The sequence below is a fragment of the Scatophagus argus genome, chromosome 7 (assembly GCF_020382885.2).
Source record: "Scatophagus argus isolate fScaArg1 chromosome 7, fScaArg1.pri, whole genome shotgun sequence".
Lineage (NCBI taxonomy): Eukaryota > Metazoa > Chordata > Actinopteri > Scatophagidae > Scatophagus > Scatophagus argus.
The window spans coordinates 10,416,474-10,488,562 of NC_058499.1; the positions used below are offsets into that span (position 1 = coordinate 10,416,474).

At 39.4% G+C, this 72,089-nt stretch overlaps 4 protein-coding genes across 5 annotated transcripts; 1 reads left to right on the forward strand and 3 right to left on the reverse strand.

Annotated features, from left to right (window-relative positions):
- Positions 1-14,870: 14,870 nt before the first annotated feature.
- c7h15orf61 (chromosome 7 C15orf61 homolog) lies at positions 14,871-16,335 on the reverse strand. Its single transcript, XM_046395337.1, has 2 exons — positions 15,562-16,335; positions 14,871-15,453 (listed from the first exon to the last, which is right to left on the reverse strand). Exons 1-2 carry the CDS (start codon positions 15,920-15,922, stop codon positions 15,326-15,328), a joined length of 489 nt encoding a protein of 162 aa, XP_046251293.1. The 5' UTR covers positions 15,923-16,335; the 3' UTR covers positions 14,871-15,325.
- A 598-nt stretch (positions 16,336-16,933) lies between these two features.
- On the reverse strand, positions 16,934-39,385 carry iqch (IQ motif containing H). Of its 2 annotated transcripts, none has more exons than XM_046393659.1 (21): positions 39,224-39,385; positions 38,629-38,751; positions 38,418-38,515; positions 38,182-38,257; positions 37,800-37,919; positions 35,852-35,909; positions 35,290-35,376; positions 34,082-34,260; positions 33,395-33,940; positions 31,778-31,844; positions 30,787-30,870; positions 30,490-30,674; positions 29,278-29,550; positions 28,945-29,133; positions 24,329-24,449; positions 23,862-24,148; positions 20,734-20,892; positions 19,399-19,521; positions 18,484-18,545; positions 17,916-18,024; positions 16,934-17,775 (listed from the first exon to the last, which is right to left on the reverse strand). In XM_046393659.1, the coding sequence occupies exons 1-21, from the start codon at positions 39,272-39,274 to the stop codon at positions 17,692-17,694; spliced, it is 3,081 nt and encodes a 1,026-aa protein (XP_046249615.1). In that variant the 5' UTR covers positions 39,275-39,385; the 3' UTR covers positions 16,934-17,691. The 2 variants fall into 2 exon arrangements, with proteins under 2 accessions (XP_046249615.1, XP_046249614.1); XM_046393658.1 differs by having other exon boundaries at positions 34,082-34,269.
- Positions 39,386-39,666: 281 nt separating this feature from the next.
- On the forward strand, positions 39,667-42,800 carry aagab (alpha and gamma adaptin binding protein). Its single transcript, XM_046393660.1, has 10 exons — positions 39,667-40,020; positions 40,350-40,540; positions 40,633-40,729; positions 40,807-40,896; positions 41,014-41,097; positions 41,199-41,278; positions 41,401-41,497; positions 41,645-41,749; positions 41,898-41,947; positions 42,256-42,800. The coding sequence occupies exons 1-10, from the start codon at positions 39,927-39,929 to the stop codon at positions 42,331-42,333; spliced, it is 966 nt and encodes a 321-aa protein (XP_046249616.1). The 5' UTR covers positions 39,667-39,926; the 3' UTR covers positions 42,334-42,800.
- A 320-nt stretch (positions 42,801-43,120) lies between these two features.
- On the reverse strand, positions 43,121-56,863 carry smad3b (SMAD family member 3b). Its single transcript, XM_046393661.1, has 9 exons — positions 56,310-56,863; positions 49,403-49,596; positions 49,160-49,294; positions 48,531-48,605; positions 48,383-48,433; positions 46,932-47,144; positions 46,677-46,814; positions 46,388-46,532; positions 43,121-44,920 (listed from the first exon to the last, which is right to left on the reverse strand). Exons 1-9 carry the CDS (start codon positions 56,510-56,512, stop codon positions 44,797-44,799), a joined length of 1,278 nt encoding a protein of 425 aa, XP_046249617.1. The 5' UTR covers positions 56,513-56,863; the 3' UTR covers positions 43,121-44,796.
- Between the last annotated feature and the right edge of the window lie 15,226 nt (positions 56,864-72,089).

Consider the following 72,089-nt stretch of genomic DNA (forward strand, 5'->3'; position numbering starts at 1 on the left):
TCATAAGTGGGAATCAACTCAACCCTGATGGTTGCAGCACAAACTTAACCTCTAACTTAAGATACAGCAATGCAATCTACCATTTAGCGGTCTGTCTTTCGTTTCTCCACCTGAGTACACAACTATTCAGTATGTTATGACTCCAGGGTCCTCTCATTGCTTTTTGGTTTGACGGCTTGCCCTTACTTCAATCTACAATCAATACCTTTTAAGCAAAAAAAATGCATTTCTTAATTAAAGCAAGAAGGAGATATCAATCTGGAGCCATTATGCACCAGGCCTTATGGTGTCTGACATTTAGTTGTGATTACAGCAGTGCCTGTATACTGTCATGGAAGTCATTAGACTGCTGTCATCTCAACATGTTTTCCTGGCCTCATTAACACTGCTTTCATATTGCAATGTGATTCTTACCTATAAGCTAAAACTTGTCAGAGTGGTTACTTTGACAATTAGCATTTTTAACTGAGGAATTATTTATTAGCCCTGTCCGTGGTGTGGTCGGTCTGGACTGTAATATCTGAGCATCTATGAAATGGACTGTAATGAAATTTTGTGTACTCATTCACTGTCCCCAGAGGATGAATTCTGCTAACTCTGGAGATCCCCTGACTTTAAACGCCATCACCTCAACATTCACTATATCTAAAAATACTTATACCAGATTATGGCCCAATGTCTGCCAACTGACATTCCCATCAGTCTCAGTTGTACTTTCTGTTTAGTGATAAATAGTAAATGTTAGCATATGAACATGCTAAACTGTGATGAAGAACATAGTAAACACTACATGCTAAACATCACAGTGTTAACATTGCCACTGTGAGCATGTTAACATGCTAATGTCAACATGTAGCCCAAAGCACTGTGCAGCCTCTCAGAGCTGCTATAGTTGTGGACTTGTATTGTTTTGCTGGCACCTTCTGCATTACATTGACAGGTTGGCTTCATTTCATGCAGGGCTACTGCTGGTTTGGACGTGGCAGTTGCTTTTTTTTTCTCTGGGGCCTACAGGACATGTGAAAATAGCAAAGCCACATGAAACGGAGCCGTGGCAAACCTGACCCTTGAAACTGTGTTGCAATCGCTTGCATCTTATTTACATCCAAGACTGGGCTGCAGTAAACGACATCAACTATTCATGGTGCTCTCTAAAGTACATCAGATGACAGCGGTGACCCCAGTGAAAACAAGGGGCTGTATTACCAATACAGACATCCAAGTACAACAGCATCAAGAACAAATTATTATTTTGATTCTGAAATTTCTTTCTTTTGTGGAGCCCCGGCACATTGGACTATAAATAAATAAAACTTGACTTGCCTTTAGTTGAAAGGAACACCATCTGCTGAGCATTTAAAGACCACACACACTTTTCTATTCAATGCCACCTCCCTAAAAACTGTTTTCTCACACTAATCTGTGAAAGAGACAATAGAAAAACATACATCAAGGGCCTGACACAAGTACCAGACAGGGAAATTATTTTTAAGTAGCAACGTGGTTCCTGAACGATTGGATTTAAGTTAACATTGATAAAAATGTTCAGTTGAAACTAGCTTTTAAATAGAGCAACATACTTCTTTCATCATCTAAGGTACAGCCTGCATGAGTACGTACATTCTTTTGCGAGCACCAGTGCTCCCTCAGCTGCTTTTTTTGTTGTTGTTTTAATTAAAAAGACAGATGGGTGGGTAAAAAATAACACGGTGTATTTGTGTGTATTCAAACTGTTCTCTTTCTCTGTGTAACTGCATACGATCCCACCTGACAGATACACAGAGTAAAGCCCAATAGACCACATGGCAGAATTATTTTCCAGGAAAGCAATCTAATGTAATATCCCCCATGACTTGCTCCACACAAATAACCCAGGCGTAGCGGTCAGCCTGGTTGGGTTTTTACAGGAGTCACTGCATGTACATGAGGTGCAGCACAAAACAAATTATAAAGCAGGTAAATGGCCACAAGGCTCGGCCTCGCATGCTGCACCGAACACAGTGTGCTATGCTGGCTGCACGCAGAGGATGCTTCCCACACAGCATTCAGGCTGCTGGAAGCTAAATGATATCGCTGGTGTTAATAATCAATTTTGTGGGATTAGTTAAAAGTGGAAGACAAAACACTAACAAATCAGGTGGCTTCTCCTCAAACAGCACCATAAAGATATAGAGCAGCAGAGCATATAGATTTTCCAGGGGGCTCAATTGTGTGAGAAGTTGTTGGGCTTGCATTATTGACTTTCTCAGTATGGTGGAACTGTGGTAGTTAGGTGCCTTTCCTCAACTCTAATTATGGTGTCATAAACAGGAGAGACCATTAATGAAACCCACTCATGGCTTTAAAACCTGCAGATAGGATTTGGGGGGGTTGGCGGCTGAGAGAGGCCTTAGAGTAGTCATGGTATCAATCACAGCAAACTACTCCTCTGTTGAGTAACGAGCATGAGAGCTGGTCAATAAGTCAGCCAAAGAGTCAACAGACTGTAATAGAGACACAGCAGAGGATGGGAAGACAGAGGTATTTGACCTGAGACTGCCTGTCATGTTCATGGGGGTGCGATCGTGCATCATCAAGGAGAAAAAGTCAGTGTGCCATGTGCTTGTCTGCAAAAATCAATATCATACAATAGCGCTGCCTGTCATGTGTTTCCTACAGCATCTGAAAAAAAAAAAATCGCTCAATTCTTTGCTTTTCCGTTTGCACTTGGCTGTGTAAAATACCGTCCATACAACCCTTTCCTGTGCATCCACCAACACCCAAGGAAATTTGCAAAGCTCAAGCTGTATGACTGAAGTGCCATTTAAGGACATCTCCTCTATACATCCAAACAGCAAAGCAGGTCACCTCAAGTTCAGCTCGAACAGAGGTGGAAGATCAATATAACATTTGCTGCACAATAAAACCATAACACCAGAGAGAAGAAGCTCTATTGACAAATTTGTTTGGCTGGAGTTGTGTCATCTAATTTTGATAAAAGCTGCCAGGACAGAATATAGCAAACAAGACCCATCTACTGACAATTTGGGTGAAGAAGACTCTGAAGCAGTTCACAGGTAGAGTTTTAATTTCTTGGACATCACCAGACACTGTTTGAGGTATTGTCCCCCAAAAATGGTGAGGTTCTTTGGTCAAAACAACTTGGTTAAAAGCTGTTTAATATGAAAAGAGTAATCACTCTCTTTGTTGTTAGCAATGCCAGGTATGACTGATCTTTGTCATTTCCACATATGAGGGAAGATAATACGGGAACCAGTAAAAGATCACCATATTCCATATAGCAATTACAAGAACATAATTTTTCGGTAGTATGACTGACCACGTGACAAAGCAAACTTGCTAAAGTTCTGTGGTACCGCTTTTCAAATTTTTATCCTAAATTATATGGTAATGTGTGTGGAAAGATGAGCTGTGACTAAAGCCAGATTTGTACGCAGTGTACGCAAATCTGTCTTTTGCTGCAGCTACATGTTGGCTAAAACATAAGTCAGTACACAGTCTGTACAACAACCAGTCTGCAGAGCGATGAGATGCTCAGGTTTGCTGCCCCTTTCCATCTCCACAAAAAGAATATCTGATCAGCTGTCATGTAATGATACTAAATATTACCATGTCTGCTGTCACACATTTCCAACACAAGAAAGATAAAACGTGTGTGTGTGTGCTATACCAGGATAAAGATGGTTGTCATCAGGGTAAGGTGAGGGTCGAATCTCATGCATTCACAATAAATATTAGATAAAAATGTAATATTTATATTCATATTTAGGTATTTTTTTGTGGAGAAACAGTTCAGTAGGACATTTCTAGCTCTACTTGTGTGAAGGATTTGAATACCTCCTCTGCGTTTACAATATGATGGCCGCAGTAAAGCCATTTTGATTTTCTAGAGTGAGAGGCCATAAAATGTAATTACAACATGTTTTACTATTGACTTCAAGACGGAGTTGCACCAGCCAAAGCAATTTCATGCTGCCTGTAAAAACAGTATCCAACGAGAAGGAAAGGCAGAGTCATGGTTGAGTGGCAGAGGAGGGAGAATGAAGCATTGATAGCCCTCTGTGGGCCAACGATAGACCAGACCAGACACACACACTGTGTATCTAAACTAGACAAATCTATTTTGGGCACATATTAGATAAATATTTATATACCATAAACTGTATCAATAAATCCCTTGGGGAGGGGAAGCTATTCCACAACATGTCAATAACTGATTTCACCAGCAGGTAATCATTTTTCTCTCAATGGCGGCCCTTGATATGACATCAATACATGCTGTCAGAGTTCATTTTGGCCCTAGCAGTTGGAGAGAGTGTCACTGAGAGGATATGGCACCTCTCTATTTAGGTCCATTGATTGGGAGGCACTGTGTTAGTGGGGGGAGAGGAGCTTGCTGTCATGTCTTCTGTCTTATGTGCTGTGTTAGAGCTGGAAAGAGACTATGGGTTGTGTGGAAGGTGTGCAACTCTATCTGACCGCAGTGTTACAGGGGACACAAGAGAGTCAGGCTTTTTAATTGTCTCATTGAGACTTGGCTGCATACAAGTAGTCAGGACACATAAGAGAGGGAGAGCAGAAGAGGGTTCATGGGTCTGAAATGGCAACTGCACAACAGTTCGCTGATACCATGAACATATACAATCAGTCAGGATAAAGATCTCACCCTTGGCGGCATGAAAGGGGGAAGTGAGCAGCTCTCAGAAAAATCAATACGGAACCGCTCATTTTGGAGGGACATGTGTGTCACAGTCAATAGGAGTTAATAGGCTGGGTTGTTCAGTGAAGACAGGCGGCTTGGGAGAGCAGCCCACTCTGACAGCTTAATACATACTGAATGGCAAGCTGGTTGCATGTAGCAGTCACTATGGACACATCAAGAGTGGAATGGAACCTGATGGGCGCAGGCAAAAGTTAATTATAGAATAGAGCTGAAGCTCTCACACACAGAAGTACAGAATTCCCCTTCCAGTAATCAGAACAGACACATGCAGCTGACCCACAGTGTAGACATACAGACTGCACACGTTTATTCTCTATTATTAACTATGACTGTAACACACACTGCAGAAGAAAGTTTGTTTAGGGCTGCCATTCTGATTGATGTTTCAAAGCTTGACCTGCATCACACAGAGTGGATGACTGAGATGACTCTACATGGACGATTCACTGTAGGCTCTTGTGCTTCAGCGCTCAGGCAGGGGAACAAAGGCAACAAACAGAATACTAACTTGAGGGCCCCATCATGTGCAGGTCCCTTCCCCTCTCTAATTAATCAGTGTTGTACCACCTGACTCATTGTGGGTTAATTGGCTTAGGGGATGGGTGAGGGACCTTGTGACAAAACAGACAGAAGCACATTTTCCCGAGTTTTGTAGCATATTTTGCTTTCAACCTGACAAGATCCAGATCAGCCAAACATGGGGAAATGGCTAATAATAACTTAATTAATTGGGGTCTTCGGGTCATGCTGTTTGGCTCCATAAAAAGGGATTCTCCTCTTAATTAGTACCCGTAAAGACCTAATTTAGATTATTATCTTGTCTTAATTTTTAACCAGCTAATTAATAATTAATTACAACTTCAGTATACAGCAGAGTTCAAATTATCTGCTACATTTTTATTTTACAAAAGACAGAAAAATCACAACCCCTGAATTAATTCAAAGAAACATTCAAAAGATAATCCAAAACCATCATCATCCTGTTCAGTTCCTGGTAAATAATCTCTGTGAGAACAGACATTGCGACAATGAACACAATACTGGATTAAATATCATGAAAACTCATAATATTGATAATATAAAACTCACTTTTGTTCTTTTAGTAATGGTTAGGAATGTTAAGACAGGCAGGGAAAGGTGAAACAGTCATACTGTGCTGAGAAAGAAGGAGAAGAGAAGTAAAAGGGTCTTGGCTCCAATTGACATTTCAATAAGTGGAACAGAGCGTTAGCAATCCATTCCCAACTTTTCTGAAACAATTATTGAGATGGTACCTCCAGGCGATGTATGTTCCTGGTCCCTGGAGTCCTGCTGGCTCAAACAGTAATTGACTAAATTGTAGAACACATCGGGGCCATTTACAAATTTGCCAAAAATGAATCGTTTAAAATGAAATGAGGGTGACTCTCAAATTAGCAAGGAGTATGATTGAGATGTGGCTCTGGGAATTAAAAAACATGATTTAGAGCTCTGCAGAAAGGAGCATCGGTGAATAGTCCAGTGTTACTCACCACCCTGCTCTGACTCGTATTTAAATATCAGCGTGGTTTAACAGATGTTCAGTAAAACAAGGCAATCCATATTTAAATCATGTGAGACAGACAGATATATGCATGTGTATAAAACTAATGGAAATGTTTGTGAGTTTTTTATATTTTTACATAAATAAACTCACACTTTCCATTTCATGTGCATGTGTTTTCTATATTAAATTGTTTCTCGACCTACCGAAATGTATACTCATGACATCGAATGCATGACTGACAAGACGTGAAAGTGAAAAACAAAGAAAGAAAAACAAAGCAAAACAAATAACAGAAACTGCTGAGCTGTAGCACTGGGGAGGGAAAAAAAGCAAAGAAATGTTAACATTCAACCACACAGTCCATTGTATTGTAAGAAGTAGGTTTGTGTAGAATAATTTGAGAGTTCCTTAGCTAAAAATAATAATTTCCTCAGAGCGGTGTGATAAATCATGTGACACAAATCTCGTTGGTTTAAAAATCTGGTGCTTCAAGGTGTTTGGGAAAGTGATCTTAGCTACATGTTACAAGGTGTACTCATTTTTGAAAAACACCAGAAAATGACTCAGGCTGTTAAGGGCTGGCAGTTTTGATTGATTGTTGTGCAGACACTGTGTTGATTGTTGCCTGTTGTGCCGTTCCTGTGGCTCCCAGCAGCCACTGCTTTCATCTCACCCCGGCTAAACTCTTCCAACCAGTGATGAGTAATTACTAAGTTCATTAGCAACGCTTGTGGCCTAGAGATTTATTAAAACAAGATTTGTCATCAACTCCATCCACTGATTTTGAATATTCTGACTACATTTGGTATTCAAGCAGGTTATCTTCTCTGTGTGATACATGATTTTTACAGCCAAAATAACTGGTTTGGGAAATTGAGAAGGCAAAGGTTAAAATGCCCTGATGCAGTGTCCAGTGTCAGAGGTCCCCTTCCAAATTCTTACATTTAAGAAAATGAAAGCAAAGCATATTTGGATTTTTTTAGTTGCTGTGAATAATTTTTCATTAGACTTTTAAATGAATTTGTTTTGTCTGTGATAATAACAAAAATTCCATTCATAATGCAAAACGTTTTGCTTTCCATTTGCTTCACTAGCTGCAGCCAAGACTGAAGATTTGTGACTTTAGAGCATTTAAAAAAACAAACTCACTAACCTTAAAACTACAGTTAAGATATAATATGTGATGTGATGATATGGTCATCTATAAAGCAATTTAATAAATACAGTTGGACCCAAGTTCAAGTTTAGGATCAGGGTGGGTGGGGGTGGGTAGGGGTTCAGAAAACCAAGTAAAACCTCAGTGAAGACAAAATGATACCACCCGTCCCTCAGCCAGAGACCTTTCCTCCCCAGCTGTTGTGAAGTGAAAGAGCCACAAGCTATCTCAGTGCAATGTCCAAGTAATTTTTCTTTAATAGGAAAATTGTTACTTATTGATCTGCACTTTGTAAAGCCTTCCAGCAAAGCTCCAATCACCACAGCTGTCAAAACCATGAAAATACACTCCGTTCCTTTGCGATTTGATGCCACACTGATTCCCATTACTGGCACATTTCCAATGTTAATTACCTTCAACATAACATCATCTCCCTCAAAAGAGTCTCATACAGGCCACTCATGTCCCACCAGAGGACAGCGGGAGGTAAGACTGATAGGCCGAGTGTGGAGATATCGTGCTTTGCCTGTCTGGAGCTTGTGTTGAATCTGTTCACCACCGAGTCTGGCCATTAGGCACCATGATGGGCTTTTCTTTTCCAGACCATTTCCCATGGTCAAAATAGCATAAAAACACCATTTTGGTTCAATAGCAAAGACTTCAACTGAATAATCACAAGGGTGAAACTGTAACTATTACAGAGGCACCTCTGGGATAACCATACATAACAGGGGTGTCAAAAACACTGTAGGTTTTCTGGAGGGCAAAGTGTTTAAAGTGTATGCTGTTGGCTCTTGCTCCAACATCTGCTTTTAATTACTCAATTAGCGCAATCATTTAGTCTCCTTGACATTCATCCAAATGGCAAATCATAGCCGGAAGTTGTTCAGTTCAAACAGAGCGTTAAGAAGAGTCATGAAAAATGCATACACGATAATGTATATGGATACTTAACTAATTGAACCAATTAAAGGGAGGGAACTGGTTTGAGTGAGAACAGCGCCGACATTGCCCTCCGGGAAGAAGCCTTGACACTTCTGATCTACAGCCTCCCCTCTGCCTATTCACAGACCTGGGCCTGAGGTCATATTTCAGCAGACAAAAGGCTTTTGACTTCAGTAGTACAGCAACAATGAACCAAAAAAAAATTTAAAAGCCATGCAGATTGAAGGGTGTATATGGAGTATCACACAAGCCATTATAACAGAAAGTAATAACCACTTCTGGTTCTCAAGAAAATGGTTGAACATTGAGTCTGTCCTCAGACACTAAAGAGAAAAGTGTGTGAAAGCATGTATATGTCTCATCTCTATGCAGGTCAAGGCCACTGATCCCACTGTGGTGAGATACCAAAACTCTAGTATAATCTTTTCTTTGTTTGTACTCTCAGGACTTTTGTTTATGCAGTAAGTGTCATATTGAGACTCCTCCCTCTGATGCGAATGTATTTCAGCTCACACATACCAACAGATCAACCTGAGGGTTCAATGAATATCAGCTCGCTTTAAGACGAGCCATCTTACTTCCCAAAGTTAAACCAATGCAATCCCCCCACCACAAAAAAAAGAATGATTGTACCCCTGCGGTGGTGATTTCCTGCATGCTATGGATGCATAAATAAACATAGGCATAAATACACAGAGGACACTGACTGGGACTAGCCGGCCAAGTGGGGCAGCTGTTATTAAAAGGGCTATTTATCACTGTCACCCCTCTCAGGTTCCATCCTTCTCTGCCCTCCAGCGATGTCACTAGGCCGCACAGGAACAATGTGGCTCATCCAAACCAAACCTTCCCCCTCTATCATGTATACACAAACACATGCAAACACACACCAGCTACACATACACAAAGTAAACATGTATAGCTTTGCCTGCCTGCATGTGTGTCGTGTGCAGAAACTGGAATCGAGTTCTCGTTTGATGACTTGGCTGAAACGGACACAAAAACAAGAACCTCGCTCCTTTCGATTTCAGTAAAATACCTACAACACAGCCACACTGCACACACCGTTCATTTTCCGCTCTGTTACTTTATTGATTGTGACCACAATTATCCACTTTTCTGAAGCACTGCATTAAGTGAATTCCCCCTTTGTTGGACAATAAGTACAGAGGGTTGCCTAAGTCATGCTATTCCTCAGCCTGAGGGGACAGACTACTTCTCCTGCACCCTCATCATCATTAGCAAGCCCAGATAAAAACACACCTCAATTAGTCCACCTCTGCTGTGGGAGCCACATCAAGTGAGGCAGATGCTTCCAACTGACCTGTGCTATAACTCCATTTACAGCAGCTCGCACCAATTCACACTGAGGGCCAAAGATTACATTATCGAACAATCATGTACTGCTTAAAAGTGTCCACATTCAAAGGGGGTCTTCAGTTTAATTAAATCCCTAAATGGTCGGTGTTTAGTGAAAGAAAACAGTATCATACAAAAGAACATGAGGACAATATGTACAATGCACAGTCAGCATGTTGTACTGTATATAGTCAGCGAGAGTCTCACTATGAAAGCACCTCTAGAGTTATTTTTTACTTTGGCATAACTACAAAACATGCATCCGGTTATGTTGGAAATAGACACATTAGTGAACATTTGCTATAACATGGACAGGGAATTTTCTTAGGGCTGCAGCTAACAGTCAATTAAGTTTTGATTAACTTGATGATTATTTTTACAATTGATAACCTGGTCTTGGACATGTTAAAAACATCCCAGAGTGCAATCTGACATATTCAAGTGTCTTGTTTGGTCAGATGACAAGCTAAAAACCCCAAAATTCTGTCTGGTGGTTTGTATTCTGTTTAATGTGATATAAGACACAAAATCCAACAAAGGCTGAGAAGCTGGAACCTGAGTTGGAATTGCAAATGACTGGAAAGGATTAATCACTTGCAGTTGCAGATTTATTTTTATTTTCTGTTAACTAATCAACCAATCGTTTCAGATCTACATCATGTGGTTTATTTTGGATTTCCTGTCTACATCCACCTAGCACGAAGCAGCTTTTCAATTCAGAGCCCACTTGTCTACTTTCATCTAAGTTTAGTGGTCTACACCACCTATAAACCTCTCTCTCTCTATCACACACACACACACACACACACAGCGATCCACTCGCGAATTAATGCGCGATTAATGAAGTGCTTACTTAACCAGTTTAAACCCTTAATTTCTATTAATTCAACATAATAGAGGCCCTCTCTGCCAGAATTAACAACACTCCAGCAGAAATGTTCAAAGCCTCTGCAGGCCGGAAAGAGTCAAGCCAGCAAATTCCATATTCTTTGATAAATATGTAACAGTATGTATATCACTGTTAAAATGCATAACCCTCATGTAAGACCCCTATCAAGTCTGCTTTACACCTGTATTACATTTCTCCCTCAATCAGCAGCTTTTCTGAGACACCGCTCTCCCACGAGGAGCAGAAACCATTACAAGGGACTGCAGCTCATTTGCAGAAAGATTGGAGATCATGCTGCATCAAAAAGTATGTGAAGCATTTCTGAGAACAAAATTGATTTATTCCATTTCTATGTTGGTATGCAGCATCAGTATCAGTGTATTTAATGTAGCTCCCCAGTCTAGCATTGAGTGGCTATGCAGTTTGCTGCTTATTGTGCAAGCAAGAAGCAGGGAAATCAAACCACACACGGGGCCGGTTCTGGCACAAAATTAAGGTACATGCAGTATTTATTTATATAACATATTTTGTCTTGAACCGAAGGATAAAACATATATGCACTGTGACAAATTATATCAGCCAAACAAAACCAAGCTCTGTGCTCTTTTTCTCAGATCCACTGACACCGCTTTGTTTAAGCTACAAAGACATTATGCTGTTTGTTGGTGAAATAAAAGGCATAAGTAAATAAATAAATATTTCTGAATATTTCAATTTTGACTGAGGAAAAACAGATCAAGCAGAGCCCGTGGCTAGAGGAGCCTGACTGCATGCTGGTGGGGGGTAAAAGACAGCCTGGGGGTGTGGAGGGCGTCTGTTTTTTAATGAGCTGAAACTTTAAATACTGCATAATATATAATAAAAATGGATAGTTCATTTAACTCTCCCGACAAGTCGTGGAAAGACTATTAAAATCCATTACTCTCCTAATGTCAACAGAGTAAGCATTAAGTATGAATGAAGTGAACATGATACCACATCATCAGCAAGAAAGGGAAACAAAACAATAATCAACTTCAGCTGAAAGAAAAACAGGATTTGAGCAGAAAGTTAAGCGCACAAGCTCAAGGGCATCAACTAAACAATAATATAGTAAACTATATAAATTTGGATCCACTCTAAGAATACAAAATAAACATGTTTATCATAAATCAGACTATAAGGAATATTGACAAAATTGTCCAGAATTTTGATCTGCTGCATCCTGCTCCTGAGTGGTCCTGAACTACAAAAGCCAGAGTGGATGAGTGACAGACATTTCAGCCACCCACTGACAGCAGCTTTGGCAACACTGATTGGCACAGCAGGCATGGAGTTTCACTGTTCCCCCTCCCCCTACACACACACACACACACACACACACATACCAATATATATACAACACGTCATAAAGACAAAGAAGGGAGGGGGATGTAAAGAAAAGAATTATGGTGCCCCTTGTCATCCCTTGGGTGAAGAAATACACCATAATAGATTTTTAATGGCTTCAGCGGGCTATCGTCCCTCCAAAAGAAAAAAGGAAAAGGTCGTGATTCAAGTGTCAATGACAAGAGGTCAGCAGTTATTAACTACAGAAAAAGTGTTTTTACATCAACAAAACAAAAATTTCTGATACGTCTCACTCCGCTTAAGTATTACGCTGCGTATGTCTGCAACTAAAGACATTTCTAGCAGAGTAATGAGCTTCATGCTATCAGTTGTCACTTGGCAATTCAAAAAGTGCCATCTCACAGTGAACATTGTGACAATGTCGGCTGACACGTCTGCATTGAGATGTAATTCCAGTGTGATCCTTAAAGTGATCTGAGTGATGACTCTCGTACCCCTGCTGCTCGTGGAGCAAGCACTGAGACGGTGCTGGTGGCCAATCCAGAGGCTTAATAATGATAACCTCACCAGTATTAGCTGCAGGGGTTGTACACACAATAATTGTTTCTGCCAAGCAATATATCTGTATGACAGAGGAAAAAAACTGGTGTGACTTTCCCGCTAAATAATTGATTTAAGAATCAGCCGCATCACCTATTTCAAGGAGATGAACATGGTTTGCACTATTTTTTAATTTTTTTTTCTTGCACTGAAGAAAATGGAACTTAATAGCTAATTAGAAGATAATTACAAGTCTCTGCAAGTTGATTAGCAATTTCACTGTTGAACATTAACAATTTCCAGCAACACTACACTCAATTTTAGCACTTGTTTTGCTTTACTTACCTAAATTCTAAACAGTACAAGTATTTAAAGATTTCACCTTGACAAAACTTATTACCAGCTTCAGCATGCAATTAAACTTGCCAAACAGGCATTAATTCTTTGTTCATTACCACATTAGATGTGTGCTGGGTAATTTAGAGAATTCAATACAGGACAAGACTACCACGACTATTAAAAGGCATCAATCGTGCACCAAACGCTGATATGTTTTGTTAGTTTACAGCAGCTCATTTGCAGTCCAGATACCCTAAACCTGCACTGGTGGTGACTGAGGCTCCATGTGTAATGCTAAGCCTCCACCCGCGCTGGATGGGGCGCCCTCCACTGCAGTTTAGTGTGACTCAAAGGTGAAGCCCTGAAAACGAATACAATGCACTCACATGCTCCACAGTTTAGATTTCACTGACTCACATCACCCTGTAACAGCCGCACAAAGCTGCAGTCAGTTGCAACCCTACGCAATTGTGTCTGGCTGTACGGCGGTATCAATGCAACGCACGGGTCAAAGGGTCAATGAGTAATTAAGACATGGTTGCCTGAGCATTCCCCATGCACACTTTCAGTGCTGATGAAAGCCTGGAAATGAAAGGCGAGGGGGATTTCAGTGCAGCCTGATACTATGGATCAGATTACCATAAGTGTGCCTAAATGTTCCTCGTTGGAGGCAATTAGTATGATTAACAGATACTGTGGCGTCATCACACAGTTTAAGAGGATTCTGCACATGAATTCTGCATCAGGTTTAGAAATTTTGTACACGACAAACGTTGACAGCATTCTTTGAAATGTGGTTGAGGGATTGAGTCAATTCAAGTACATCCATGGACATTTATTATCTGTTTGAGGTCTCATTCATTCAGTTGTGTGTTTGCCTCAGTAACGCAAGTTTTCCTTTATTTTTTGGGAGGAAAGCGGTGATGCTGTTGCTAGAATAACTGGTGGTTAGGCCTAGAAGCTTCCCCAGAGCTGTTAAAGCAATAACCCCCCTACAGTGAAACACTCATACACATAGTCTGGCACTAGTGCACTTTGTTTTATCTACCTCACTCTGTATTCTGCATTTTGTACTTTGTATTTTATATTTTTATATATTTTTTTTTTCTAAGGTGTGCAATTTTTTATTTTTCCTATTTATAAGTGTGTTTTGAAGCTGAGAATCTGCACAAAATTTCGTTATGCTTGCATAATGACAAATAAAGACTCTTGAATCTTGAATCTTGAATCTAGAAATGATTGCGCACGCTCATCTGAAGACCCTGAGGAAGAAACATTTAACAATTTTTGATATTCTTTAATATTAAATTTAATCACTCACTTAAATGTTCTTGCAAGGGAAGAGGAACTTTTACAAAACAGGACACTGGTGAAGGGTTTGCACATCGTGAACAGCATGTGGGCCGATACTGTTGACTTCAAGTGCAAAGAAGGTCAGAAGGTGCATTGATTTACATGTGCAACACGAAATTATTCGTTCGCCTTCATTGTTGCTAAAAATGAAGAGGCCAAGGCCAGAAAATTGAGGTCGCTGATAAATGCTATTAGTAGGATGTGCTGAGGGGTGAAGAAATCAATATGGCAGTTTGTCAACCCGCCTCTCAGAGGCAGCAGAAGGAAGTGTGCCCTGTCAGCAAAGCACATTACCAGAAATCAAAGGCCGGAGAGGGCCTGAAGGGAGGGATGTAGATGTCTCTGTACAAAGGCCACACTTTGGTAATTAAAACCTATTTTATCAGACCTGTCTTGTCACTGGGTTTTCTTCTAACACTATTGACTATGTGTTGCATGGAGAGTGATCACTAATTTACCTTTAAATGAATGAGCAGGGGTTATTTGAATTCCTGCATCTATCACACAAAATGAAGCAAAAGACATGGAATTAACAAATAAATTATGCCACTTGGTATCACATGAATTATTAATATTTGTTAAGACTTGATCGTTGAAGAAAGTGTTGTCTTTTATTTAGCATCACATCTTCTTAAAGTTCATCGGTAGAAGGCGGCTCCTTATGACCAGCACAGGCGTCTGGATCATAAAGCATAAAACACACAAAAACCATTGCACTCTTGCATATACTTTAATATTTGCTGCAAAAATATATTTTTACAGTGTATTTACTTCAATGACACGTGCAGGATTATACAGTGTTGCTCACAAACCCTGCTGTGAAGACAGCCAGGAAAAGAAGCATTGTTAAATAGTCTATTCTTGTAGAAATCCTAAGCTTTGCATTAAATTTTAATGAAAAGTTAGCTTTCCGAAACAAACAATGTCAGGATTGTATGTCAGCATAATGACATGCATAACTGACTCCTCTACTGCAACTTTTAAATCTTAAATAATTAAACACAAATGAACCAAGTGTGCAGTCGGACAAGAGGACCACTAAAAGCACACAAATGGCACTTTTGTCAATAGGACCACCAGATCATCACCTCGGGATCTGTTGTGAATAAAGCAGCTTGGCAGGCAAGTTTCTTGAAAATACATTAAAAACAGAGTTTTCTTCACGGTTTAGTACTGTGCACCTTCATCTTCTTTGTAGGCGAAATAGACTGTGACAGGTCCAGCACTTGTTTGCACTGTTTCTGCAGCTCCTACCACCATCCAGCAACCAATGCCATAGGCCAAACAAGGGATGCCTGCAATCAAAGGACACAATGATTAAGTGGTATCCGCGGGTTTTTTTTCTTAAACACAAAATTAAATGTATATACAAATAAGGTAGAACATAAAATGCATTTACTAACCTAGATTAACAACTTTCAACATAGTAAAAAACTTGTTCTCGAAGTCCAGGTTCTGCGGAGGCGCTTTGGTACAGTGATATTTTATAAAGGGGAAGCAACCTGTTCTCAGTATTTGATAGTTGGATTCCTGGACTCTCCGGTTAAAGTTGGACAGTCCAAACTGGTCATTGTGGACGGAGCTGTAGCGGACGCAGTATGAAGTCCACGGCGGGAGTTTACGCTGCAGCAGGTGGCAGGTCAACACCTCTGAGGCAGCCGGCCGCGGACCAGACCTGCCAAACGTGCTCGGGAACAGGGCGACCCTTACAAAGATGCTGTGTATCTTCCTCAAAAACTCCTTCATGACTTCTGCAGAAGTCATAATGCTTCACCTTTGCTGCACTTCTTTTATCATCCGGACTGCATGTAAATTATTCACAGCCAGAGTGCTGACTAGATTAAATGTACCGACATTTTATATGAGCTAGTGTGCGTCCTTCGAAGCAGATTAGAAATACGGACGGTGTTTCACAGAGACAGTTTACACAGCAACTAACGACAGGCTAAGAGTTAGCATACAGGTCAGTTCCTGCGTGTGAGCTAAAATAAGTTATTCCGAAGATATTCTGTTAGAAACAAGGACAGCACCGGATAAACATGCTGAAAACACAAACACAACTACGCTTAAACAGCTATAAAACCTGTGAAAAGTGCATCTCTATGCCGGTTACGTGCTGTTGTGTTTGTTCTGACCTGGTACTCCCGCACAAGTCTTCCGTCTGGAAACGGCGCGTTGCAAAATGGTTCCTCTTTAACAGAATTAGCAGCTACTGCCTACGTTTAATTTATTTCAATTTATTTCTCACCTTTTCACCTGATATTAAACATGTGTCCTCTGTTCACTATACGCGCATCAGACCACCTTATAAAATAAAGATATTCTGTCTTTTATAATTGTAGAAATTATTCACGTCACCTCAGTGTGGTGTAGATGTAATGAATGACGTGTTGCTGAAAATATGCCGATTTTCCAATGTGATTTTTCATTTGCGTTTAAATTCAAGCACATTTCTGAGGATAACGACGCCATAACATGACCAACACTGACACCAGTGATACACTGAAAATTTTGCTGGGTTCCTGATTACATGAACACCACATGTAACACGCGCTCGTTTAAGTAGAAACTGGATCTTAAAGACACTGCAGCTTTTGCACAAATACTGAAAATTTTGGTCTTTTATCGACCAGCACCATGGACACCATTCAGTCATATTTAATGCTAAATATGGGCCACTGAAAGCAAACATGCTTAGTCAAACTAGTATGCATAGTGTATACACACACAATGCTGCAAATGTTTTAGTGTATTTGCATATTCATTATAAAATATTTATTTTCAATCCAGACATTAGTGGCTAATTTACTTTATTTAATTTACTACAACTTATAAGCATGTCAAGAATCAGAAGAAAATACAGTTACAACAAATACGAACAATAAAGTATGAACAGCCTACAACACTGGCATGTCAACATATCCTATTGTAAATTTTCTACAACGAAATATTGTATTTCTAAAGATGTTTTATAATATTATGTAAGATAATGAAATAACTCAGTCACTTTCACATCATGTAACGTGTGGCACAAGGTCTGCAGAGTCTATGTATCATGTAGCAGCTTAGTAAATAATAACGTAGATGAGTATACTTACACTCATCTGTGTTCTGGGAACAGTCAGTACTTTGCTTTGCATATATGCTACAACATAATTTTAAGTTGCACTAGTAGTTTACTACTGGCACAATTAATCTGCCATTTCTAACATAACATAAAACTTTACATAATGTGTGATTATGCAGTAAATTCATGAATGAAGTCCTCTTATCACCCAATGGAACTATCTTGTGCTTAGTTTGCTGTATGCCTTTACAATACTTTACTAAAGAAGTTAAACAGATCATAACTCTATTTATTACCAAGGGTTATCACAGATTCTGACAATGTTGTTCAGGATTTTATTGTCTGTGTTTGATCAACTTCGATTTATCTACAGGGTTCACGGATTCACAGAGTAATTTCCCATCAAAGCTGGCACAGAGCTGATAATGTGGCGAGAAACAGGCAAGTTTATTAGAGAAGCAGCTGTCTAAGCAGCATGTTTATCCTCCACCGCTCGCATCTTGTTCTGAACAGTCGTCTGTAGTACATCCTCAATGTCCTTGATCAGCGCCTTCAAGGAACAAAAAATAAAAGAAGTGAAATTAAATTGCCACCCATTCAGCAGAGGTATTCCACCTGACCAGGGCTTCACTAAATGTGCAAGTTTCATTACACAGATGAGGAGAGATCATTAAGCCATTAACACAGTACCTTAAAATTGGTTTCTCCTTGCATTTTAGAGGCTGATATTTCCTGATGAATGACTGACAGATTCCGAACAAAGGTCACTAGAGCTCCCTGGAGATCTTCAGAGACTGTTCTATTAACGACACCCCAAACAAACGACTTTACTAATGTTTCCCATGTTGCCAGCTAAGAAACAATCACCTTGCTCATCTGATGGTGGTGGTTAAATGAAACTTTCAGCAGACAGCATCTTCAGTCTTAAGGGAGATGAGCACAGCTTGAATTAACTGTTACAGCACTGTGTAAGCTAAAGGATTTCAGTGATAGATATGTTAAATAACCCTCTGCTTAAGTTTGTAAGAACATTTGCAAAGCCAGAGGTGGCATCTTAATCCTTTGAAAGAACTGACTTTACTTTCAATCTGGAGAAGTTTTTCATCCATGTAAGCCTCTGCTGTTATGTCATGTACTTGTGTATTTGAACAGAGAGAGGTAAAGCAAACGTAAATAGAGTGCTTTGTTCTAGCAAGTAACCCTAAATTTTATTGATACTGCTTGTGTGTATGAATGTGACGCACTGAGAAGCACTTACATCATTCCAATATTGCATCGCTCACTGTTGTCGTAAAGAGCAAAAACAGTCCCTTGCCTCCTCTGAAATTTAAGAATGACAAACAGAGTAAAAATAAATCTCAAGTGCCATTTATCTACTGCATGGAATGGCGCAGCTCAAGACAGTTTTGGTACTTTTCTCAATTGCATTTCCCACTGCACCTGGTACTCTCTCAATGAAGGATTCAGGATGCTGGGTGAAACTGCGGTTACACCTTCTTTAAAGCAACCCAAACACACGGGAACAATGACAGATTTTCTTTCCTTCTCAGATCTCTTCACTGGTAATCAAACAGAGGAATGTCTGCACTTCATCAGTTGATTGTGACATGGTTTGAAGACTGCCTTTATTTAAACTATGGGTAGAGTGAATTAAAAAAAAAACTGCAGTCGCAATTTGCAGTCAGTGCTTAAGATGTCCATAGCACACAAACGACAATTCTCTCTGACCAGTCAGAGTTCTGCAATGTTTTCACTGCACTATTTACTATCGGATCAGCTCGACGAGAACCTCAGCTAAAAAAAAAAAGTACCAGGCGTGAGGTACTATCCACAACTTTTGACAATAGAAAACCAAAAAAGAGTGAGTCAGGTTGAGTTGAGCCATACCATACAATGGAAACACTTAAAGGCATAAATGAGGAATGGGCTACAGAGTTCTGGTTAGCTCATTTTTAAACTTATAGTCACTTAAGGAAATTTTTTAGTATTTGTGCAGCCCCCTCTCCAGCCACAAAGGGCTTTACATATCATTTTTCTCTCATATGTAATAGTACTTCCCAGGACCTGGCTCTGATGTGTAAATTTCTATTTAAATTAATCATATGTTCAGCTGAAAAAATGAACGAGATGTAAGGATGATATAAAGGCAAACAAGAGAATTTTGAGACTTTACCTTCATGTTAAATCCTATGCCATGAGCCTTGCACATCTTAATGAACACATAATGGTATAACATGGACAGGTTAGAGTGAAACAAGTGGCTCCCAATGACTGCATAACAATTAACCACAGGAGGCTGTAAAAAAGAAAGAAAACAGGAAAAATAAAGTGTATGATTGTTGGAAGTAGTCTTTATATTAATTTGAAAGAAGACAAAATCAAGCATAATTGGCGGTGGTGTGTGTAAACTGGGTAGAGTAGAGATGGCTGAACCCCATACACATGTCCTTAGGGTCACTGTTGGATTTGGGGAGTGTGTGTGATTAGTAAACATGATGAGTGTGGGGCACATGTGGTAAACTGTTGGGCCTTTCTTAATTAACTGCAGGGAGGAACAATTAATGTTTAGCAGACATGCCAAATACAAGATGAGCTTAATTGTATGATGCCAATCAAAGAAACTACAGTTTTGGGACTGAAAATACTTGCATTCAATTTTAGACAAAGGCAGTACGAAATGCACAAAAGGACCACTCAACGTATAATACACAAGACCGTATTAGAGTGGTTCTAAGGATGTGAGTGTCATGAATAACACTAGAGAGGTTGATTACTTAAAAGTGGCAGGGCTCAAGAGGATAAAAATGCTCCTGATTCTCAGGCGCCTTTGGGAGACAAAAAGAAGAGGCCTAAGCCCCTGTGAGCTCAGGAGATAGCCTATAACTCGCTGTGATGGCTGTGTGTTTGCAGCTGTCAAACACAAGAACCTCACACAACAATAAAAGTGTCCAACAGGGACTTAATTGTGTTTGTAATATGCAGGCCCCTAATGATGGCCACTGCTAAAGCCATTAACCACTGCGGTGGCTCAACTGCTGTCCTGAAGCGCCAGGCCACCAACTAAATGAATGTTTGATAAAATAATACAAGTCGCAGATTAACAAGCGTAAACTCAGGCATACTGCTAATAAAAGAACTCTATTGTTTAAGGCACGGCACCAGGTTGATGAGGTGTTCAAGCATGCATACACATGCATAATGAAAATGGTATGAATTATTAATGTGTTGATTATTTAGGCTCATCTATCAAAATGATAATGAATTCAGCACCTAAACACCAATTGAGCTCAGTGCGTAATTACAGTATTTAGTTGTATTTAACAAAAATGAGGAGCAAAACATTGATCTGTCTTTGTGATTACTGTAGTGGTGTAAAGCATATGTCTGCTTTAGAAATGGTGGTTTCATTGTTTGTGAAGAATAAAAAATTAACAACATTTTATAGTTGTAAAAAAAACGTGATGTGATATTACCAAAACTGTTAAAAAGGTAACATAAAAAAACGTACTTTGGCTGCAATCTGGTGTTCACAGCATTTCTCCCTGACTGGCACTGGCACTTCTAAACAGCTTGCACGGCAATTCAGCGTTCCTCCAGTCATCATCAGAAGCATCTGGGTCATGGCCAGCTGGTCACTGTATGTGAGGTCCAGATCAATAGCCCACACCTGCAAACAAGACATCATGAACTCTGTGTCATGGCAGAGGAGAACAGACACTATAAACTTAATAATTCCAATTTAATCACAAAAATGGAACATCAAAGTATTTCACCCACCAATCCTTATAAAGAGAAGGGTCAGTACCTTTTAATCCTTACAACGTTATCCACATTGAGAGGCAGGGGAAAGGAAAAACACAGTTAATGGTGCATGCTCGACAAATTTAGGTAGTTCAGTTGTGGACTAACGTGCACACAAAGTAGATCCTTCCCTGTGTATTTGGATTCAGTCTGCCCTGGGCTAGTTTGTTTGGCTCAGGCCTGACGAGAAGCTAAGTTCAGATATGTATGGTAAATGGCATCATTATAAGTATATTAAGGGGTCAGGTATGGTCATAGCCTTCTGCTTAAACAGGGCTAATTTTCCAATAATAACCTAATAGCATTGCCCTCTCTTCAAAAGTGGCAAATAAATCACCAGTGAAGGAGTTGTTAATAACTAAGTGGCAGTCGGCTGCCTTCTTTTGCTGTTCCTATTTGTCAAAGTAAACGCTCCTGCCAGTGAATGCAAATCACTGCCTGTCTAAATCCCGCAGTCTCTGTAAACTGAGCACTTTATCTCCACCAACACATTTCTTACAGGGTATATTTTATTTTTATTATATTCAAATACATTGCAACAATTATTTTCATTATCAATTAATCTTGATAATTACCCTTCTGACTAACATTTTTTTCAGTGAAATGTCAAAAAATGGTGAAAAATGGCAATCACATTCTCCAACATGATGCCTTCATATGTCTTTTTAATGTCCAACCAACAGCCCAGAGCCCAAAGATATTCAGTCTACGGTGATAGGACACACACACAAAAAAACAAACAAACAAACAAACAAACAAACAAAAAAACAAACAAAAAAAGAAATCAGGAAATCTTCACTTTCAGGAAGCTTTGATGTAATCAAAACAATTTGGCTTTTTAAAAAACAAATTTAGAACAATCAAAATGATTGAAGCATTTTTGTTTGGAACCATTTTGAAGCAATATATGATTTTAAAAGCCAGGAGTTATTCATTGAACTATAATGTTGTATCTGGTAATCTGGAATGATTTTCCCAATGAGTAAAAAGGCCATTGCTTATGATATGCAATTGCACAGGTAAATACAGTAATGTCAACCTTTTCACTGAGCTTTAACAGGGTTATAAACAGTACAAGTCAAATTTTAAGAACTGCATGCTGTGTACGTTCATGTTTAGCAACAGTTCAGGAGTAAATCCTGCATTCAGCCACCTTTACTGTCAGAGGTACTGTCACGCCCATGGACGGATGCTAGTCTCTATGCATCAGATTGGTACCTGGGCCTGGGTGATGGACACACTCCACCATGCCATTCACCCAACTCACTAAAAATCATACTCCAGTGTCTCATTGTTGCTCTTAACAAAGCCGTACGAAATGTAAGCCTGGATTGTACCTGTTTTCTATTGCCTTGCATTTTCATTAAAAACCCTGATGCTGCAGCTGGGGCCCCGCTGTTCCACAATGTGAGGAAAGACTGCAAGGGCAAACATATGTGACCCACTTCTTCCCATCAAATAAAGTAGGCAGCTTTTAGCAACAGGTTTGAATCTAAATTGATGTTTAAATCCAGACAGGTTTGCCCATGTGGCTCTCCTCTGTCTGAGCTCTGTGTGTGGGGAGATGGTTAAGAATCTGCCTTCAGTGTTCCTGCTTCTATTGAAGCACATGCTGTTTATAGTCTGTTCTTAATTATGCTGTCAGTGAGTCCTATTCATTTTTGGGTCATCGTTAAAGCTGGAAATTAATTCTAATGCTGTCATTATATCATTCTAAACAGTTAAAGAAAAGGCAAGCTTCTGTCTGTCTCTCTGACACATTCGAGACATAGCACATTTTCTTGACTGTATGAAATCCAAAAATGCTGTGAGATATCTCTTTACCTTAAAAGGAATACATTGTGGTAAAAACATGGTCCAAGAATCCTGACAAAAAACAGTTCTTTATTTTAAAATATTATATAATTTAAGCTACCCATTGCATAGGCTTAAAACTGCCTACACTGTGTTTTAAAATCTAATCCATAAAATACTACCCTCTAGTGGCAATCATGCCTTTTGTTTGTGTCTACTGCAAATCCATTTTTTTAATACTGAGAAGCCATTATGAATCCAGACATAAATAAAGCTTCATTTCATTTCATTTCATGTATTGCTACTTGATGGACTTTTAATGAAAGAAAAATAAAAAATCTGAACACATTCAGTGTCCTTTTTCATACGCTTCTGTAAAACTGTAACCATTTTGCAGGTTTAGTATTTTATAGACTATGTTATAAACAAAGCATTTTACAGCTCTGGATCAATAAGCAGTCAATGCAGCCACATGTTAGGAGCAGAGGTTAAATCATCATAAACCAGTCCATTTCCAATATCATAAATCAAGAAGGTCTCAACAAAACTTAATCCTGACAAATGAGATGAGGCTTCATTGGCTCCTCAACATAAAAACGAGAGAAATTTCAGCAGACCACCGCAGGTAACCAATTAGGGGTTAAACGCTGACAGGTTATCCCCGTGAAGCTGCCAAATCACTTTAGAATGACCTATTGTCTGAAAGATAGGAGCCTCTGAATTTCTCGGCATTGTAAGGTTAAAGGGCAGGCCTTAAATGGTAGAACCAGCGTATCGACACAATAAGACCTGACAGTTTATTAGATGGCCTTGTGACACATTTGGTCGCTGCGCCCACTGTTTGCCTTGCCTGTTTTCCAAATCCCAAAGGAGTAGTGCGGCAGGCACCTATCTGCAATATGGATCGATGACCCAGCCTAAAAAACTGATTCAGATTTCAGCAATATGGTGAAATAAAAAGCATTGACACCACGTGTTGCAACAGCCCAGGTCATAATTATCGTGTTAGCATGAGCTTGTCTTGCCCTGCCTGTGTCTCACCTTCTGTTCCAAGGTATTGCTGTTTAGAAAGGTAACCAGGTCCACGGACACGTAACCTACGATAAGGTGTCGCAGACAGGCCTGGCCCACACGCATGCAGATGGAGTGCAAAGTCTCTGGGTGTACAGAGGTCTGAGGAACAGTGGAGCCTATAGTTTCCAGTTGACAGGAGCCATGAAGCTGGTCTCCACAGGACAGCATGATCACCTCACCCCCGGGCTCAAGCAGCAGATCTACTGTCAGACAGGTGACGCTGTCTGAAGGGGGATAAGCCTCCACCACACCACCTGGAAGCATAATAAAAGCAGAGGAATGGCTACAGTATAGACAACAAAAAACCTACCACTTACACAACAGTTTACATAGGCCACATCTGGTAACTATGAAGGACATATGACTGTTAGCATGTTCCAAACGGCTGTATTTGCAGGTGAACAGCATTCAGTGTCTGACAAAAGGTATCTGACCTTGCCTGAGGAAGGTCTTGAGAAAACACGCCCAGGTGGGATAGGAGGAGGTTTTAGCAGGCCGGGCATAACGGGTGAGCCACTCTGGTATCTCATCTACATATCTGAGCAGTACAGACTCCTGCAGAAAGAAAGGTGCATATGTTAAGTATCAGCTGATGACAGATCTGAGGGCATTATGCATTTTTGTTAATTCAAACATAAGCGAAAAACAAGTCCTGGCTACTTTATTTTGTCCCATTATCAAAGCTTTTCAGGTGTCGACTACGTTATTGGAAATGCCCTTGTGTTATCCGGATGACTCCAGTGACTGCTTGTTATCCTTGAGACCTTTGGTGGCTGCTTCAATTTCTGTGTGAGTGTCTGATGGATACTGCAGGAGGGTCTATCCGTGAGTGACAGCCTATTATCAGAAGGCCTCAGGAGTCTAATGGCTTTAACTCACAGCCACAGAGACAGCACCTGCCCTCAATAACAGCTCTCTCCACTGGGCAGCTGATGAATGCCTAAGCTAAACCCATCTATCTGGGGATCAATCAGGGTTTGACTGGGATCGATATCACTCTTGTTTCTGTAACTAGGAAATGCCATAATGGTTTCACCATTTAATTATGCTGTTAATTTCTAACTTTTGTTTTAGGGGTCTATTAAACTGTTTGGCAACTTATGTGCAGTTGAAAAGACCATGCTGTGATATAGCTAAAGCAGCTACCAAACCTTTAGGTGTCATCGCATACCATGTATTGAATAATACTAGTAGTATATACTACTATAATACTAATACTAATAATAATAGTCCTGAGCCATCTTTTAAACACAGGATTCTCTATGCAATAATGTCTGTGTACGACCATTAGACAGGAATCTAATTTGGTTATACACAATAAAATATGTGAAACCTGTCTGAAAGACCACTAAATTCTGAATGGAAAAAATGACTTCTTCTTTCATCAGTTCTTTCATCATTCTATCCAGAGCTTTACTTTGTTTTGAGTATATGCTGTCTGGCTTCACTGGAGACAGGACTGGAGATTATGCTGTTGATATTCCACTCATGTAACAGCCATCATCATATTCAAGTACTGTACGAGGCGAGGTCAAATGCTACACAGTGATTCCCCCTATACAAACCATAAAGCACACAATGGTGCGGCAAAAAAGTGTAAGGGAACGGTTGTCATTTTCAACGGAAGAGCAAGCTCACCCCAGGACTTTGCCTATGCAGTTCATAGAAACAGCAGGACAGGAAGAAAAGAAAGAGAGGTATTTTGCAATAAATTATTTGGACTTAAACTGCGTACAGTACCCTGTGATAGGATTCAAGCTTTGCTTGGTGTCCACATAAAGCCAAGCAATCTGGTCATAAATAAAATAGATGTCGCGCCGCCTCTTTGATTGCCATTTCATCTCTCCATTACCTAGTGAAACAACTGCAAAGCTACATTAAATCTTGGGAATAGAGTGTATAATCTGACTAGTCACATATTTTGTATGAATATTCATTTTCTGTAGCACCGTTTCACCAAATCTTCAGCCTCAATCTACTACAGTTCATGATTGATTTATTGCGCAATTTTAAGTGAAAAGCTACTCTCTTCTTTCCACATTGCTCTCATCTCTGGTTAAATTTACCATTAAAGGACAGCAACATTTCCTCTGCTTAAAGATTACACAAAAAACACTCATGACCTTCAATGAAGTCAAAGAAAACACAAAACAACTACTTATTAAACATGAACCACAGAAAATGTTTTAACGTCTTATTAAGGCAATTCAGGTTAATTATGTAAGGCAACAGCATATATATTTAAACTCCTCCATGCAATCACAGACTGCACAATATTTAGACAGAAAACATCTGTATAAAACGTCCTTGTACCTCTTCAGTGGTAGTGATTATCAAATGACCCATTTCGTTGACAAACCCAACCTAAATAAGGTGTTGCTCAAAATCTGTTTGTACACAGCGTGACAAAAAGAAATGCTCCATCTGTTGACGCTATTAGGTGTAATTTTTACCCTCTTGTGCCTAATGATCCATATGCAAGCTGTGTGAGTGCTTAAGTGTGTGTGTGGCCCCCTTCAGGCATTGCATGGGTGCAGATCTACATGTCTTTAACCTCTCTCTGTGTAAATGCTAAAAGATGCCTGGGGGCTTTGTGCTGGAGGCTGTGGGCCTCACAGTATTTAGAGGAACACTTCAGATCCTAGACTTCTGTGGAAGCTCCTATAATGCTTAGGCGATCCCTCCTCCTCCATGTTGTACCCTTTTAGGCTTTCTTTTGCATAGCCAGAAGGGATCTGATTGTTGGTATTATTCTGAAAGACCACATGGCATTCATGTGAGCCATGCAGAGCCCTTCAGAACAAGCAATAATTAAAAAAAAATATGCACACACTGTGTAAAGTAAGACCAAGTGTACTCTTTAATATCCTCTCTATTTCCATTATAAAGGATATGAGACATTCCACCGAACTGTAAGACATATTTGTATAATTTACACTTCAATCATCACTCATTTGTTATTTTTTGGTAAACAGTATTCTTGGTCAAGAACAGTTAAATTATAAATTAATATTTAAAATGCTTCATTTGATAATTTGTGCTTCATTAATAATTAAATTGCTACTATTTTCACAAACACAGCTTTGAACATCTATTGCTTAAATGCTTGCAAATGTTCAGCATTGTGAATATATATCCTATTCACTAGCTGTCATTGCTATTGCAATTAGGTTGGCTTCTTTTCAGCAATGTGCTACATTAATGAGCATTATATCTCAAAATATAGCGTCATGTTTATGCATCCGTCTACAATTTCTGCTGTGAAGAGAGGAACGCGAGATGATACACTGATATAAAATATTCATATGTTTCTATCTAATCAACAACATTGTTCAGTTATCTTTCAGCATATAGAGCTAAATTGCTATCTTCAATATAAACAAGCACAACGGCAGAAGGACGATGTAGCGCATTTAGGGTGGCTAATACATTTTAGGGGAAAACAATGTCTAAACAAAAAAAATCATGCAATGAGGAGCACAGGATGTGGGCTTTGCTTTGATTAAAAGAGCAAGGTGTAGAATAAAGGCCAGTTAAAGCGTTGTGTCCATATGGCCCAGAAGCCCCGAGGCTGTCGGCCTACACTGGGGGCCTCGGCACTCTTCCCTCTCCATGGGACCCCAGCTGGTGAAACAAACTCCATTTACTTTCCTCTGCTGCCTCAGCCTCCATTATGGACCTTGGCTGTGGCTCAGCCATTCTCTGCCATAATTAACAGCACCAATGCCACAACAATTACAGCCCCATACCGCATGTACAATACGAATCAAAGATGGAGCTAATAGGAACGAAACAGAGTGAGCTATAAGAAGCTTGAGATGACTGCTGTTCTTTCAAATGAAATAAAAAGTAAAAGTGCTGTGCTTCAAGCCCACAATCATTAGCCAGTAATTAGTTTACACAAAGCTCCCAGTTAAATGGCAAAATACGGTAATTAACACATGACAGAAAATCAAAGGCTACTTTGTAAGCATATGAGAAATAGGAGCCAGGGGCTCAAAAGCTGTGTACAAATTGCATCTGTGCTGAATGGTTTACCAATGATTAAGTACATTTTATTTGTTTCGAATAGGTTTGAGATAAAACGAGAATTTATTTTTTTAGGAAAAAGCAAATGTTGATGTTTTTGAAAATAATTACCATGACACACTTTTAAGCATTTAAGTGTTTAGTGTCATTTGTACTTCAAAATACTTCAAAATACCAAGAAATTTGTAATACAAATTAAATAAGGTGTGAAATTGTGTGACATCAATCTGCATTAATAGCTATTATCAAAAAAAAAAAGCCCACACACATACACAAAGAGAAACGAGTGCTATTGACCAGAATGTCTGTATTGTGATTTAATTGTGACTGCCAGGTGAGTTCGGACATTTCTACTGTTTGACGGGCTTTTGTTCTCCCCAGCACACCAGCACTATTTGATGTGTGTGCCTCAGAGAATGGATAATGGCTGTGTGTATGAACAGATATTTTATGTATTGATTTAATGTTCTGTGGCTCTGGGGGTGATGCTCAAAATACTGTACTACAGGGACCAGCATTGTGACTCTTATGTTAAGACAGCCTACTCTGGGCTGAATGATGGCATCTCTCTGACCCCACTGTGACCTCGTGCCTCTGTTTCATTAATGCTGAAGTGGATGTGACCCTTTTTTGAATTGTCTCAGCTCAAGAAGGAGAGCAATCTTCATTTTAATATCTAGCTGTTACTGTAATGTTATCTGTTAAGTATCTAGTTGTTACCATGTTAACTTTAAATGGCTGATTTCTCATTGGTATGAGTGTAATAATAATAGCAATAAACTTTATTTGTATTGTACTTTTCTAAAACCAGTACTTTGAAGGGAGCCATAAAAGCAAGGCATAATAGTAAAAACATCAATTTAGGGAGAAGTAATAAGGGAAATAAATAAAAAAAATAAAAACACAAACCTGAAATTCAAGCAAATTCAATAACACATTGCATAAAAGTAAGAGAACAGGAAGGGGCCCTTTGGTTTATGACAGGGATGGAATGACGTAATCCTCTAAGTCACATCTTTACCTGAATCCATTTTGTGTTCCATAGCTCAGGACCATAACGACGGTATTCCTGCAGGGCCCAGCGATAGCAGCTGAGATGGCACATATCACAGTACGCTGTACCACGGCCACCATGCTCAGAGTCCATCTTGAAGAGCCAGCGCTGCACATCCATGTTTTGAGTCATGAGCTCAGCCAGAGCTTCACAAAGCTAAACCAAGACAGAGGCATGTCAATTACAAACTAAATGATATATTACAAATAAAAGTGAAAATGAAAGTGTGGTCTGTGTTATCGGGCACTGACAATAGACCCCATGCTGTATCAGAATGAATTTGAATTTTTGATCTCTGACCTGATTTAGCGTGTAGATATCTGCCTGACCAGGAGGTACATCAACCTCTGCTCCAACGAAGATCTTCCTCCCTCCGGACTTGGTGCCATGCAACTGTGCAATAGCTGGTTCTGGACCCAAGACTGGCACTCCTAGCCCATCAGCCACTGCCAAGTCATCCTCATGGACCACTCCACCTACTATATAGGTCTGCTTCCCTTGGATCAGGTTCCTGATGCGCTTCAGGGTGCGAGGACTGTACTTCAGTAGTGTGGACAGGCACATGTTGTGGGTCTAGAAGACAAGAAGGGAAAAAGATTACTGCTGGTGTCTTCCAAGGGTTGTTCCTTGACCTGATTTATCACTATGTACACACAACAGATCTATTATTGTAATAGCCAGCAGGGTTTTGACCTCTTCTGTATTCCAGCAGGTTGAATTGATAAAAGCTGCCTGTGGGAGGCCTCCCCTATCCTTCACATCTTTAATGTGTGCTAGCAATGAGCTCCTTGGGAATATAACTAATTACTTCACATCTGTATTTATTTGATCCACATGGAATTATCCCTTCTGTCACTGGCAGAATGCGCTGCCAGCCATGGGTAGCAGCGATTCATCTCAGCAACACGTCTGGCACAGTTTAACAACAAAACAGCAGGAAAATCAATAGAAAGAAATGAAGAAGCCCATGTCATGTTGCACTTCCAATCTAGTGCAAAAAGATGCGAAAAGATGGCTAGAATGCCTGAATGTAAAAATACAATACAAAAACACCTTGATTTTATAATATTGAGGTAATCAAAACAATTCTGATTATTTGAAAGTGCTGCAATTAGACAGAATGAACAGATAATTAAAGCAACTAATATGGAATTTAATTATTTACTGAACACCAGCTACAGACCATTAAATGTATTTTAATTAAATATTACTTATTATAGCTTTTGTGTGTTTACTTTGAAATAACACAGATGTTTAATTCCAAAAGTAGTAAAGGGAAATGAAAAATAACATAACTGACAGCACACAGCTCCCACAAGACAAGTGCATGGAACAATCTCCTCTAGTACCCCCTAGAGGAGAATTCACAAACTACAGGCTTGGAACATCTCTTCAATACAATACAATTTTCTCCAGTAAAATCTATGACTCTGCAGAAAAAAAAATGCATTGTAAAGTTTTCCCTTTAAAAATCACATTTAGGCACAAAATGTGAAATGTGATTGACCTTACCGGGAAGTAATCTACAGCCTCAGGTGTGAGGATGACAAAACGTCTGACATGGGGATGTGAGGCCTGAGCTGTCCCAGTATCAGCTCCATCTGTGACTCCATCACACTTCAGGAGGCTGGTGTAATAGTGCAAGATGTCTTCCCCCAGATGCCGCGGACATACGTAGATCACTTCCACATTTTCATCTAAAAATATACAAAGAGAACTTCATAAATTGCATGCTTGTAATAAAGCATGCAGAGAAAGTTAATCTGTGTGTGTATGCTGTATGGTGGCGAGAATGAGAAAAGCACTGACCTCTAATATCACACAGTCTGCTTATTTGGATATTCTGTTGGATGTCAAATCCCCTTAGTTTCAGACGCTGGCTGTGAGAGTATCCTATCAAAACAAGGTCACAAATACTTGTCCAAGACTTTCAAAGAGATACTCATATCTTTTCCAATTTGCTTTACTAAAAATGTGTAGTTCTGTGCAACCACCCTCAGACCTTTATTGTGCAGTACTAGACTTGGGGGTGGGGTAGTTAGGTCTAATCACACAGTAGTGGAATCTGATGATTAATTTAGCTTAATAATTAGCAGGTGCCATGTCTGCTGTGTTCTGGGAGTCCTGTTGCTCCATGTCCAGCCACCATTGAGCTACATCCAGTGGTACCTTCAGGATTTTACTCAATGTCTGTCTGGATTTCTGCCTGAGAGAGAATCCTCAACTGAATCAAGGTAATTAAATGATTGGATTCATGCTAATTAACAACAATGGGGTTCAACTTTCTAATTATCCTTGCTCACACAGCACTCTCTGTAGCCACCCCAAGTGCAAATAAAGCATTCCATCTGCTAGTAATTAGGCTTAATAATTTTAGACAATCGCTCAATGATTTACAATGCACATGCCTGATTACAGTCTAAATGTGAGTGCCATGGTGAAATTAAAACAAAAACGGATCATAGCCAGCACTCAATGTCTAGTGCAAAAACACAAGTGCTTCTCCCTGTTTTGAATGTTTTGTTTTTTTGCACAGCAATAAAATAAGACCTTTGTGTCTCTTGAAAATATTCAACATAATGGCTTTTCATTTGCTTAATCTGCAAATTAAATGGCGATTGAGGCTAAATTGTTCAGTTCCCTGGCATGGGGACTGTCATCATCCTGTGAGTGCCTTCCTGCAGAGAGTCATTTGAACGAGACAGAGTGCCTCCACCAGGGCCACAGACTGGGGCAGCAGAGTGGTGCTGCTGCTAGATCAGATGTGTGTGTGTGTGTGCATGTGTGTGCAGAGAGCTACCTAATGAAGGGATGTGTATAATGGTCCTCTTGGAGGACTGGATGTGTTTCCAGTTGGCTGCCAGATACTGGGGATGGAGAAAAGGAGTGATCAGAGAGGGGATTGCTTGAGTGCACACACATACACACACACACACACACATACAAATCATCACATCACTGCATAGCTAAAACACATCAAGGCAATATCTCTCTGGGCTAACAGAAGCAAACCAAGCATAAAATACCACCTTAATTAAATTAAGCGTTTACTTTAGAAACATCTTCTCACAATTAATTCAATCAGGAAGGTACATGATGCTACTGCCAGGAGAAGATTAGCAGGTTTAATTAACAGGGTATCAATGTTTAAAGAGTGAGAACATACATTTAGTGCATGTATACACACACAGCGATGTTAAAACTAAATGAACTTGTAGGCACTAATTAATACCGTGTCAGCGGTTCTAAAGATGTTCAACACAGATGACAGCACAGACATGACATTTATGCTGAATGGGAAAAGAAAATGCACAGAGCACTGTGCTTCTACAAAAACTGTGCTGTCATACCATACCCCTGAAGAGCTAAAAAGAAGGACATTTTTGTTTCTTGAGCTTAAGACTGCACGGTTCGTCAGTAGAAAGGAGGTGAAAATACTTGGAGGAACTGAGAATATGACACCATGGAAAAAGCAGTAGTGTTGTAAACGGGTTTTCACAGATTAACAAGGCATAAAATATAGAATTTTATTCTGTAGTTAATTTTAATTTGATTAAATTACATCAGATTTGCTGTCCATAAATTATTTAGATGATATGTAAATTCCCCAATCAAGTAGTTCCCTTTACAGTCATTTTAATACCAAATATCATTACAAAACAGTTTCAAATTTAAATATTTATAGTGTGTGTATTATATATTTAGCCACTGCTATATGTACTGTAAATGACCATCACAATGGGTCCATTTTTTGCCCTTGAACTCTAGCCCTATTTCTCCATTTTTCTTGTTGTGCTATAAATGTGGTTGCAGTTTTATTTTGTTCATCTGTCTCACTCTTTCTTTCTGTTGTTCCCCTTTGTTTATCACACTTCTCTGATGCTTAACTTCTTATTGCTTTGCTACTCCGTCTCACTGCTCCCCTCTGCTGTTGTCTGTCTCTGTTATTCTCAAACCAGAAGTATCAAAGCTACACATTTTAGTCTAAGTTACATACCATGAATAATGACCCTGCTTTCTTATTGTCATTTTACAATAATTGAATGAAGAGATGTTGCTCAAACATAGATTTTGAATAGCCTTCCACGATACACTGAAGTTTTGGTTGGAGTGCAAAACCTAACCACTGAAATTTGGAAAAATAATTTTCTTTTCAGCTCAGACAACATTTTTAAACAATCAATCATTTTGTCTAAATAAGTATATTTAAATTATATAGTAAGTAAGTAATTTAATTCAGATGGGACCATGTGCATCCAAATTTAAAATCTGTCTTAATATAATTTGGAAATGCTAAATAAAAGTAAGGTAAGACAGTGGTATTAAGTAAGTGACAGAGAGAGAATGAGAGAGAATGAGAGAGAGAGAGAGAGAGAGAGAGAGAGAGAGAGCACATGTTGGATTTAAACAACATCACCTGGGCTCTGCTGCGGTAATTCTCAAGCTGTTTGAAACGCCGGGCCTGCAGGGCCTTCCTGACACAACGCATCTGTATGTGCATCAACCATGAGATGGCAATGGTCCCTGCCGCCCACTTGTGCTGACAGTGGCGCAGGTAGGCTGTCCGGGCCAAATAGCGCCTCCAGCAGGACTGGATGTGGATGGCAGCTGCCTCAATGCCTCCCTCTCCCTTGTAGCGCTGACCTGGGCGTAAGACCAGACCCAGTACCTCCTCTTGGTTTTCAAGCACTGAGAGGAGGCCGCTCACTGGAGGAGCCCTTTTCCAACCGTTATCCCAACCATGGCTGAACTCCACTAGCCGTTCCCCGCTGACTTTGGCAAGAGGCACAGCAAAGTCCCTGAGTAGCTTCACCAGGGCATCCAGAGCACCTACCACACTAGTCCAGCACAAGCTAAAGTTCTGCTTAAAGTGGCAGAAATCTGTCATCATTGGGCAGATCTGTCCATTTATGATGATAAAGGGGTATTTGCTGGCTTTCCTACGAATTTGTACAGGTGGATTCTACAGAACACAGGTAAACAAATGAGAGGCAACCAAAACAGACTCATAATACAGTTAAAGGGATTTAAATATTGTTTTTTAATGACATTATCCTTCTTGACGTAATTTATCATCTATTCAAAACTATTACAGTAGTCCTACCTGAGGGCCTTTAGGGAGAAGACTGGTGCCTTGCATTATTCCCCTGTTGTCCATGCTCTTGGACATTGTGGAGGGAGGTGGTGTCTTGGCGGTCCAGAGTGGTGTGCATTCTCTCTCTTCATAGGAGGATCCAGGTTCTGTTTCCCATGTCAGCTGCTTGTGATACCTGGACTTTGAGCCTATCAGACCTCAATTAATAAACAGACAGGATCAAATGTACTCTGTCAGTGATTAATTGGTCATAGCTGTCCCTTCTACAAGAGAGTCACAGAAATGCCAAAACAGCAAAACAGAGACTATAATATGTAATTGCTAATATTGTAGCAAGAAGCCCACACAAAATATTGTCTTGGCAAAATGGGAGGACTTTTGTTATGAGCTTTCAATATTTCCAAGAGTGGAACATTTCTTCATGTCTGCAAAAGCATTAATGGCCACATAGATCAGTCAGCAATGTCACAATATATATTTTAATCCTGTATATTAATATTTTGTTGAAAAACATAAAAACAGATATTGATTTTGTCACTATGAATGTTACATAAAGACTGAGTTGATTATTCACATATAAAACATTTTGATTAGCCAGTCACTCGGAGAAAAAAAGTTCATTTGAAATGTGTTATTTCAAATATGTGGAGTAACAAATATTTCAATATCTGACAGAACCATCTTCTCATTTCCATCATGCACAGATACTCATACATTGTTGTTGCACAACTCAAACTGCACTTTATGGACATTCACAACGTGCTTTATGAACACTCTTATAGTACTTCAGGATATTGTGTATATAGTCTATATATTGCTTGTATATATGTACATACGTTGACTGTATATTGTATGTTGTATGTGTACATAGTCTGTATATTGTCTGTACAGCTAGGACACCATTGGTTAGAAACAAATTTCTCAAGTGTGCTAACTCACTTGGCCAATGAAATGTGATTCTGATTCTATATGTTATATGTGTATTATATATATTATATGTTTAAAATTTAAAATAATACTGTAGTAATCTGTTTTTTGCTATTTTTCTCTTTGTAGAAGTATGTTTCTGTAAAATAGCAGTGTCTTGTAATCCCATGTAAAATGGGGCAGATGACACATGAAATAGATAAACAAATTAAAATAATTAGCTATTTAACTTTTTTTTTTTTTTAAGTTAAAGTTTTTTAAGTATAGAATCTAATAAAGTGAGCACTGACCTGTCTTTGAAGAATCTGAATCCTGTCTGGGGTGAAGAGAAGCAGTCTTGTGCTGGATTGACATATGAAGCAAACTTGTAGTTGTCACTGATGAAAAAACAAATAAAAATAAAAAATAACTTAAAAAATAAAAAAATACATATATATAAAAACTAAAAGAGGAAAAAAACGAATACTAAGTTAAAATGAAAAACCTAAATAATCTAATGTAACACTGTAATTTATATTTAGTCATTCTCACAGCAGTAAGCTTTAGTCACAAGAGCAGTGATGTATTAGTGTCGAGGTGTTGTTTACCTGTCTCAATCTCTCTTTTGGGCACTGACAGACCAAATGCCGAGATTTCCAAAGTAACTAGTTTTAAAACAAATTACAACAACCGAGCACACAGACAAACGCTTGTGCATTTCACCGACTCTGTTGCTGCTGGTATCACGAGGAGTGTGTCCATTTTGTTCACTTTTGTTTAAACATGGTCGTTCAAGCGGTTTTTCATATGCAGGACAGGGCAGCACTATTATCTTAATGATTTTCTTTACAGGGACAGCACACTTGAACTTACTTGGTTCAACTGCCTGAAGACTCACCACAGGTCCAGTGATTATTCTGTGATGCTTTGCCTGAAAGATCAAAGGTGGTACATTCAATATAAATAAAATCAAAACAACGCTACCAGATCCTGGACCAGTATTTCCTGGTACAGCTCTGAAAGGTATTGCCCACACTAAAAGAGGCCCTAGGCCGAAGCTTCAACAACATAAGTGCAACAATTACAAGTTCAGAGCTTGAGCAAGTTTAAGTTGCATGTTTTTTTCCTTCAGGAGCCAAATTTTCTTTCTTTCTAGAGAGGCACAGGAGACAACCAACCATCAATCAGACTTATGCCATGACATAAAACTCACACTGGAAAAGTTGTCCTGTAACCCATATGTAGCAAAGTGAAAGATTAATCTAAAATACAATGGCTTAGAGCAATTCTGTTCTGCTAAGCTGCTTTAGTATGCACTGCCGTGTCATAATAAAGTTAAAAGTAGATTTAATGGACTAGTTTAAACAAATTCAAATGTCTCATCACCAAGAAAACACAAAGTTTTTGCTGCTGTTCCTCCAGACTTGTCACCTCATGTCCTCTTCTTCTTTCTCCTCAGACCACTGAGCTCTCTGACAGACCACAGGTAGTAGCCAGGTGCTGGGCGATTCTTCCCTCAAAGGCACACATCTGTTTCAGATGGAGCTGGGAAAAGGTGGCACCTTTTGTACAATCGCTAAAATGCAAAGGCTTATTCCCTGGCATGGGTGTGGAGTTGGAAAGAGTTGGCCTGAGTTGCAAGAGGAGGCAGCAGGCAGAGAGCCAGTGGTTAGCAGTTGGGGAAGCTACGGCTGTCTTATTGGCATGCTGGACCAGGTAGCCACTTCTGTCCTGAGACAGCTGTAAACCAGTAGCCCATAGCGCAGCAATCAGGCGCCTGTTTCTTTAGAAGAATGCTGATGTGCTGCAATCTGCTGCTTTCCGCTTTCTGCAGCCAGCACTTCCATCTCTCCTATATCAGAGTGACAATCTTGGCTGCTATTTCTCATATCAGGTATAGATTCCCAAGACATATTGGAAAAGAAAGTGTGTAAAATATATCTAAAACTAATGCCGACCTTTGAAAAGATTAATTTCTTTGCTGTGACAAGTTCTGGCTGTCATCACTAAACCATGTGACCTTTATGTCACTGTCTCTTTGGGCATGAGCCTGGAAAGCATCTATTCATAAAGACCTGTACCATCACTTCTCACTCCAATATAAAGTGTCTATTCTGGTGATTAAGAGATGATGTATCACAGGAAGGAACAATGATATTCAATTCATCTCAGTTGTAGCTTAACTCGTAATGCTTTCCTGAGGCATGTGCTGTATGTTTCAATTAATATCAACAAAGACTCAGCACACAGAAATCAATTTCTCACTGCATGAAACAAATAACTGGAGGACACTATCTTATTCTGATTATAGCTTATTATTATAGTTGATTATAATCAGTAAGACGGAAGTGTACTGAGAAATTCTGATACATAACTAAGAAAGCCAAAATACCAGATGTAGTTTGATTTCTGCAATGTCTCCTGGGCGTTCAGTTTTACAAAGTCACAATTGAATTAACTGTCATCCACTCTATAACCAGAGATAATGCAAGCTGTACATAATTATTTTAGGAAAAATCAACTATGACATCAATTCCATAAAGAGGCTGAAAGGCTCCAGGGCAGAACTGAGTCAAGTAACATTTTAAGTTCATTGTGTTCACAAAGTATATCACAATTAGATGCTCTGTTTTGGATAGATTTGTATCAAAATCACTGTATATTTTTAACATTAAACAATCCTTGTCAATATAGTAATGGCAAAGAACAAATACTATGATTTTTGAGGTACTTAATCAAACCCCTCCATAAAGTGCAGTTTCTTTGTATACCATTCATGTAAGACAAAAAATTAATCTACATTTATAGCCAGATCACTCACTGCATTTGTGCTCCTCTTGTGGACAGGAGGGAGTGATATACCACATTTTTGGTACATGATGGCTCTGTTATTTGGGTGAGTGGGATTACACAGCAAACGCATGGTCAATGTTGACTTGTGCTGAATGAGAAAGACAGAGGAAAAGTTTAAAAACTTTAATTATATGCACCATAGAAACAGTAAGAGTATGGCAATATTAAACACTTAAATGTATGCATATTTCTGATAATCAGAAAAAGGAATGTGTTTTTAATTGGTGTACTTTTGTTTGTCTTGTCTGTTTTAAGGTATAATAAAGTACTTGGTCCAGATTGTACCTTGCACTTTATATTGAAAAGTGAAAAAAAATAGTATTAATTTCTGAACATGAATAATAATCTACCTTTTCCCCAGGTGAAGTCTTGTGAAGGTCTTCTCTTTTTAGATGCACATGTGGGATAGCCTCCAGAGCAGGTTTCCTGTGTAATGTGTCTCTGTCAGGCTCACAATACTCATCACCAGAATTCACACAATTCTAAACATATTTCTTCAGAATTCTAACAGTAAGATGTTGCAGGAAAGTGTCCCAACTTTAGACAATTAATGAGTAGCAACGGATGAAAGTTTCTGCTTACTTACCATTTGGGAATCTGCACTGTCTTTTTTGGTAAGTCTTCTATGTGTGGAAGAACCAGAAGCTGCTTTGTCACTGCTTTCAGATAATCCTCTGCGTGTTTCTATTTACAATTGAAGAACATATAAGTTGTCTGTTTATGATGCAGCTTATATTTATCTTATGTGTATTTAATATTATTGTCATCAGCGTTTATTCCACATGAAATATCCTCACCCTGATGCTGCTCTCTGTCTTGCAAATGGCAGCATCCAAGGCATGAAGGTCCAGTGTTTTTTCCCTGTCACTGGTGGTGATTTTCTCAAGACTACATTTGAGTTGTCTCAGATCATCTTGAACCTGTAATGTATGGTTCAGTTATGATATGTAGTAGTTAATATATCCTTTGTTTGTAGTTTAGAAGTCTGAAAAGTTGCCCTAGTTTGTGGAAATGAACGTTGGTTTTGCCCCAGGAGAATATGTTCTCATACTGGGCAGATATATGGGGTTAGCAACAAGCATAAATTTAACATTAACAACATTGTTCTTTTATATTGGTCTTGTTCTATGTGAATATTTAAAAAGAAAGAAATACAAACCATTGATGAAACATTTGAAATAGTTATCTTATTGTCTAATATTGTCTATTGTCTTGAATTTTCCTCAAGAACAATAAAGTATCTATCTATCTACACTGGTCTCAATTTATTAAATGTTAACTTGTTCAAATCTTGAAAACTAGCTAACTAAAGCCAGACGGATTAACTATTCTCTTGCAACGCAAGCAGTTGGTTATTAATTTAGCTAAGCTAAGGTAGTAAGACAATATTACCTGAATCAAAACTGCTCCCAACTTATCTTCATTTTCAAGCGTGTCAGACATTTTTTGTATAATAATGACTCGAACATATGTCACAGAGAAAAGACTTTTTACAGGTAGCTTGACCTTAACTCCTCTTATCGAGCAACAAGTTAGCTAGCTACTTAACAATGAAAGTTCAAACAGTATTCGTAACCATAACAACGACATGTCGCACAGAAGCCCATTTTAGGGTGTTTTTAAGCCCCGAGTTAAAACTGTCAGACAGACCAATGTCTGGGTGCAAACCACAGTTACAATCGGTAGATGATTCCAACTACGGCTTTATATTAATCTTACTTTGACTGTTACTAAAGCATACATTTTAAATTTATTGATGGAGATTTGGGGGTGGCGCTTTGCCTGAGAGTCAAATTCGGGGAAAAGATTTCAAACACCCAAAATGCTTCAGTAAAGGGAACGCAATCAATGTAAACACAAATGAGGTTTTTAGTATCTCTTTCATGAGACTGAGTGAATAATAACCATCAAAGAATAATATGATGGCGTATGTATCGACAAGCGTTATTAAAATATGCAGTGAGTTCCTTTTGTAAGGCAACGTTGCGCCGGAAGAGACCCTCTCAGTGACTCAGTCAGAGTTGAAAGGTTATCAAAGTTGGTTAACGTCGCGTTAAGCTAGCAGCCGGAGAAGCTTGTTCTAAAAATTATAAAAATGTCAACCACAGAAGAAAGCACAGAGGATACTGTTCCATGTGTGGTCGTCACTAGCTGTGACAGTGGCTTTAAAGAAGAAGAACTGATCAAACGTAAGTTTAGCAAAGATTAAGGTCCATGATTTGGCAGGCTAACGTTAGACCAAGCTAACGTAGTCGTAGCACAACAGATAACATTTGGTAGCGCTTGTACTATGCTAATACGGGTTAATAACATGTTTCACACTGGTTGTCAAGCCAGTCAGTTGGTTTCTTTTTGTGGGGTTGATATGAAAAACGACAATATAAAGGTTAAAGGAGGTTACGTACACGTTAGTTCCACAAGTCGGCGACTTTCACAATGGAAACAAGCCGAGCAACGTAATAGCTCCAACGTTATTTTTGTATATGGTACTTAAAATTAATGTGTTTTTTTGCCTTAGAGATCCTCGGTTCGATGACTTTGCCTGAGCCGATCAAGAGAGAAGAATCCGTAGCCTGGTATCCATGGACTATCAACAACAAATATTACACAGCAGATGTCAGGCTGTGTGTCGTTCCAAGCACTTTTCAGATGTCGTCAGAGATTGCACAGTCTATGCAGGCTTTCATCGCTTATTTTGACAGTACAGTGGTACGTGACTTAACAATTGAGTTTTAAAATCTCAACAGTACATTCTGTGATGCATATGTAACGTTTTTATCATGTGTGCATGGTGTTTGCAGAAGGATGGTCTGGAAAAGCTACATTCCTGGATACCAGTGGTGGAAGATCTTGCTCCAGAGGTGCTCATTCTCGTGTGTGACAGAGTCTGTGAAAATGGTTAGTTCTTCGGCTCTGTATGAAACCAGGAAGCAACGAAATACAATATTTCATCTGAAACGTAATTTGTATTCTAGGGGTCACCAGACATGAAGCACAACAGTGGTGTTTGGCTCATGCTTTTGAGTTGGTGGAACTAAATCCACAGGAGCTGCCAGATGAGGATGGTGAGTTTTACAAACAGCAGAAATGTGCACACATTTATAATTTCGTTGTTCATGTTTTGCCTATTTTTTTTTTTGTTTGTTTAGTCTCGCTCACTCTGGCTTTGTTGCTTTTGTCAGATGACTTTCCAGAATCCACTGGAGTAAAGCGAATCGTCCAGGCTCTCAATGCCAACGTGTGGTCCAGCGTGGAGATGAAAGATGGTGAGATGACACCAATGCAAAACTACTGCACTTGCCTCTGATTATTTAATTTGTCTCAGTGTATGGCATGGTATTTGACTCTCTGTATTTCTGTTTGAAAGGCCACAATCAAGGCTTTGGTCTGATGAGTAGTTTGGTGGCTTCCAGACACAACCACCCACACAACTGTCGAGATCCTCCAGTCAGTGGCGTTTGGTGTAACGTTTTCATTTTAATAATTGCAGTTGTCTTGCAGCCCATGTTTTTTTTTTGGAATTCAATTATTGAGGAGGTATGCTAATGCTAGCTCTTTTTCTGTTGCAGTCTTACAGCTTACCTGAAGAAAGCTCACTTGTTAGTGAGGAGGTTAACCATACAGAAAGCAGTACAAACACAGACACACAGGCAGAAACAGTAGTTGGTAAGTGAACAACTCTTGATGAAATCTATTTTTGCTACTGATCCTGTTGGAACGTTTTCTTCAGCATGCTCACCCAAAGCATGGATAATGAAGAAGATATAACATTACATGTAAAGTTAATTAATATTCACTTGTGTTGATTCTCAGATGCAATGACTGATTTGGACATTCAGGAACTCGCTAATCTCACAGCTGGAGATGCAGATGTGGATAACTTTGAACGTCTCTTTACCAAATTAAAAGAGATGAAAGGTAATTGAGAAATGAATAGTAAATGCACAACTTTGTCTGCAAAAAAGTATGAAAAAAGTAAAAAGTCTCTGATTGTTGATGTGGAGGTGAAATATTTGTACAGCTGTGCTCATTTATGATGTTGTTTTCTCTAATTTTCAACTTACAGAGAAGGCTTCTTCATTACCTCATGAGCAGAGAAAGGTTCATGCAGAGAAGGTAATCAACTGTTTTCACCCATGACGACAAGACCAGGATCAGTTTATGTTCATACTCTATGTATCCTGGTTATATAAAGATTAGTTATCTATCTTGAAATTGTTTGAAATATTGCATCACAAACTGGTAATAATATGTTCACAATCTCACACCATTGTCGAACTATTCCATCTATGCCTCACAATATAAAAATGTTAGTTTTTGTTAAAATAAAATGATTGGAGCAGTAGCCCCTTTCAGCGCTATGTTGTGGTGCAAGTCCTTGATTGGCTTATGAATTTTATGTTTATGTTCCATCTGTTTTCCAGGTAGCAAAAGCATTTTGGATGGCCATTGGTGGCGATGATGATGAGATCGATGGGTTATCATCGGGTGAAGAAAGCTAAAAGTAGCTACCTGTGACTCTATCTTTTCTTCTCCTGATCTTCCTCCTTTCCTGGGGTTCCTACAAGATCCAGCACCCATTGGCATGCTTCTTGAACCTGGAAAGTGGATATACTTACAGATGGTACTGTAGGTATAGTCTTTGATTCTTAAATGATTGCAATACTAATGTATAGTGAAAAACAATTGAATATCTTGATTAGGGAGAGGAGAGAGCAAATGGATGACCCTGACCCTCAGTCTTCTCCCCTTGGACCCACACTCTGCTTTAAGCCCTAAATGAACCTTTATACATAATGGGAAAAAAAACAAAACAAAATGAAGTCATGTGGGCTGTGGTTCATGTATCCGTCCTTTAGGTACAGTTGTCACATATTTTTGTAAGTGACATAATGTGCCTTATCCTGAGGAAAGCTGTAAGACATTTAATGCACATTCTGTTGAATCAACATAAAGTCTTGATTTGAAATTTCTTGCTGTGAGAGTGTGGGGTATTTATTGTGAACACAAGACTGTTGCACTGCTTGGTTACATACAACTCTTCCCATGCAAAGAAAAATATGCATAGCAGAAAAATAGAACACCTGTATGCTAATGTTCAGGGCAGTCATGGTACTGTAGTGGACAGTATTATATTTTTTCTTTGTATTTGCCACTTATAATATTATATCCAACAAAATACCACCACACACATCATGTAAGACAGTTTTATCAGGGTGGCATTTACTACAGGACATTTTGGAGTGCATTCATGTAGATGGATTTCAATTTTTGATTAATAAGCCATAATTAAAATATTTACTCAGTTGCAATTTATTAAATTTTCACAGATAACAAAACAATGGTCATTTGAGAACAAATATTAGGCTACATGAAAAATCATGTACATAAGACTTGGAACGGAAAACCACCAACTAAGAATATTAAGGAACACAAGTACTGATACAGATCGACTAACTACCTTATGCACTGTAGCTCATGGTTCTTCAGTTTAGCACCATGTAACTGTTAAATAGGTTACATGGTAACTCAAACTTCTGTACTTGAAGTGCAGGATAAACATGGCGGCTTCATAGACAATGACCAAAGACAGCGAGCATATTCCACATGCTTTATAGTGTAGCAATGTACATGTAATATACAGTATTTACTGGACGAGCAAACTACCACTAGAACTAAAGCTTTACACTGATCAACACAGTAAGTTGGAAGTGCATCATTTCCCCACGAGGAGCATAGTGTACTATTGGCTAACAGTTGGTAATACATGAAAAGACCTGCATTTACTCTGTGGGCCACCAGATGAATCACAGCCATAGAAGCTGCTACGGAGTACCCTTCACACTGAAGTCACACAAATTCAACCAGTTCACCAAGATCCCTTGTAATGTATTTCATACTCTGTCCCTATTAAGTACTAACAGTAACAACTGGTACAGTAATCCTATGTGTAACACTTGAAAACCAGTTGACCCATGTTAAAATGCTGATTTTAAGCAGGCCAAGTTTTGGGTCATTTAAAGTCTTTTGTGAATCTACTCATGCTGGAGGTCAGTTGGGTCCAATGTTTCAAGCAATGCATGACTAAAAGAATTCACAAGCTATAAATATTTATGTACAATTATATTGAAGCATTAAAAAAAATATATTCCCATGCAGGACAGTATGCAAAAATAACTTATAAAATGTCTCTTTCACTGAGCAAAATAGTTTTCATACAAGGGCTCTTTTCAAGAAACAATGGCGCTAATGTCTATATTTTGTTTAAAATAGATAAAATACCAATTACATGATCAATCAGATAATTGACACTTTTAATAATACAGATAAATCAATATGGGAAAAGTACCTTGTACTTAAAATATTCATTAAATATACTCTATTTAATCACTACTACTATTCATTACATTTTTCATGTCAATTCATGGTTAAGTTGATAAATAATCCCAGGCCAGTGATTACAAAGAGTGGTGCTGGGACACTGAAACACCAGTGATGATAGCATATTCATAATTTTAGCTAATTCATAGAATCAAAAATGTTTTGAAACATGTAAAAGGTGACAGAGCTGAAACTGTACCATAACTTCAACTTCTGAGACATACATTTCAAACTCCTTCATTTAAAAAAGTAAAGGAAAAAAAAAAAAAGCATAGATATAAACTTGAATCTCTGGACTGAATGAATGATGAAGAAATTGTGATTACTCTTTTAAAAACCTATTGCAAATACCCTGTGGCTGCCAATGAACACACAGAAATAAAATGTACAAGTCCTAAAATTACCATCAAATGGAGACACTAAATGGTACTAAGGAAAGTGCTATAAATGTGAGGTGAAATGTTATGAGGGAGGAGAGTGATCTGTTGATTTGATTGACGGCATTTCTTTCCTTATTATCACTGAGACTGAGTTTTCCCATGTGGTTTGGGTTTAAGTGTGTGGATGCAAATCATGTGCTGCTCCTATGACACACTGGAGCAATGGATGCTAGGAGAGCCCATCTGTGTAAGGACCTTATCCAGCCACTGCAAAGGGCCATTGAGATGCAACTCTATCCAGCAGGGGGTGCTGGTCACTGTCTGACGTCTGCAGGGTACAGAGAAGGAGACAGGCAACACAGTTTGTCATCACTGATAGCATATTACAAGACAGTGTCACATTTAAAATCACAGACATTGCTAATGTAACTTCAATATAGTCGGTACGAAGAGACACTCTACTCAGTAATTTTTCTTCTTATTGCCACTTCCACTAAGGAAGTGGCACCAACTCTTGAGGACAAGTCGACAGGCTATTTTTGAAGTCATTCAAGTTTCTATCGGAGATGTTTTTTCTCCAAGGTGTTTGGTGCCAGAAATTTAACACGCGTCACTCACAGTCCAGTGGGAATCCCCCTTGCAAAGGGTGTCTGAAATGTGTTCACCTCCCATTCCATGTCCCCTGAATTCTTTCTCCGTTACTCAACCCTCTCTTGCCGACTCAAAGCTGCAACCCTCCCCCATCACCCTCTTTTTTCTGTTCCAAGTCTGTTGCCATCTGTGCACAACACTTTTTTTCAACCCCAAAATTTAATCTAATTACCCTGAACCTTCTCACCTTTTCTCTCTATGTTCTGACCTGATAAAACATCTGTGTCCTAAATGTGTGAGTGATGAACCCTTGGAACTTTGTTTACTGGTAACTTTAAATAAGCTTGGACAAAGACAGCAGCATATGGCTTGTGTGTTAAAGCAGGTACTTTACTCCTTCTTGGACAACATGAATAAGAACAGGCAATAGAACACTTAACTATGGATGGGCTTTTGACACATGAAACGAGAAATGAGAAGGGAAAGGCACACTGTGTGCCTATCCTGGCTTTAAATGGCTCGATGTGCTGCTGTGTCAGCAGAATGATGTCCACTACCAAGAGGAGCCCTGAGCAGTGACAGGCAGGTTAACAGAGGGCCTACTTCAGACCTTCTTAAATTCCCAGCTCCCCTCCCACAATCTGAGGATTACTCAGACCTGACAGCCTCCCTCAAGATCCACCCTATGTTGATCCAAGTGCATAGCCCCATATGAGAGAAAAAAAAAGTGACAGAAGGGGGCTGTAATTCACTGTCATTTGAAGGTTACTTTAAGTCTAGAACCTGCTGCTCAGATTCTGTATGCTGACATTATTGGCAGAACTGCAAATACTAAATTTTAAAAATAAATACTTTTAACTTAGATGCTAATTTTTAATTGTTCTAATATGGCATTAGTAAACTACATTATATAGTCTTAGCAACTTACATAGACACTTAATCATTTGAACATGAACTTATTGAACTTGAATTTCCCTTGGGATCAATAAAGTATCTATCTATCTATCTATCTATCTATCTATCTATCTATCTTGTTGATTTCTCCCATCCCTTACACCCTTCATCATCTTTAATTTTCAAAATTATACATATAAAACACATGTTGAGTCAATTGCATGTAAATGTCCAAAACAAATGCAATTAATTCATATAATTGTATTATGGATATTAATTTATTTTAAATGTATTTATTTACTTTATTTACCTGTATTCAGCTCCCCAGCCCTTGACAAAACTCATGCGAATGGTGCACATCCTGGTGAGTTGGTAGACTGCCTCAAAGCCCTGGTTGACTGACTGGGCAAGCAGAGCAGCAAACTCCTGGTTGTTGAAGATCTTCAAGTTGCAGCCTGCAAAAATCAACATGCAATATTAGGTTTATTAGCAAAAAAATGAATAAATAAAAAATGTCTGTGTCAATGGGAGCACAGTTGTGCTCTGGTCATTTTGCTTCCGACTGCTTCCTTTGATTGCATGTATCCTCTCATGCTAACCTGGAGGTATTTTACAGACAGTGGCAGGATGCCATCCATAGCGCTGGTTGCAGTTTGGACTCTGGACAAAGATGGCACTGTCACTGAGACACTCTGCAAACACCTCTCCCCCAATGTAGTACAGCCTCACGCCCCGTCCTGGAAAAGGAAAAGAGGAGATTTTCCATCAGCTGACAGCTAACTGCTGATGAAGCGCAAATATAAAAGGCAGATTAGATCAAAACTTATGTGGTCCCTGTGAAATAAAATGAGTACCTATGTGTCTGCGTGTGAGCTCTACTGCTGAATTGCGGTTGACGTTGGACAGCAAGCCCAGACAGAAACGTTCAGAGTTGGATGGGTCTGTGAATCCATCTACTGTGAGGGAGGGCTGGGAGGCATGAAAGGTCTCTCCTACACGCTGGTTCAGCTCATAGTAGGAGATAGAGCACCAGAAAGCAGACTCGCAGTATGTCACAGGTTGTAAGTCTGTGTGAGCAGAGGGTGGGGGTTAGATGGAGAGACATTAACAAACATACAAACTCCAGTTAGGTCCATAGAAAAGAATAATGAAGCTCATGAGAACAGGTAAACTACTTTGTGGAGAAATAAACATTTGACTGTGAAGATGGACACTGCTGATAAAGTTTCCCTTTGATTTCTCTTAAAGAGTTCTTTCCCACGACCTTCATGGCCACAGTCAGGAATGGCCAAGACATGACGTGTTTTTTTTTTTTTTTAAACAATGACCTCCTGGTGGCTTTCCACATAGATAGAATAGCCTGGCAACCGGATATTATTATTATTGCATTACCTTGAAGTTTCTTTTGCACACTTGAGTACCAACTACAAACAAAGACTCCATTCATACCATACATACTCTGTTACTGCCCTGAGGCTAAGACTCCCAGATGTAGTCCACTGCTCTTTAATATTGCTCATCTGTCTCTCTCTCTCACACATACATGCTCTTTAATCTGATCTGTGCACATTATATGAACAGCACCATCACCAAGACATTAGCTATTTTTGGTTAACTGATTTGTTTTTGAACAATCACTGGGTCATAGGGTACAATAAGGTAGTGATGGGTCCACTGCTGCAGGATAATCCAGATTAAAAGGTGCCTAGAGCTGGTACATACATGGTATGCAGTATGTGCCTCAGTCAGCTGAGCCATCAGGATGCCCTCAACATTAATGACAGTAACTGTAACTAAATGTGCTGGGATGCGCTCTCTTAAAGCAACAGTACACAATCATCAAAAATAACTCAATATTAAACTTAAAAGTCTCTCCCTATTAATTATACAGAGCATTATATGTCCATTACCATTTACCATTTTATTGAAGAATCCAAAATCTCAGTGTGTGGAAATATTCACTAGGTGGGTTTCACTAATTGTGTTTCCTTTAACTGGTGTGGAACAAATACACTATGTTATACAAAGCACAGCTCCAACCAGCAGTAAACTTCAAAAAAGAAGCAAAGCAAAACAATGGTAGAATCTCCTTCACAAACTCTTTTCAAAAAAGGCAAAAACCACTTCAATCGATATGTAAAAGAGAAAAGCATATTTATAGCGTATATATATATATATATACCAGTTTGTCGGTAATTATACCATATCTGATGTGATCACTACCAACCAGATAAGTGCACATAACAAATGATTTGTTTGAAATTTTTAGTATTCAAGTAGAGCTAAACCCTTTGGTTTTGCTTACCAAGATTACTGTTTGCGGGTGACACAGGATTGGGCGACAGGCTGGGTGAACCTGAAATAGAGCAGTAATGGAGGACTGGTTCATGATGTGGATAAGGCATAATTAGAACAGTATGCACTCGAATTGTGCATAATGTCATGTGACTCACCTGTGTCCATGCTGTGGTTGAGCTGGTGATCATTCGTCTCACCATCCTCACTCAGATACCCTGGTGGGGGAGTTTCTGCAACATACACAAACAGACAAAGATTAAGCAGAAACAAATTTTTGTGACTTTATGAATGACTTTTTGTTCTGTTTTTGCAAACTTTAGGCAATTTTCTAATATTAGAAGCAGAAAATATCAACGCAACAAGCATTTACTATGAAAGATTTTCAACTCAGTTTCCTGGCTAGGAGACAACAGGACTTTTGCCTTTCAAGTGCTGTAGTAAGCTATGGCATTTTACTAGTGCATAGAGAAACTGTTTTCTGTCTTCATCTGTGTTTGTATGTACTCTTTCGATTGACCTTTCACTCATTCACACTATTTAGAACCAATATTGTCCAATAATAATTGCTGACCAATCAATCGGTCAGCAACCCAAAACGCTAGAATTTTATGGCCTGACAATGAGACTCAACAGACGACTGTATTTCTTCACAACAGGAAAATACAGGCACAGTGCAGGGTTACGGCAGATACAGAGTAAGTAAATAATCATGATCAATCATGAGAATAAGAGTTTATGGACTTTTATGTTCTGTGCACAGAAATAATGGTGCTGTTTTTCTCACCAGGAATATAGTTACTCTGGGGCTCAATGCCAGAGGGGAAGTTGGTGTTCTCAGGGATGGATGGGCTATAGTCATCCAACGGTGGAAACTCTGTGGGGATATCTGTATGTCGTGGCACTAGTACAGGAGGCAAGACTGGAGACACATAGATACAGTCATTAAGGACCAGTTCTGTATACTTTATTGAAAAAGCATTACTTTAAATACAGTAATTTGGATCATGTAACAATTAACTGCACTCACTTGGTGTCTCCACCCTCTGGTAGTGGTAGGGGTTGACACACACTTCATCCTTCTTGGTGTGGAAGGCAAATTCACAGTGGTCGACAGCCCTCAGCTCATGGTGGGACTGCAGGTCTGGCCAGCGCCACAAGCGACAGTAGATAACATGGGGAAGACCTTTTCTGTGGGAGACCTGGAGACGCCCATCTAAAGATCTGAAAGACACCAGCAAAAAGACTGTAGCGGTACATGCAGATTAAGTAGAATTTTTGCCTTGCTCTGTGCCCAACCATTCATATATTTCCTGGTTCCGAACAGATCATTAATCACAGAGGGTCTAAAAGACAAACAGCATTTGGCTAACGTCTTCACTCCACTTCAAGATACTTTTTTTTTCCCCTTTACCGCTTTACACAATGTTTGTTTTTTAAATTACCACATTAAAATACTGCAAATATGAAAGACAGCCCTTCCCACACAGCAGCACAGGTTGGTGAAACCCCAGCAGTCCACCCTGAACCACCATAAAATGCAGACATTAAATGCCAAATAATCATTTCACAATACAAGCAACAGGCAACCTACAAAGTCTAGAAATGGGTGTTAGCAGTCATGATCAAAAGTTGTTTACTATAAATCGCATATGGCCAAAGGGTATTTGTCAAATATAACGTGATACACTCCATTTACGAAGTAGCTAAAATTGCAGTGCCTGTATAAAAAGACAGCTGTTTGATATACGCATGACATTAGAGATGGGCTCCATCTTATGCCTGGCACAAAGCTGTGCACAGCATAGCACAGGAAATAGTTGTTGCAGTTATTTTCACGCCCAACGGCCTCATTGTGTAAGTATCAAATGTACTTGTGCCCATCTGTGCGTTGGTCTTCAAATGAGGTGTGGTCAGGCACATTGTTGGTCTACTGCTATCTTTAACCAGCAATAAAGGATTGTGACATTGACCAACAAAAACTGGGTTTGAAGTCTAAATTCCACAGTATTTTTACCTATAAAAAGTATGCCTTATTCAGACGTAGGCAACTACATAGATGGCTTTACAATCCAGAGGAAACAGAATTTAACTTTAACTTATTTAACTTTAACTTCTCAATAGCACCGATGCAGCTCAGGGTTTATTATGGGACAGCTGGTTTACTTCAAATCATTTCACTGTATGAAGCTATGTGTGACTGTTTGGATGTGCAGAAGAACACAGAACAATAACATTAGATCCTGATCGATCATGTCTGTGTATCAAGAGATTTTAACAGGATAATCAATGAACTTAAGCTGCTGTGTCTCATGCGTCAAAGCATAATTGGAGTTGTTGATGGGACAGAAGGTTTGATGGACAGCGGAGGCAGAGGATTCAAGGCCAAGGACAACTTACCTGTTTCTCAGTGAAGACAAGTGCCTCCGTTGAAATTACAATGTGCCAGATGCAGGCACACCTGGCTTTTAAAGGGAATGCGAGATGACACTCTGATCGGTTTAATTCATGTTATGCCCAAAACACACCTGTGATTAATTAAGAGTCTAAATACAACCCATTTGTGGCTTACACCTTACTTTGCAGCCAGATTATGTGCTGTTTACATAGCAAAGGGGAGTTGAGCACGCCTTAAATGCACTTGCACAATGCACTTAAAACAATAGGGCCTATTTTCTCATATGAACTGTATTTTATGTGTATAGATCCTGGATCTCTCTTCTCACAGAATCCACTGAGGTGATGGCTTTTTTCCAGTTGACGCAACAATGGTTCAGCTCATTGTTGAGCTGTCAGACAAGAAACATATGGTTCTCATTCTTTACTATGGCTTGGCCTCCTGCAAAGTATGTCACAGAGGACTTGGGGTTCAGGAAAAACAAGTTATTGCTAGCTTGGTGATAGTTTCAAGGTGACCAAAAAAGCAACACACAGACTCAAAACCAAATACTGTAATTTCTGTTAACTATATGTTTACACTAGGCTGATGTTAATGTGAAACAAAATCTAAATAAGTGTAAGAAACATTAGGGTTGTATTATTTTAATCTCAAGAGAATGAGGTTTGTGGCAACGGAAATGACCTCTCGTGTTTATTTAGCATGATTAATAGCAGGAAGAAGAAGAAGAAATAGTAACTGTTCATGTCACAGCTGTGATATAGATTTAAATGAGACAGAGATTTGTAGACTGAATCAAATAAGATGTAAATCTTTATTATTAACAGAGTACATCGCTTATTCTGGACTTAAAGTGAAGTTTTCTGCTGGCTGCAACGTCAACAAAAAGCTTCACTTCAAGTCCCGAACAAGCAATGAACTGAAGGCCAAAAGCCTGACGTCTAAATGCACAATGGCTTTTGGCCTTGACGGAATTTTTCACCAGGATTATGAAAAGAAAACCTTCCCTCAGACCAACAAAAATGCTAAGTGGAACTGAGACATCCACACAGTTCCAGTGAAGTCTGAGCAGTGTGATACCTTTACAGTTAGAAACCCCTTCCAAACATAGACCACCACTGCCTCAGACTGCTATTCAAACAATTCAGTGCAAGCTTTCAGACTACATCAGTGATCACCACAAAAGACACTATTTCAGACTCCTCCGCCAGCACTGCTTCCTTCACAGACAATGTGTTTGTTGGGTCAGTTGAGGTCAGCATACCCATGCCTCTGCAGAGATTGGCCTGGGTTATGTCTCCTGTCTCCCCATTTTGCTACCCTAACAAAATGACCAATCTGACACCCAACTGGACCCAGGCAATCCTCTTATCCACCACAAGAAACAACTGTACATGAACATCTCAGCAACAATGCAGTTCCTCTTATCCTGTGATAAACCATTAACTAGTGTGCACTGCAAGGTGCTTGCGTATGAAGAAACATAAGAATGGTAAGAACACTATTTTTGGGGGTAGCTATTAAGACATATACCACACCAGTGATTGCAGTATTGTTCCTTGTCACCTCTCTGCTGTATGTTTTGAAATAAAGCCTAAAATCATTACTCATTTCCACGAAAAACATCAGTTTAATTCACCACTATCAACTCTGTAAATATCCAGTAATTATCCAGCGGTAAACTACAGATTAAATAGGCAGTTAGAGAAGGTCCAAGCTAAATGAAATTCATTCTGTCGAAATCAATTACAGCACTGGTAAAACATTTAATTTAGATTACTATTTCAAGTAAAAACATTAGTGTGCTCTGTCGCTCAAACACACATGCATGAGACAAAGTAAATTGATCTATTCTCAGTTAACACAATGCAGATGTTTTTGTACATTATTATTTGGTTGAGTCCACTCGATTTGCAAGCATTTCTACTTAAATGGTGACAGCCCCTTCTCTACAAGCCCCCATGACAGGAGGTGATGAAAGTACAGCACAAAGTGAGCCTTCTGTAGTACAGAATCTCTGTATCCCCAGCTGACAGCAAAACAGCTGTTAGTGAGTAAATCTACAGTCGTTGGACCCACCAAGAATGAACCATATTCCAAACAGTGGCCCACGCAATCCCTAGAGCCTAGAGCACATTCCCAAAGACTGAGAAAGAGATTCAGCAAACACGCTTTGACCTCTAAAAACACCATCACGGGAGACTCACATTTTTATTAGCAATTAAGCTCACAAGCCACCCGATCAAATATTCTTTGAGAAATAAACAGCTGCAAATGAGGGATAAGCAATCTGATAGGCACCCACAATGTACTATTCATCTCAGTCATAGAGATGACAGTATTTAATGTCTTATTACTTCTGTTTCCACATTTTACAAAACCTCAGTGACAAGCAGATCTGTGCTACATGACCATACTAACAGAGGGACGTAGCTAACTACATGGCTAAGATTGGATGAATTACTTCATATATTTTTTCATTGGGTGAGGAACTGTAAATAACGCCAGGGTTATAGCTAGTAGCATTAATAAGCAATACTGTGTTGTAATGGAGCAGTGAAATTCACAGGTTATTTCTGACTACTATTTTAAATTTGAGAAAAAGACTGTATTTTGGTTTATCAATCATGACTGCAATTAAATAGACGGTAATCTAATTTTCTGACCAGATCGGCCACCGCTGCTCTGAAGGTTTAACAATTAAAGAAATTACTAAAGGGTGTATTCTAGCTCCTTCGATGATGTGTATCTGCTTGGGTTATTTTAGGGTAAAAAGAGAAAAGAATGGTAAAAATTGTGTCACACTAGCAATGGTTCAAAATGAAGAAAATGTGTTTATTAAAATAACCTCTTTTTTGCTCACAATAAAATTTAATGGGCTTCATTTTTAGCAATGTCTGCATGGCAGACAGAGTGCTTCCTGCTCAGCTTCCAGATGTAGTTGGAAAGCACAGGGGAGTTTTCGCCCAGGGCCAAAGCTGATTCTTCAGGTATAAACGTGTTCACTTTGCCGGTAGTTTGGCAAACAAAAAACAAGACTCCTCTTGGTTTTGGGAAGCTGCAGCATTTATTAAATGACACACTGTAATCTCTACTGTACATCTACTGCTAATTTTTTCCTGCTGCCCAATTCAGGAGCTACTGGTGACCTTGCATAGCAGCCTCTACTATCAGTACATCATGAGTGTGTGTGTGTAACTTTGGCAAGTGTTGTGCTTGTTGAGTTGGCTTGAAAAGTACTTTAAGCCCCTTTCCCATTTTAGTAATTTGACAGTCATGTTGGTGTTGTTGATGTACATTGAGAGAAACTAGCATTGTAGTTCAGTGTGCAGTTTCAAACAAAAATCAACTGTACTTCGCTATTTTTATGACAAACTGCAACTTGCTTGACTTGCGATCATATTTTAAATTCACCATATGTTTAGATCATCATACTGTATAAGTTTGATTCATAGCACAACTCAAATGGGATCAAAAAATGTTTCATACCATTAACTACCATTCATACATTTTCTGAAATAAAGTCCCACGAAAGACTTTACTACTCTATTATGTTGTTATTAGTGTACTGATACCTAATGACAAGAAAAATTGTGCTTTCATTACCCTAGAATGACCCTTTATATCTACAGAGGGAAAGAGCCCTCTTCCACAGAGTCTGTCGTGTTGTACCACCATGCTTCTATTGTAACCCATCGAAAGGACAAACCCAGCATTGGCTCTAGAGAGGGCCTTTTATGTTTTCAGATTTTTACTGGCCACAACAAGGGAGGAGGTGAGACGAGGGGCACTCAGTTGGTTGCAATCTGCAACCAGAGCACTAGAAACCACTAAGTTCTGCACCATCCCCAGGCAACAAGCCAAAAAGTCTGTATATCTTAGTTCACTCATTCTACAGAATCAGATTATTCTCCAGCTCCATTATGTCTACTCTGTGGACACACCATCAAACTGCCTGGATCCCAGGATTACCTTTTCCTGGAGCTGAGAGAAACGCAGTGGCCTGACTACAGAGGGAACTGCAGAACTGTCGGAGAATCACTAAGCTTGAAGCATCATGAAGTTTATTTTCATTGGCCAACTGGTCCTCAGACTAGAACTTTTGTTTGTTTCCTGAGATCCTGAAGTGGAGGTTTTTTTTTTGGTGAGATAAGAGCACAATAATTTGTTCAAGTGTCATTTTTGTACTGACCACTGATTGCCTCTATGGTTTAGGTCTGAGAACATTTTCTTCTTGAGTTATCATGATGGACTTCCCACGTTTTTACTTGTGTAAATTGTTTTTTTTTATCGATGAATACCTCTGTTTTTCACCATCCACTTTGCTGCTGTAACAATGTGACTTTCTTTCTTTTTTAGAAGTCTGTTCATATGGATACAGGTTAATAGAGACCTTGACTCCACTTGTTTCGAAAAATTCTGCACAGATGCAGTTAATGACCCCTGGCCTCCACACTGGACCTTTAAGGTTACACTTTTGCATTTGGCCAGGACAACAGATGGAAATATGGATGGATTCAAAGCTCACAGGGTCTGATTTATTGAGATACTGCTGACTGAACACAATGTCCACTCCAGTCCAATAAATTCAACGGCACAATATTTCAACATCCAACCCAGTGAAAACATTTGATGGACATTTGTTGACTCATTCAGACCACTGACAACACAACTGTTTATATACAAAGTCCTGCATCAGGCCAAAAACATTCTACCTCACGCCAGAAAAGTGAGTTACTGGTTTTAGACAGATGGGTATCCCATATCGGTAAGCCCAAACCGAGTCCCAACTCCAACTTTCCAAGAGTACACACACAGCAGTCTAAACATCCTCTGAGTCAGAGCTCTGCTTCACCACACCACCCCTGTGGACATACCTGTTTATGTAGCACCACAGTTCCCATGTCAGGAGGTTAAACTTGCATAAAACTTTTTACCACTTGCTACGGCATTTGAGAAACGCTACCTACTCCTCTATGTCACATCCATGCAGGCGTCCTTACAGGTTTCTGTGGTCTGCTCGTTGTGCAAATTAACGACGGAAAATGACATAACAGACTTAAATGTATGAGTTGACGCGCAGAGACTCACCACGTTTTTGCTGCAATTCACAACAATTTGCAAGGTATCGATATTTCAGTCTGATTGCACAGACAATGGACCAGTATACACAAGAAAATGAATAGACAGTTATGCTAAAAAGCAGGTCAAGTTTGCATTGATCAGCGAGTGTTAGCCCAAGTGCATGTAATATGCCATCTAAAGCAAACTATCAATGCAATCAAAACCTGCTGCATAACAACAAACTGTTTATCTCCTTAACAATAAATCCGGTAACTAACCTGTCAGAGTTTACGTTAAGAAGTTGACAGAAAAAACTGCTTCACTGACAAAGCGCTAGGTTCACAGCTATGCTTCTAATGCTAGTTCAAGCTAAGTAGCAAGCTCTACTTAGCTAACGCTAGCTGTCATCAGCCCTAGCTTGGCGGCCAGCTAAGCTAACTACAAGGCAGCTAGTTAGCTCTGTTTGTGTCGTTACCTGGGTATGGTTATGCATTTCGTGTTGACATTCTGTGTTGTGATGGCTTTTTCCAACTCGTCCAACTGCCCCGTCTTTTTCAACTTCTTCACAAGACTTTTGACAGCCTTTTCGCACCATTTCTCCTCTTGCCCGTTCTGCTCTCCCTTCTTCCAACCAAGAAGCCTCTTCACAATTGGAGGGGTGAACGGTAATATAGACATTTTAAATATCAGCTTAAACGATTTATTGCAGTACTCTGGTTTAATTCTGCCGCGCAGAACTGCTAGCAGCACAGCCTGTCGTTCCTATAACAACGACCAAGTCAGCTAGTTAGCTTAGCTAGCTAAACTCCCAGACAGACGAGTGGCTGGTCGCTGCCGGGGACTCAGCAGCAGTGGCTCGCGTCGCAGGATCACTTCGATCAAGTTGTCTGTCTGTCGGAGTGGAGCAGCCACCCCGCCAGCCGGCCTGTCTGCCTGCCCCTCCTCCTGCTCCTCAGTCAGCTGGTCTGTCCTCCACCTGTACAAAGCGAGTGTGCAGGACACATGTAGACTAACTCTATTTTCCTACACATTACACTACTACCACTAAATTAAACATTGTTACGCAAGAAAAAGACATGTAAGACATTCCAATTCCCCGCCTCTGCTAAGACTTCAGGGTAAATCAATAAACTAGGCTGCTAATGTAATGACAAAAAACATTATCTCTAATTGTCTACTTTCTACTGGGTTTTAAAAGAACATTATATATGTTGAAAAAGAATATTATATATCCTCGTGTCATTATCAATGACATATCAGTGTCATATGTAAAACTCAAGTGTCAAGAAATGGAAAAAATGTTGTAATCAGAGATATGTTGACACTGAAAAGTGATCCAACTTTTGCATTTACTGTGTCCATGAATAGAAGAGCCTTAGAAATAATCCCTTTGATCCCCTCATAAAAGTGATTTAATTTCACCTCAGATGCACCTGTCCAGAAATGGACGGGGGACATGTCTTTTCATTCAGTGGTATTTGGGGTTTTATGGTGTTATTGATGAGTTCACCCCTGGCTGCTGCCTTCAGTAAACAGCAGTATGCCTGTGCTATAAATATCCCTGTCCACCACCAGGACCAGCCCATTTTCCTTCTCTCTATTTATACCCTCCATCAATGACTGCTGTCTATTTTTAAACAAGTATTTGGCATGTCTTCTTACTTCCTTCTTCTTAAATAAATATTATAGCTACCTTGGCAGTGGCACCTGAAAAATAAGATTAAAGGACACTTCATGGCTAATTGCACGACAGTCAGTTGGTATCTAAAAGTATGCTCTGTTCAAAGTACTGATAAACACCACAGGGTCAGTTAGGCCTGCAGCTAATGATTATTTCCATTCTGCATTAATCAGTCAGTTAATTACAATAAATGATTAATCCAGGGAATAAACTAAATCAGCCACAGACCCATGGACACGCATCAAACACCAACAAGAGCAGCAACATTTCAAAGAAGGAACCAGGAAATTGTTGGCATTGCTGCTTGAGAAATTACTCAAACAATCAATCGATTATAAAAAAGAGTTGCTAATTATTCCTCTTTCTGTCTTGACTAATTGAATGTGCTTTATTTACCTCAAAAAACACACAAACTACACAATCTTGCTTATTTAGGATAAGATATTACTAACACACTGATACACATAAAAATTCAGCATTTGTCAGCCTGTTCACAGTGATGGATTTAAGTTGTTGCATAAGATTGTTGTGTCTAGACTTTTACCAAACGGTTTGGATCTTAAGTTTGTGTACACATCTGCATCTTGGCCATACTGTTCAAATAATATTGACACTGAAAATGGTTTAAAATATCTTTGTCATCGGTAAAGGAAACCAAATAGAGAGTTTCACCTTTTACTACCAGCGGACATGAGCTGGACAGCTGGCATGGAGAGTTTTTGTGTGTCTGTGTGTGTGTGTGCGTGAGAGAAAGAAATGGGGGCCTCGTGTAGCAGCTATGTGTCAGACAGGGGGGCAGATGGGCCGCAGCAGGCAGGAGAAGGTCTTAGGGATAGAGTGAAGAATGATTTTGGACAAAAGGCACGACGGCTGGTTGAATAAGTAATGACGGCAGACAATCTGATGGATAACAATGGCATTGTGACGGACCACTCATGGGTTACGTGGGAAACAAGCAGAAGGTGTTGCAGGGGCTTGATCAGCTGGGCTGCTGTCACAACAATACTTAAATAAGGATGGGTAAATATGCCTTTTGTCTGTCCATATGGGAAAACTGCAGTGGCATTTAAAGTGTTATGAGACCACTGAGTTTTTACTATATATGTATTAAAGCAACTATTCACCCAATTGCAATCACAGCACAGCTATAAATACACAGTCTTTAGGTTGAATGATAGCTTCGAGTATATGTGATTAAAAAAATCAGAGTAGCTCACATTTACCCTCCACAAACCTGTAATTGCCTCAGCAGCTAATTGCAGTGTGTCAGAATCAGACTTGGCTGTTCAGCACAGCCCCAAACGGGTGGGGTCCGGTTCTCCCTGCAATCTCGGCCTTTTTTTAAATCTCCCTTCACACTGCAAGCTGTTATCTGTTGCTTGCAGCCATCAATCTCTCCCCAGACAGTGGCACCTCCAAATCTGGGGCAGTAATGACCTTCCTCTTTTCTCCCTCCCTGTGGCCTGAACCAAAGCACCTTCAAATCCTCTTCCTCTGGCTTGAGAGCCACAGAGGTGAAACACAACACACCCTCCTCTCTGTGATTCTCTCCATTCTGCATAGCTCTGTTCTTGGGTTTTCTTGTCTCACCGCTGCCTGTCTCACGCTTCACTTCTGACATTCAGATATTAGTTTGCAGTATCACTTTAGAAATCACCTTTTATAGAGAATTAGAACGTATCACTTATAAGACCACTAGTAAGAGCAACCTCTGGGTTGCCAGGTTTGTGGAAATCTCTCAGGCTGATTTTTATCTTCATCCAGCATGACACTTGCTTTGTCTTTTTCTGGAGTTTTGAATATATCAGGAGGACCCCTCCAATGGACTTACTGATATATATGCCAGCATGACAGCCTCTTCAGAAAATAAGAATCAGTTTATTATTAAGTACTTAATGGATTACCAATATTTCTAGAAAGGGTCCTAACTACCCTAAGGGAGTTTTCACCGCACAACAATTTAAAACTTTTTCTTATTATCAGCCTGTAAATGATCTGTAAAGCATTAGTAAGTGATTTGTCAACCGTTAACACCAGCCTTAGTTGGTGAGTTTGCCTCATCACTATCTCTTGTATTCCATGACTTACAATCTTGTGAGTCGTGCAGTGTTGTTCTGCACTGATTTTCCATGATTATCTACAATAATATCCTGACATCTAATTAAATCTGTGGCATATTGATCTGATTTTATCACATTGATCCATTATAATCACGAGGTGGTCCACTGGCTGGAACGCAAGCATCAACAATACAGTTAACATATCACCACCTAGTGGCTTTCAGAAATCACTACAGGTTTTACTCAGGCACAATTTTGTGGACTTGAGGAAAATATTTTCTCTTGTATATCCTCCCTGTCCTCTTAAATATCTAAAGGAAAAATCTCTTTTGTAGGCCATATTCATAGACATTTTGACATGTCACAGAAAGAAAAGCACAGGTACAATTAAAATTAATAAAAGCTAAATTTCATTTAGCTGTTCCAGTTTCAGAGTCCTTGTTCACTGTGACAAGTACTCAGATCTTTCACTTAAGAAAATGTCAAAGTACCACAGTGTGGCTAGGTCCTACATTCAAAATTTTAAAGAAGTGTTAGCATTAATTATATTTAGTTGTTTACCTGAATCGTCAAAATCATAACTAAAGTGGAGTAAAAAGCACAGTGCTCGACTCTGGAATATAGTGACGATGGATAAAGTTGAAGCTGAAAATGCTCGAATACGCATTTTAAGTAAAAATACCTAAAATGTGTACTTTTAACTACAGTTTTTGAGCAAATGTACTTCACCACTGGTTTACTGGGACCCTTGAAAAAGACAGAGTCATAATTAATGTTATCTTTTGCTCTTTTTTTTTCACTGTGACAAGTCAAAATCTGAAAAAACTAACAAACAAACAAAAAAACAAAAACATCATACCAGAGGTATATTATTGTTAGTTTGGATATATGTACAATATGACATTCTATGTTTTCCTTTCCCTTTTTTTTCCTATTTCCAAGTACGGTTGGGGCTCACTGTGATTATAATTTATTTGTGATTCAGTGCCATTGATTTATATGCTATTCCATAAACACAATTTACATGTTTATTGTGAACAATGGCCCATAACGGCATTAAGTTGATTCAGAGGCTTTGCAAAATATCTCCTCATCTTATATATGGATGGAATGCAGCACTTGGCCATGATTCATTAATTTCACCTCCAGGCTAAAATGGCTTTCTGTATGGCCTGTACCTCAAATGCTTTGTATTTACAAAGGATCTCCACCTTTGCGACTCTGTTTTATGGATTTATATCATCACATTAGATAATTATGATTATGTATTTTTTTATTTGTCATTTTTTTGCATTTAGATGGGAAAAGTTTGGAAATCTGTACTGCACCATACAGTTTTCTCTTGAAAGACTTCAGGTAGCCTGAGATCAGACTTTCATCTTTTCTACTTCCTCCACAAAGCTTGTGGAACTTGTCATTTTCTGAGATCTGGTAAATACACTCTGTCACTCACACCACCACCAAAACTAATGATTGTGAAATTAGTTTCAGAGCAATCAGGAGCTCCCCTGCTAAGACCCACTGTATCCATATGCATGAAATTGCCTGTGTTAATACATGCTATGAATCGTGGGTAATGCAGTGAATAATTCTGACTGCACGCAATAATGCTACAGTATCTTCTATTAGATTGGGGACTGTTGTGAAACTGGAGCCCTGTGGCAATATGCTTGTAAATGGCCATGTATGGATAATTAAGCATTACACTTGAACATTAAAACTTGCTTATTTCAGAGAGCTGCAGGCAGTGGAGAGCTCTTATTGGACTCATCACTACTTTGGTGTTTCCCTATAATGTGTTCTCATTAGCATTAGTATGCGAGCAATTGTAAACTTTTTGATCTCTCGTACTGTATTCTAAAAGTGGATGTTCATTAGTGTGAGTGTATTAACAGTTGTAATCTTTGTAATACATTTTTAGACATACGTTTTTCAGTTGTACACTAAAGTGTATTAGTATTACCTCACTAAAATACAGACAAAAGTATTCCGCTACACCTCTTTTGGGGGCTGTTTCTCAGGTTTTGGACTTCCAGTGAAGGAGAAAACTTAATGCTTCAGCGTAAGACATTTTGGACAATGCTATGTTTCCAACATTGTGGCAACAGTTTGGTGAAGGCCCTTTTCTATTCCAGCATGACTGTGCCCCAGTGCATAAAGGAAAGTCCATAAAGACATGACTGGATGAGTTTGGTGTGGAAGAACTTGACTGGCCTGCACAGCCGTGACCTCAAGCACATCCAACACTTTCGGCATGAACTGGAATGGCAATTTTTATCCAACATCAGTGCCTGACCTCACTATTGCTCTCCCACATGAATGGGCAAACATTCTTACAGAAACACTTCTGGGAAAGCCTTCCCAGAAGAGTGGAAGCTGTTATAGCTGCAAAGCTGTCAGTGTATTTAGAATGTGATGTTATTTAAGTCCCTGTTGGTGTAATGGTGTCCCAATACTACTAATGTCTATATAGTGTACTTAACAATCCATGAAAATATTTTTGTAGTGTTTTAAACTTTTCATTGTGCTCGTCAATATGTTTTCCGACCTTAACATTAAACATTCATATTTGTCTGAATATTTCACAAGGAAAGTATTGCATTATTTTGTACATGGTTGTAACAAATCACGGCAATATATTCAATATATACTTAATAATATACTGCATTAATATCAGTGTTGCAGATATGTATTTTACACTTCCATCCCCTGTTCTTGTGACCTTGCCTCCAACAAACTGGTGACAGTCACTTCTGGAACTGAACGCCTTGCAGTAGCTACAGGAGGCCATGTTCCAGCAAATAAACACATTCCTCAGGACTTGGCGATGACAGGAGAGACCAGTCCTGCCTCTCAGCTGTTGTTTTTAGGTCAACCTTGTGTTTGCATCTTCTGTGTCCCTTTCTGCAGCCCACTTCATTTTGTCAACCCCCATGAGCGTCCTCATGAGTGAAGGTGTGTTTTAGCATTGTCATCACAATGGATTGTGACATGATTGTGTTTTGCTGTTTAGAATCACTAAAAAGAGAGACAAAAAGGTGTGGATAAACAGTTGCAACTGAGGCAACCCAAGTGTTTATCTTCTTCACTTCCTTTATCAAATGTGTGGTTGGACTGTTTCTTAGACTCAAAAGCGGATGCATACTGTGAGCCACAGATGTGGGGGATAAACAGGGATTAAGTTTGAAGGGGGGCAACCAGATTAGGACCAAACTGCCTTAATTATGTGTCACATAAAAACAGTGTCTTTAAAAGTAAAAACTCCCACATCCACATCACCTCTGCTGTTTCAAGTCGGTGGTTGAAGTGAGGAATGTCTGTGACACTTAGGGGCTGCTAGTAAAAATTAAATTACACACAAACAACACTTAAGTCACTTGATCTTGATCAGGTTTCTGAGAAGACTTTTTATATGTACATCCTTCCTCTGTTTGGGGTGTATAATTAAGTTTCAAGATATTCTCAAGAGATCATCAAGTTACTGTGAATTTTAAGGAAAAATGTCAATCATAATTTTAAAAATATGTGTAAAGGAATTTTATTCACTTATTTTTCATGTGGCAATGAAGTCAAAATCTCTCCCAAAACCAAAACGAAAGTTTGGTCTGTCACATACGATTTCCAGCAAACCAAAAGGCCTGTAATTTAGTCGATTACACGTGTTGTTGTTGTTCATGATGTGAAGAGAAAGTGTTTCTTCCATTAGCATATTTTGAAACATTATATCATCTTTTAATTTTCTCATTATCTTGAATTTCAAACTTTTTTCTCCTCTAGTTTTCTCCTATGTTCAGATGATGATGGGTTTTTGTCATCTTTCAGGTACTACCTATCGCTTATTAAAACTACAGTTGTGTTATGTTTAATGTGGCTTCAGGAGAAGAAAGCAATCATGTTTGTTGTAGTCTTAAATGTTGTACATTTATCTGTCACGCATTTTCAAATAGCCGCTGGTCATTCCATACTTTGCTAAGCTTAAGAAGCTGAGACTGAGACACAAAACTGATTTTGAATTATTTGTTTTAGTCTAATTGGTTGTAAAATAATAATAATAATAATAATAATAGTGGCAAAAAAAGGACAAAATGACAAGCACAGTGATACTTTTCATTGATATAAGCCTCTTCAGGGTGTATTACCATTCTATATATGAACTGAGCTACTTTTTGCGGCACATTAATATGGGTTAATTGTTCCAAAAGACAGAAAACAGAAATGAGTGTGAAAGAGGAGTGGTAAAACAGCAGCAGAAGAGGAGAGAGACATGTGCACCAGGATTACTTTGCATCATTAAGTACACAACATAGCTGTGATGCCTGTGCTCTTTCAAATCCATATGTAAACCATTTCCTCCCGCCTCCTCCTCCTCCTCCTCTCCCTCTCTTAAAACCTCCGGCTCATTAGTGTTGCCTTTATGACATGGCTTTACCTAAATGCCGTGGATTTTTCCATTCCCTCTCTGGACCATTCTCAGGCGGCTCAGGCTCTGCTCGGTAGCTAAAAGAGACACCATGAAGACATTCTCTTGTTTGAGTATTTTTTTTACGCTGCAGCAGTTGCCTCTTAATGAGCAGAAAGACTTGGTTTTAAGCTTTGTAATGCACTTACAGTGAATTTGCACCACGTAGACTGGAAGTGATTTGGTTATGGCGGGTGCTGTAGACCTTTGATCTTTGCTGCATATGACCCTCAATGTTTGCACACTGGCAATTATAGCAGAAAGGACAAAATACAAATGCTGTTATGCTGATGCATGCTTAATGTGCAGTCCTTAACAGCAGATTTGTATTATGGGAACAATGTAGTGACAAACAGTTTCTAGAACTACCTCTTAATCTCTTAACCAACTCTTGAACACAGCACTTGTTTAACTTCCTGCCAATATTTCCATTTTCTGCTACTTTTTTTCATCTTAACTTCCTGCATATTTTACTCCACTATATTTACTGGTTACTTTTCTAGTTACTTACTAATTACTTTAAAGGTGTTAAAAAATACATGGCTGGAGTTGAATACAAAGGCTCCAAGCTTTATTGTCTTGTGACTCCTTGCAAAAACAATGTCTAGCTGGATCCCCTTGATATGATTTCATCAAAAGAGTAATTTCTCCTCTAAACTTGTAGTTTCATTTAGATGAAAAAGTAAAATTTTCTGATATTTTCCCTTCATAAAAAATCAGAAAACTCTCCAAAAATTAAATCTAAAAAAATCTATGAAGTAGAACTTTGTTGTTGTTGTTGTTGTTTCTCGATCATTAATCATCTCATGAGCCCTCAGATTTATTATGTGACCCACTGGAAATGAGTCCCAAACATTAAAAATGGAAACAGCTCATTTTGAAAGCTCAAACTTAAATCTTACTTCAAGTTTAAAGCTACCAGGGCATTAAAACTAGATTCCACAAGGTGGCAGCATAACATGTGTTTGCATGATTTCTAAAAAAGTGAATCAAAAGTGTAACCTCTTTAAGTGTCTGCCTCTCCCATTGTTACATGATGACATTGTTGTGATGAGACATTTACAGCCAGCGGACATCCTGATTATGTTGCACGTTCCAGAGTGATCATCTGTGATTGTATATGACAACCCCAAATGCCAACATGTCATGTTTCTTATGTTATTTGAAATGCACACAGGGTTATCAGACAGGGGAGAGGCATGAGAATCACAGACTTAAAACTGGAGAGGTGATGAGAGAAACGGGTGGATGATCCAGTTTTCCAACTGGCTCCTGTATTTTATAGAGGCTGGTTTAGGGTGAGAAGTTTTTTCCTGTTTATACATTCGGTGGAAAAATAATATCCTGTAAAAAGCCAATAAGTTTCTGTCTTTGAACTCGCTGAGAGTTTTTCTTCCCCACTGGCTCGGGCTCTTTGGGAGAAATGAGGGTGAGTCGCTTGACGAAGGACTTCCCATCAGCCGCCTCCAACCCTCCACACATGTTTCTGATAGACCTTCACAAGCCCCGGTAATCCGAGGGCAGCTCATTCAGAGACAGAGGGAGTGATAAAAAACAGGGGTGGGTGAGAAGGAAGAGAAGGAGATATAGGATGGAAGGATGGACAAGAAAGCAGAGTGGGAGCAGGCCAAAGGGGAGGGAGGATGAAAGGAAACATTTTAGAGCATGTTATTTGCTTTGCTGGAGACGGCGCTGGAGACCTCTCAATTTAAAATGGCAGAGTTGTTTGTTCCTCTTTGTCTCAAGTTCAGACAGTATATATTTTATATTGTAGACATTATCAGACTCCTGTGACAGGTTTTTTCTTACTCTGAGAAGCCAAAGTACACATGACAGATAAGGAGGAAAATGATAGGAAACCCAAAAAATACAAGCAAGGGGAAAATGTAAGTCTGACAAATCCACGTTCCATATTAGTGTGACCTTTGACACTACAAACATCTTAGGCTAAGTGTGTGCAGTGCTTCTTGCCACTTCCTTTTCTAAAACTACAAGGTGTTATGTGTTTATACAAGTGTTTATGTAGACAGTAAATGATCCATAATTCTTAAGGCTGGATCAGTCTGTCAGAGGAATCACATTTGCAGGCCAGCAGCCTCTGAGAAAGAACACACACGCACTGTGCAGGTCTTGCTGGTGTCTTAAACACAATGTAATCCGTCATGCTTAATTTCCTCTCGTCCCTCATAAATCACCCTGAAACCTGTGTGGACAGACAAGCGAGCGTAAACACCTGTTGTGGTGCGTGTCTCAATTCTAACATGTGAGAGTTGATGTGAGAGAGTATCAGTGTGTAGTATGGGGGTGGTAACGGAGGGAAGCTGGGGGGATGGGATGGGGGGGGATCCATTCCGAGATGCAGGCTCAGAAAGGGGGGGGGGGGGGGGTGGACTGTAAAATCAAAAACAGCTGCAGCAGGCTACAAAGAAGCCTCAGCTGGAATAACTCACTCACAAAAGTTACTCTGCTCTCCTGAGTGCAGGCAGATTGGCGCATCCCCAAACACAGGAGGCCAGATCCATCCAGCAGCCCTCCTCTCCTCTCCAGCTATCCCTTCAGGCGCAAAGGAGCGTCCTCCTGCTATAAAGCACAGTTGCAACAAACTTGCTTTTCTTACACGAGGAGACGGAAGGTGAGTCAGCCATTACACGCTGTGCAACAAAACATTTCACAAAACCCACAAACCAACTCTATTTTTAATTTTAGCGGGAGATCCAAACGTTTATGCAGACACCAGAATGTCAAACAGAATATACACAGAAGTGTGAATAAATCGATGTCTAAAAACATCTATAATACGTGCAATACTACATTTAAATATTTTAAATGTAGTATTGCAGTATTCAACAACCTATGGAAACAATGGCTATCTATCTATCTATCTATCTATCTATCTATCTAACTGCAGTACTGTGAGGCAATATCTATTTTCATATGTTTCTATCAGTTTAATAAAGAACTTCAATTGTCAGATATTTAGTTTGCTGGATTTCTTAAAACAGACATCTGGCTACTTTATGCATAGTACAAATACTTTGTGTTGTCTTACTTTAAGTTAAGGGGTTAAACACCAGATGAGGTCTGCATGCATTTCCCTAAAAGTTTTGTACCAATGGAGAAATGTTGGTCTCAAGTTGAGATTAAACATCAATATTTTTCTGCAGTTTTAAACAGTAACTCCTCTCAGTGTCATATTATTATATACAGTACATTGTATTAGTACTGGCAGACTAATATTACATAAAAAGCCACCATATTTTACAAACAAAATGACAAAAATGCAAAATGACAAGTTGCAAAGTAACTATAGCTGTCAAGTATCTCAAAACTGTACTTCAGTAGCTACAGTACCTCAGTAAACATACATAGTTACATTTCATCCTCATATGGGTCAGTAAAGTGGATAAAAAATATGCACAGTGATGCTCTACGTGAAGCGCTATGGCATGTCGATGTTGGCACAGTGAGCGGGTCAAACGTCGGCCTCTTTGAAAAGGAGCCTGAGGTCACTGACAGCAGTGCAGTGCGACACTGCAAACACAGACACAGACAACACAAACAAGAGACTGACACCGTTGCCTAAGGTGGGAGATAAAGTAAGTTATCTTGAGTGTGTTCAGATGTGCACGGCTGTACGAAGATGGAAGAGTGCGCGTGCACATGGCTGTGTTTAGGGCCTAGAGGCTTGTTTAGCTGACCTCAGTGAAAGCAAACCTCATGACAGAAGGTCTGGCATTGTCTGTGTGCCCGAGCTGCTCTGGAGCCAGACGGTCTGCCGGCCGCCAGCTTTGCTTGCTTATAACGGCTGAGAACATCCGATCCCCTTGGGGAGGATGGGGGGGTGGACGCGGGGTGGGGGTGGGGGAGGTCTACTGCACAGCTCGCCACTTTCCTCCCTGTCTTTATCTCTGCTCTTTAGAAAAGGAACAGGCATTAGCAAGGTCATCAGCTAGTATGTTTATTATGTATGTGTGTGGATTCATACAAGGACTTGAAAGAAAACACAACAGAAATGGAAAATTTCACACATGAGAATGCAGAACACACACATACACACACACACACACACAGAGGGAAGAAAAACAAAGTTTTTCTTAAATTTCATCTGGTCGATTGCAGAAAAAACATTCCAGTGCATGTAATCACAGCTCAGGGTCAAAACATTTCATTGATGAGTGTGTCCCATTTTATCCTTTTCACTTCTGCTAATTCATCTATCATGCTGAGAGAAGGCTGAAGCTTTGTGCTCTGACAGAAACAAATGGTCTCTAATCACCACCAGACACCCATACTCAACCATGACAGAACACTTCCACTCCCTCCTTGTTTGTGCCCATTCAACAAACCCTTCACGGACTCCACACGTGGTCCTCAAGGCCATTCTTGAAAAGCCCATGAAAGAATCATGGAACATTTTTATGTTTTTAAATTGCATAACTCCTGGGTGGAGAATTTTCCCCCCTCAAGTGTCTCAAAATAGCAAAGCTTCATTCTCTGTGTGCAGCGTAAAGGGGAAAGCAAACAAGCTGGTGGGAAGGTGGACGAACATTAACTCTACCGCTTCAACTTTCTGTTTACAAGGCCGTGTGGGAACAGGTAGCCAACTCCATGACTTCATGGAAAAAGGGAAAACTGAAGCAAGAGGACAAACTCTCCAAGAGCACAGATTCACGTGCTGGGAGACGGAAAGGGAAACCTGAAAACAGCGAAGGAGGAGGTACATAAAACAGCGTAATAGTTACAATATTGTTGCTATACACCCAGAGTCAGGGCTGAGATGCCGAAAGATGAAGAGAACTACAAAGTCCCTCTGCTGACAAAGGAACAAATGAAGAACTGTGAGAAAAGTAGATGATTTGATTCATAATTTTGATTAACCACAGCAGTTTGGTACAAGGTGTATGGAGTTTTCATAGCATTGTTCTTGACCACAGTGGACAGCTCCAGATCAGTGCTACGTTACTTTGTTTTGTGACTGTTTTCAATATGACAACTTTTCTCAAAGTGACAAAAAAGTAATTTCAGATTTAAAGCTGCACTAATCATATTTTTATCAACCCATAAGAGAACATTATGTGCAATGTGCAACAATCAAAAAAGATCTGATTAATTTCCCATACGCTATCCAACAGGAACCAAACAAAGGAGAGAGAAGGATATTCCTCTCATGAGTTGGTAGACAACAAAAATATTGCTAAAAGAAGCTCTGATAGTGGAAGTACATTCATAGTGAGGACAGAAACACAAGATGATCCAACTAAATGATAATGTTCCTCTGTGCTTGTCAACATGTCAATGTTGTGTTTACAGCTTGCTGCAGTGGCCAGTAGAAGCTAAAAAATGGTGAATGCAAGTGGCACTGATACATTTATCTGCTGTGCACTGTATCGCTAAAGAAGAGACTGTGGGGTAGACTGTCGTGATGTGATGGAATTTCTTTACTCCAAAGCTAATCTGTTCATCTTATTTTGCTGAAGGGGACAACCATATGCAGAAAATGTCACAAGATATTGAACTTCACCTCATCAGTTTGTCACGAACAAATGGATACTAAAATAATTATATAATAATCAGATAATTTTACTTATTGCAGTAATTTTCTATGTACACGCACGTCTTTCTTTCACAGTGAGCAAGGGCTCTTTTTGTTCACATTTTCATGCTGTAAATCCTTCATAGCCAAACGTATGTCTTACACGCTGGGAGCAGTGAGCCATCATCTGCTGCCCAGATCCCTCAGTGTGTGTCCGGTAGCCGGCTCCACACTGCACACTTACAACACAGGACATGGCCCAAACAACGCTGCACATCTGGGGTCTCAGCTGGCCACCAGCCACAAGCACTCCTTTCTCCTTCTCCCCTGGTGCACATTACAGCTCACTGTAAATGTACATTTTCATTCCTACTGCCTGAACTGCAACTCATAGGGACGCTCTTTGTGGACAGAGGTCAAACAAAGTTTACACATGACATGGGAAGAACATCTTGCCTCTGTGGAAATCCTAGTTTGTTTGAAGGTGTGTTTCAAGCAAGAATAGCACTGATATCCGGCACATCTCAGTTGTCTCAGATACCATGTTGCTAGCATGAATAAGTACTTCACAGAGACTGAACTCAATGCATTCTGGTGTGGTGACACAACAGTAGTGACCTTTGGCAGTTCAACGAGTTCCTTGAAAAGATGCCTAAATGCAACATAGATTTTTTTATCTTCAAGATCAAAAGATCACCCCCTCAACCGTGACTTCATCCTCACCCTCTATAACTGTGGGAACAAACTAAATCAGTCCTTAAATCAGCATGAAGATCTTTGTCAAGCGGCCCATCAAAGCCAGCATGAGGTTGTTCACATAACAAACAGGAGAATGAAAGTACTGTATTATGTCTCAGGGGCTGAGGGCATTTTACTTACCATAATAACCATAGTAAGAGCAAGGAGTTCTTTGGCAGATGGTTTCAAGTTAATTTGTAACATTTCTTTTGATGGTGGCCATCTTCCTCACGCTTAACTTTTCCACGTGAAACAAAACTGGCAGATTGTATTCCATAGTTTACAGAATATCAGTGATAGAAGAAATATTCAGATCCTTCACTTAAACAGCATCACAATGTAAAAACACAACACTCCAAGTAGAATAGAAATCTTGCTTTCAAAATTCTTAAGTTTTAAATTGCTGTATCTAATAACAGTATCAAAAATAAAAGTACTTCTCATGCAGGATGTTATTTATTATTAAATTATTATATTACGGAGCCTCTGATGTCCTGCAAGATAATTATTATTATTATTATTATTTCCACAAGAAAAACATGTTTGCACACAGTTATTACCTTGTGCAACGAGCAAGCAAGCAAGATAAGAAATAACTGGAACCCTGGTGAGTTTGACTAACTATCTGCAGTTTCACTGTTTCCCACAGTGTTGCTCACTCAGCTGCATGGTTGGAGCTGTTGGACCAACTGTGTGCTGAGCATGGTGTTGATTTCAGTTCATTTGGATTAACAAACTGACGCAGTCAGAAATGAAACCATGATACTTTCAGGGTTGTGATTCATTTTCAACCACAATCTCAACAAAAGGTCACTCTCTCTTTAACACATGTGCCCTCTGATTGGCACTCTTATCTAAGACCCACCCTCTTGAACCTTGGCAGCCAACCCAAAATGACAAATGACACTGTGACACTTAATTGGTGCATGGAGACCTCACCTGAATCCAGCCTGTGTAGGCCTAATCAGTCCACAAAACTGAAAACATCTGCAGGGCATTTAAAGCATAATATATTATATTATATGTTTTGCATGTAAAATCAATTTCACAGGCAAATATTGTGCATTGTACTACATTTATTTAAAGGTCCAGCATGTAGGGTTTAGGGCGATTCGTTGCGTCCAGTGTGAAGGATTTAGTGGCATCTAGTGGTGAAGTCACATATTGCAACCAACTGAACAAATTCCTTTTCAAGCCTGAAGGAGAACTATGGTGTCCACTAACTATGCGAAAAAGATTAAAGACCCACTCTACAACCAGTGTTTGTTTTGTCCATTCTGGGATGCTGCAAAGGAACATGGCGGTGCAAAAAGACTCTGTAAGAGGCACTGCTCACTGTGTAGATATGAAAGGCTCATTCTAAGAAACAGAAAACAGGATGCTTCTTCTATTTATATGACTATACACTGATGAAAACATAATTATCAATATTATATTCAATTTCTGCTAACAGATTCCCCCTAAACCCGACACACTGGACCTTTAAATAAATGTAGTAGAGTAAAATGCACAATATTTGTCTGTGAAATGTAGCATAAAATGGAAATACTCAAGTACTTGAGCACAGTAACTGAGCAGATGGACTGGACAGCTCTGCTGGATACACGTACACAAACTAAGCATCAGATGACATGACATTAGTGTAAATACCAGGGAAACTGAGGATGAACATCATATTATATTTTCCCCAGCTGGGGTTGTCTTCGTCGTCTACCACAGACAGACAGATTGCATCCCTATTATATGTGATGATATTAAATATATGGAGAATCTGAAAAATGAAT

Excerpts from the sequence above, each read along its gene's own strand:
- c7h15orf61 (XM_046395337.1), bottom strand. The coding sequence starts at position 15,922 with ATGACTTCTGCAGAAGTCATGAAGGAGTTTTTGAGGAAGATACACAGC. Across the intron at positions 15,454-15,561 it reads GTTGAAAGTTGTTAATCTAG|GCATCCCTTGTTTGGCCTAT; the intron begins GTTAGTAAATGC and ends CTTTGATTGCAG.
- iqch (XM_046393658.1), bottom strand. The coding sequence starts at position 39,274 with ATGTCTGACACGCTTGAAAATGAAGATAAGTTGGGAGCAGTTTTGATT. Across the intron at positions 38,258-38,417 it reads ACAGTGCAGATTCCCAAATG|GAAACCTGCTCTGGAGGCTA; the intron begins GTAAGTAAGCAG and ends CACATTACACAG. Across the intron at positions 31,845-33,394 it reads ATTACCGCAGCAGAGCCCAG|TATCTGGCAGCCAACTGGAA; the intron begins GTGATGTTGTTT and ends CTCCATCCCCAG.
- aagab (XM_046393660.1), top strand. The coding sequence starts at position 39,927 with ATGTCAACCACAGAAGAAAGCACAGAGGATACTGTTCCATGTGTGGTC. Across the intron at positions 40,897-41,013 it reads GGAGCTGCCAGATGAGGATG|ATGACTTTCCAGAATCCACT; the intron begins GTGAGTTTTACA and ends TGCTTTTGTCAG. Across the intron at positions 41,498-41,644 it reads ACAGGCAGAAACAGTAGTTG|ATGCAATGACTGATTTGGAC; the intron begins GTAAGTGAACAA and ends GTTGATTCTCAG.
- smad3b (XM_046393661.1), bottom strand. The coding sequence starts at position 56,512 with ATGTCTATATTACCGTTCACCCCTCCAATTGTGAAGAGGCTTCTTGGT. Across the intron at positions 48,606-49,159 it reads CCAGAGTAACTATATTCCTG|AAACTCCCCCACCAGGGTAT; the intron begins GTGAGAAAAACA and ends TGTATGTTGCAG. Across the intron at positions 48,434-48,530 it reads CAACCACAGCATGGACACAG|GTTCACCCAGCCTGTCGCCC; the intron begins GTGAGTCACATG and ends GCTCTATTTCAG.